Source organism: Aricia agestis, chromosome 6 (genome assembly GCF_905147365.1).
Source record: "Aricia agestis chromosome 6, ilAriAges1.1, whole genome shotgun sequence".
Lineage (NCBI taxonomy): Eukaryota > Metazoa > Arthropoda > Insecta > Lepidoptera > Lycaenidae > Aricia > Aricia agestis.
Window position 1 is genome coordinate 11756752 of NC_056411.1, and position 65490 is coordinate 11822241.

Below are 65490 nucleotides of genomic sequence, written 5' to 3' on the forward strand. Positions count from 1 at the left end.
AAGAGGTATCAAAATCAGTTAAGCGGCTCTTTTCCGCATTCAAATTATCTACATTCATATTATAGAGTACTTATAATTAGTATGGATCATTATATGGAAGGAATTTTCTGTTAAATTCGATATTAATTTATTCCTCTTCATATTAAACTTACTAACGACTATCGCAGTAGTCTTCTCGATATTGCGAGAGTCATTAGTGTCTAAAGGTGGCTATCCGATCTTAGCCGCATTAAGCGATCTCAACCGGTAAAAATTCAAACAAAATGCCACTTTATGATCATACCTACTAGGTTTTTTACATTTTTTCTAGTGACCAATGCCGCCGATGCTTTGTAATGGCGTAGAGCAAAATGAAACCTTTAGCCTGGGTCATTAAGGGTCATTTTATTTGATTTTTGTCGACGCGGTCGCTTGCGGCAAGGATCGGCCACCTTAAGGAGTGAGCACACTGAGACGGGCCGTGCCGGGGCTCAGCGTGCCGGGGTTCATCGCAAAAATCTGCCTCCATACAATTTGTATGGAAGCGGATGCGCGTATCGCATACTGTGTCGGGGCGCAGCGGATTTCCGCTTCCATACTAATTGTATGGAGGCGGATTTTTGCGATGAGCCCCGGTACGCTGAGCCCCGGCACGGCCCGTCTCAGTGTGCTCACTCCTTTAGGATTCCCGTAATTATTGACACGACGGCAAACGCTTAAAATATCTTTGAATTGTATTCAGAATTCAGATTAATATTGCATTAAGAATTAATATATTCCATTGCAAATCTACATGTATCGTACCGGTAAATTGTAAACATGTTTTTAATTTAATGATTAAGAAGGTATATAGGTATAAATAATGTTATGAATTCAAAATTATGGAATCATTGTTTTTTTTGGACCAAGAGTAATTATTATTATTGTTCCCAAATTGTGCGCCGTGGAAAGGCAAGAGAGGCCGCCTTGAGTCGATCCTCCATCATAACCCGAAACCACAAATATTATAAAATAAAATTATAATTATGTAAAGCTGGTAGATGATTATTTTTTTTATTATTATTTACCAATTATTACCTGCTTAATATAATCATTAAATGTGTTTATTTATGTATGTTTTCCTAATAGCTAGGCAGAGTAGGGCGCCACGACAAAATATTGTGACGTGTAACTGCACCGCCCGCGCCGCGCCCGCGCCGGCTGAAAAATATGATCGTATTGATTTTTATGCTAGTTTGATTTTATAAACTTAATAGTTATAGTTTGGCTACAACGATGCCAAGGATATATATGTCACCGTAAGATTGTAAAAACCGCGAGATTGTAATATGACGAAGTGATGGATTGTAAACAAACAGTTTTCCGGTGATTTTAAATTAATTATTTCGTATTTAAAATAACTTCAGTTGCCTGAATATTTGATGTATAACATTGAATAAAATTTAGATATATTTAAAGTGCAGTTTGAATTATAAATAAGGTTAATTTTAATAACCGAACATTCAAACAGCACTATAAATATATCATTTTTTTTTTTATGTTATACATCTCATACTATTTGGCATTGAAATTATTTTAAATACGAAATAATTAATTTAAAATCACCGGAAAACTGTTTGTTTACAATCCATTACTTCTTCATATTACAATCTCGCGGTTTTTACAATCTTACGGTGACATATTATACATAACAGACACGTCAGAATTATACATTCCCCAGTTTTCATATCGGGCCAAAATATTTGAAACATAATTTTTTGCAATGTCTTATCTGGCCCGTGCAGGCTCAACATTTTTCTCTGTTCCGGGATACGGTGTCTCAGCAAAATTTCATTTTGATCAGTCATTCTATTTATCAAACTATCCAATTATATTCCGTAACTGGAACGCTATCAGCATGATTTAATTACCTTTGTATTCTGTGTGTTAAAATGTAATGCAAGTCTGATTGATTGTGACGTGAGTTTACTCTATTTTTTTTAATTAGACTACGCAGCCCCACTGCTGGGCAAAGGATTATGGAATACACTGGGGGAGGCGTGTTCCATAACTCTACTTAATTTTAGTTAACTAGAATACTAGATTTTAGCTAAATGACTAGATGACGTCCGCATCAAAATTGCGCCAAAATTTGAATTCGTTTATCACGTGGGAACCGTAGATTTTTTCGGGGATAAAAATAATATTATGTCCTATATCTCTATTTTCTCGGGACTCAAAGTATCTGCATACCAAATTTCAGCAAAATCGGTTCAGTGGTTTGGGCAGAGGAGGTAGAGGTAAGAGGCCGACAGACACACTTTCGTTTTTTATATAATTAGTATAGATTTTCTTATAGGCAGCTATAATACCAATTGATACGAAATAAATGTTACGTATGAAGAGTCAAAGTGGCAGTGTTACTTATTTAGTTTAATATATTTGGTTGGCCAACCTTATTTACTAAATACAATAAATGTTACTCTTTATTATAATTTTGCAATAAAGTTTTTGCAAAAGTTTTATAGTTGAACAATATAGTGGCATAATAAATGTGAGTTTTTGTTGCCGCATGGTAAAACACTAGCCATTAATATTGCACGGGTATGAATGGCTTTGTGTGAACTACAATCCTCCTCATAACCGGCCGTTCGGTACATTGGAATTGATTTAAACTTTTACGGAATTAAAATTAACTACATTACAAATATTAGCCTCCTTGAATGTTGCAGTGAGTCTTGCCAAGTTGAAACAATAAGGGTGAAGCCAAACGAGCGTAGTTTTGTGAGTCGTGAGTCGCAGAATTTCGGTCGCGTAAATATCAGCTTTTCATACAAATCATGACTCACAAAATTAAGTTCGTGTGAATCAAACTGGACTTTTGTATGAAACTGAATGCAGCAGAATTTCTGCCTGCCGAAATTCTGTGACTCACAACTCACAAATTACGCTCGTTTGGCTTCACCCTAAAGGCATTATTATAAATGCAGAAGGAGCACTTCAAAGTATTCCTTCTGACACCTAGCCGTCGGTTTTTACCGAAATACTATTTTCTGCTGCTGCTTACTTATATCGATACAGAAAATAAACTTTTCAGCGCAGAAAACATTTTCCAAACGGGAAACCGTGTACGTTTGACCTTATTAAATTTGCACGGAGACTGTAATCTGACGAATCCATTCAGTTGTCTTTGCATACAAAAGGATGTGGATTTCTAGAAATTTCTGCGGACTGCGCAGAAATACTTTGCAAAGGTCCCTCTTCACGAACTAAGGATAGCTATAATTGTCTAGCTGTCTAGATATACTAACATTATAAAATACTAAAGTGTATATCTGTTACCTCTATATGCAACAACTGAGCTCACACCTATGAAACTTCGCATAAAGATACGCAGGGTCCCGAAAAAAATGTATGTGTTACCGTCCAAACCCGATTTCAGGACAAACCAGTTTCGCCTAGGCTCGACTAGTTCCTCCTATACGCGATAGGATTCACTAGTATAGCCTAGTCCAAACTAATTTGTCCTAAGCTCGATTGGAAATACCAGTTTAGACTAGGCCAAATTAGTTGATCCTAATATCAATACGCACACTCTAGGATAAACTGGTATGGCCTAGTCTAAATAGTAAAAAAAATAGCGAGGTCATTGGTCTTGCCAGTCTGTGGCCCGAACTCAAAATTGTGCAGTGTGAACGGAAAACACAGGCACAGTCAAAGCCAGGGCTCTGTTGAACGTGCCAATCAAGATATTAAGAATATGATAGGCTCTTGGATGAAGGACAACATTTCAACGAAATAAGCTGGCTTAAGAGAATATGTTCAATTCATAAAAAACCGCGCTTACCCTTCAGAGATAATATAATTATCGCCATACAAGGCATTATTTGGAATAGAACACATAGTACGACTTCCGGCTTCCTCTTTGCCGCAAGAAAGCATAAATAATAATATTCAGGATGAAGATGATTTAAGGAAGGTAATAGAAGATGATCGCAATGTTACCCTGACAGAAGACAGAAACTGCTGAACCAAGAAAAAGTTTCTTCATCTGAAATAGACATTCATAGAGCTGGAACAACTGCAGCACAAAATCTTGTGAAACAGGCTAAGAAAACGAAAGCTACTACTTTAACCCGTCGATCGTGGAAAAACGAGACACAATAGAATTTCTATTGTGTCTCGGTCACTGGTGACCCCGTATGGAGCTTGATGAATTAATAAAAATGATTATTTTTTCAATTACGGAGTATTTTATTCAGTTTAGGTATCTATTTTTTTTTTACTTTCTAGATATACTATAATGTTTAGACTAGGCCATACCAGTTTATCCTAGAGTGTGCGTATTGATATTAGGATTAACTAATTTGGCCTAGTCTAAACTGGTATATCCAATCAAGCTTAGGACAAATTAGTTTGGACTAGGCTATACTAGTTAATCCTATCGCGTATAGGAAGAACTAGTTGAGCCTAGGCAAAACTGGTTTGTCCTGAAATCGGGTTTGGCCGGTAACATATGTTTTCCGTGACGAAATTGCGAATTTCGTTTTTTTTAATACAAAACGAGCAAACGGGTCACCTGATATAAAGCAACTACCACCGACCATGGACACTCACAACACTAAGAGCTGCAGATGCGTTGCCGGCTATACGCTCTACGGGAATACGCTCTCTTCTCAAAGGTTTGCAGGTCGTATAGGTCCGAAAATACTGCTGGTGACAGTTCATTCCAGAGTTTTACAGTGCGCGGCAGAAAGTTACTCAAAAAACGCACGGTGGAAGACTGTCACTCATTTTTTTTTTTAATAAGGGGGCAAACGAGTAAACGGGTCACTTGATGGAAAGCAACTTCCGTCGCCCATGGACACTCGCAGGATCAGAAGAGCTGCAGGTGCGTTGCCGGCCTTTTAAGAGGGAATTGGGTAATAGGGGAGGATAGGGATGGGAGGGAAAGCGAATAGGGGAGGGTAGGGAAGGGAATAGGGTAGGGGATTGTGCCTCCGGTAAACTCACTCACTCGGCGAAACACAGCGCAAGCGCTGTTTCACGCCGGTTTTCTGTGAGAACGTATTTCTCCGGTCGAGCCGGCCCATTCGTGCCGAAGCACGGCTCTCCCAGGTGATGAGGATGGTATATATAATATATTAAATGCAATGAAGTTGCGGCCAGCCCCCATTATTATCAAATTAAAGACGAGCATACCCCGTTGCACGTTCGCAATCGCTGGTATTGGTCCATCATGGCGAACGTGGAGCAGCATTCGATAGTAATTTATTGACGTAATCTCTGATGATAAATACATCTTGCGAGACCCAAATCAAACGTGATAGAGTAACAAGCAGACCCTTTCAAGATAATACAATTGTAATCGAGTTATGCAATCGTTATCGATCGGTATGGAACATTGTGAGCTGATTTATATGATTTATGATTAGGTTTCATTATATCCAAATATTTGAGGAATCATAAAAAAATTGCCGCTTTTTTTTGTGTTGTGTAAAAAATGTTAATTGCATCGTCAGGAATCAGGACTCAAGACACTAACTAACCTGATTTAATATTCTAAGGATATACAGGGTGTAAAATAAATAATCGGCCAAGTGTGAGTCGGACTCGCGCACGAAGGATTCCGTACCGATATAGAGCAAAAATAGACCAAAAATTGTGTTTTTTGTATGGGGTCGTTTCGACCCTTAAATTTTTATTTTATTTTAATATTATTATTAATAATTTTGAGAAATAGCCTCCGAAAGTTATTCTACCAAACACCACAAAATATGGACACATGCACCAGAGTAGACAGAATTATAGAGTATGCCGACTTAGAACCTATATTCTCGATAGAAATGTAAACACTAATAATTGAAGTAAACATATAACTATGGCTTTTGTGAAAATATCAAGTACCTACCTGTTGCCACTATTGATATCGAGCAAAAAAGGCCAAAAAAGTCACGTTTGTTGTATGGGAGCCCCCGTAACCCGTTAAATATTAATTTTATTTTGTTTTTAGTATTTTTTATTATAGCGGAAACAGGCAATCTGTGAAAATTTCAGAAGTCTAGCTATAGCGGTTCTTGAGATACAGCCTGGAGACAGGTAGACGGACGGACGGACGGACAGACGGACAGACATCGAAGTCTCAGTAATAGGGTCCCGTTTTTACCCTTTGGGTACGGAACCCTAAAAACTAAGTGATAATAAATTGAGCCAACTTCGACTTTAGTATTATTCCAACTCTAGCTGCACTGTGTTGTCATTTGTTTCTATCCGCCAGAGGTTGCTTGGAAGAAATCGCTTCATAGAGATAAAGCCGCCTTTGTGCTCATGCTGAGGTCATGTAACTTCTTTTATTATGTTTGTACATTTTGAGCACAATAAAGCATATTCATCCATTCATTCATTGAGTGTAAGAGCAAATTGTTATTTCTATTTGTATGAGCAAGCGCCCGTGCGTTCGGGATTTTCCCATACGACAGTAAAAAAAAAGTTGCTTTTTCAGCAAAGCTTCTTTTAAAGTGAACTCAATACAGGAGACTCATAAGCTCCCTAAAGTTATTATTATCACTCAGTTTTGTTACACCTTGTAGAGAAGATCACCATCGCAGCGTATGAAAGGCAGTAATCTCGCAAGTTTAACAATCAAAGTCATCGATGATAGCTAGTTTATTGTTGGAACGAAGTTCGATATCGCGCGTTCGGCGTAAAGGCTAAAAAGGCCGCCTATTTTAAACAAAAAAGTTTCGGAAAAAGTCAAAAAAAGGCTAAATAGGCTAGACAGAACGATATTTGATCTCGACACTTTTTTATTAGTACCTGCATGCAGAGGGCGTTGATCATTGTATTCCTGTGCGTCAACTAGATGGCGTTAGTATTCCTGGGCGTCAATAGCTGGCGTTTTTTAAAATATTTTTTGAGTGTATATGTATACAGGTTTTTTGAACATCCATACTAATATTATAAATGCGTCTGTCTGTCTGTCTGTCTGTTACCTCTTCACGCTCGAACCGCTGAACTGATTTTGCTGAAATTGGGCATGGAGATACTTTGAGTCCCGAGAAAGGACACAGGATAGTTTTTATCCCGGAAAAATGTACGGTTCCCGCTCGATAAACGAATTTTGGCGCAACGGAGTTGCGGGTGTCATCTAGTAAAAAATAACTACGTTCCGTTCGGGTGTCCCTTGACACCTCTCAATTAGTTGTTTTTATTCTTTGGTTCAAGACTATCCGCGCCATAGCTACGCCTCTGTTCAATGAGTGCACCAGTAGGTAATATCTTTGAGGCGCGGGTAATTTCTTTGAAAACTTTCTACAAAACAAGTTAAATTGACGCTTTGAGCCACTTCCCAGAAAGTTATCGAAGAATTTCGTTTAGGAAAATGAAACTGTCGATACAGTTATTAAAGTTTATATTAGACTAATAGGAGCAGTTTTATATTTTCAGGACGGAAAGTCAGCTGAAAGTAATAACATTTCAAAAGAAAACTTTTGAGTTAATTAAATTAATGATGATTAACATGCTTAATGAGTAATAATAAAGTAAGATACTTAAGAGGTATCTGTTCTGGACTAGCTTTAACAAATAAAAAATCTGCCAAGTGCGAGTTGGATTCGCGCACGAAGGGTTCCGTACCATTATAGAGCAAAAATAGGAAAAAATTAGTTTTCTTTTTCGTATGAGAGCCTTAAATTACTTATTTTATTTAAATTGTATTATTAATTATTAAAGTATAAATACAACTGAATATTTCGTGAACGTTTCAAGTGCCTACCTATTGCCATTATTGATATCTAGCAAAAAATAGCAAAAAAATTACGTTTGTTGTATGGGCCCCCGCTTAATTATTTATTTTATTTAAATTTTATTATTAATTAATAAAGTATTAATACTATTGAGTATTATGTGAACATTTCAAGTGCCTACCTATTATCATTATTGAGATCGAGCAAAAAATACCAAAAAAATTAGCCCTCCTTAAATTTTTTTTTTTTTTTGTTTTTAGTATTTGTTGTTACAGCGGCAACAGCTTATATACACAATCTGTGAAAATTTCAGAAATCTAGCTATACCTACCGTTTCTTGAGATTCAGCCTGGAGACAGACAGACGGACAGACAGACATCGAAGTCTTAGCCTTCGATGTCTGTCTGTCCATTCCCGGTTTTACCCTTTGGGTACGGAACCATAAAAAATAAAAAAGTTGACTTATAGTTCCTCGCAATGCTAGAACAGAGTCACAAATTGACAGAGCAATAATAATAAATTCAGAAGCACTCGCAGAAGATAGTAAAATTATATTTCTCCATCATCCCGTCCCGACTGTAGCGAAATATTTTATCATCGTTTTAATGAACGAATATTGAAATAACCAATAACAACTCGATTTGCGTTAAAAGTTCACCAATTTAAATATTCTTACTACCCTCGTTAAGGGTTAGTATTTAAATTTATTGATGAAACTTTCAATGGATAAGTTTATGTACAAAGCTTTCTCCATAATTCTTATTTAATTTAAAAGTTGTGGTCTAGTAAAGTATTATAAAGGCTTATCCTAGCTCCTTTACGAAAGCTTTTATAGAGATTACTAAAACTTACAGGATGTAATCCTAATACTTCCAAAGTCAAAAACACTTCAATGTTGGCCACCGCAATAATTTATAATCGAGACGGATGTTTAAAATAATCGGCTAAGTGCGAGTCGGACTCGCGCACGAAGGGTTCCGTGCCGTTATAGAGGAAAAATAGGCGAAAATTTGTATTTTGTATGGGAGCCCCCTTAATTTTTTATTTTATTTTAATATTATTCTTTAATATTGAAGTAGACATAATATAACTAAGGCCTTTATCAAAATATCAATTGCCTACCTGTTGCCATTATTGATATCGAGCAAAAAAGGCCAAATCACGTTTGTTGTATGGGAGCCCCCTTTAAATATTAATTTTATTTTGATTTTAGTATTTGTTATTATAGCGGCAACAGATATACACAATCTGTGAAAATTTCAGAACTCTAGTAGCAAATTGAAGCAATTTTAACGAATACAGCATTCAACGTTAAATAATACATTGTTGATTTAATATAGATCTATATGGCCCTTTACAGCATATGATTTAAATGAATATTTTTTAGATAATAATGTTACAGATAGTATCCCCTAAGTAGTCTGTGCTATAACACATTGATCCCGTGCGAAGGCAGGACGGGTCGCTAGTAATGTTGTAAGGTGTTTTTTTAAGTCAATAGATATTTTGGCACATTGTCTAGGACAATTATAATTGACAATCCTTTGAGGCTCTCAAGGATATTCCCACAGCTTACGCTTGCCAGGCCAGTTAGTGTCTATATAAAAATCTATAATAAATCATAGGTTACTCTAACGAACTTAGTTAAGGACGAAATAAAACAGCCGACGGCCGAATCTCAGCTAATAGAATCACCGCGTATTAACTGGACCGTGAACTGACGCAGGCATGCGTACCAAAACTTCCGTCCATTACTATAGCTCGTACACATTTAATTTATCCCCAGATCCTATGAATATAGTCCTTATGACGCTCCAATAAAGTCCAGCTAGGGGTAAAGCAAGTCCGAACGGTACAGTCCGTAACACATACATAGCTCTCTGACGACCATTCCTGGCTCCTTCACACTGACAAATGGCCAAAATACACGCCTGATTTAACAATCACACAATGACATACCTATGTTATGTATACCTAGTGTTAGGTAAGCGTATAATGAGGGAAATAACCTACCTTTGTAGAGCTGCCCCACTAGATAAGCGATTTGACATAAGTCATCGCTTCGCTAGCAAATATGAATGTCAAATCCCATAAGTACATTTTGTTGGCGTTTACGATAATCGCTTGACACTTGTCTCTAGGCCCAGGTAATTGTGTCTAACTGCCGCAATCAGAGTGGAATTGTAGAACATTAATTACTTAAATATAATTAATTCAAATTTTTTACATAAGCCCCATCTTATATTCTGTCAAACCCTTCATTAAATTGAATGTTAATCATAATTAAACGTCTCCGAGTACGGCAGTAAGTGACAATACTTTAGGAGTATGTAAGCTTCAACTTTATAGAGTCCGCTGTGAAAGTAGATGAAGATGAAGACGTATGATGACGATGAAGATTTTTTTGGTATTTTTTATGGGCAAACGCCCTCAACCCCAGCGCCATAAACATAGTATAAGGAGGGGAAATAAGTTATCTTCATACAAAGGCACCGCGTGCGGCTTGTATGTGTGCGCCATAGTATCAATGCGTCGCCACGTACCGCACACAACAAAATCTCGGCGGTACCCACGAAGCTAAACTGGCCGAGATTTTTTTGTGTGCCGTACGTGGCGACGCATTGATACCATGGCGCACGACAAGATAATTTACTTCCCCTCCTTTTACTATGAGATGAATTTGCCCACAAAAAGTTAAAAAAAAGGTACTCTTTCAGCGATGCTATACTTTGACAGTCAACTCTATACAGAGGACTCATTCACACCCTGAAGTATTATCTTGATTCAAGTATGATCACTATATATGTTTTATTACACCCTGTATAAAATAGGGTTATAGCTAAGTACAGCCCTGCTAGGGAAGGGCAAATGAAAAGTGAAAATAAGTGGCAAGTTGTATAAAAGTACGACTTAAAACTTCGCTTTTAGTACAAATGGTTTACCGCTGTCTGAGTTTGTAACTTCAAATCTCATTTGAGTTAATTCTTTTCGTCAAACAATTGTAGCTGGTCCTTGGAGTTCTTTATTGTGGATTGGAATGAAATTCACTCAGAGTCGCCTGCTATAGCTCGGTCATCAAACAGGTAGAATTACCCTAGACCTACCGCTATTTGTCTCTTTTCTTCATGTAAAAATACCTCGTTTTATCAAAAAAAAAAAACGAATGAAATACTAATATTTTTTTTTGATAGAAGTATTGGTAGAATTTCGCATCCTGGACATAGAGCGCTATTTATTTTTGTTACTTAAAATAATTCCTCTATCCATAGACACAGGAACATAAGGGCCGGGACACATAAACACGATATGACGTCGTGTCGTACCAGGATGCGGCGTCCTTTCACGATGCGACGTCGCGTCGTGGGAATCTACGACGAGCATCGTAAAAAACTACGTCGTGACTTCGTAACCTGCCACGATACACGGCACGACGTCGCGTCGTAGAAACTCACGATGCGTTCCTGTGTCAGTGACACAGTTGTTATTCAAAATTCAAAGAAGAAATACGTGGATCCAGTATCTCCTAAGTTTCTGTCTTTTCTTTATCTGTCTTCCTAACAACAGCAGGAGCAGGACGCGTAGTGCGGTCTATTTCTCGAAATTAACTGCGACAATAATTCACCCTGCATTGTATCGTCGGCGTCGTGCCGTGTATCGTAGCACGTTACGATGTCACGACGTAGTTTTTTACGATGCTCGTCGTAGATTCCTAAATCCCACGACGCAACGTCGCATCGTGAAACGACGCCGCATCGTGGTACGACACGACGTCGTTCCCCGTGTTTATGTTTCCCGGCTCTATATCAGAAGTGCGTTTTTCCAGTCCTTCATAATCCAGTGTGACTCTCCCAAAAACACAACGTAAACAATACTTCACCTCTTGCCAGGTGATCTCGCTGGCCCATTCGTGCCTGAGCCTATTCAAAATTTTAATATACATTTGCGCAAAACAAGAACAAAGCAATACTGGACGCAATAATCGTATATCGAGAATTGCCCTCAGTTAAAAGCAGAGCGAATTAAAATTTAAATTAACCCTAATTTGGTTGGGCGAATGACAATAGTCATATTACATGCATTTAAAATGTATTATTGCATGTTGTTGAAGGGTTGTTAATGTTGCTAATGAGAATTACACCAAATTATACGCGTAACTGAGCAGACGACTAGCTACTGTCGTGCTAGATTATTGTTGAAAGCCACGGGTTTCCGGCAGACGAGAAAAATAAACAGGCATGTATGCCAAAATATACTTCCTTTCCTACGCCTACAAATCCTACAATAACCCTCTGTCTTACAAATTTTCGATGAGATCATATTGTGTCCTAACGTGAGTTAAAGATTTTGTATTCATTCCAAAAATGACCTCAAAATTCCTATTTACAATAATAATTGCTCTGAATATAAATCACCTTAGTAACTTTACCACTCAAATAAATATTAAATTACTGTCAAATACAATAATAAGTAATATTATGAGAATTAATTGACAGGGGTGAAATTTGTAAAACAATTATCTTTCCAAGAAACTGGGAATAGTTCTTAATTCTTATTTCGGCTATCCAAAACAGTGGCCCAAGACAGACAATCCTTCCAGGCCTGTAAAAGTTCCTTTATAGATTTAAATATAATGTTCTCTCAGAGGCCCATTTATAACATTTAATATAAAGCGCCTGTCTAAATAAATACGCACAAGTGTCTCTAAGAATCTTAATATCACATTTTGATAAACATAATATTTCTCTGTGTATTATCCTTACGAGGAACATAAAATAAGATATATGACACTGTAGGATACTTCAGCTTCATAAGACACCATCATTAATCTTAACAAAGAATGTATTTAATTAAGCCAGTACTTAGTTTAAGGCTATAATATTACACGTTTCAAACGGAAATTATAATTTTGTTCTTATTTTTTAATGTAGCAAATTGTTTGAATAATATTAATTAATTTCAAAGAGAGCTTATTATTACAACAAAAATATTATAATAGGAGTCTGTTAAGTAATATTAAAGAATCAAAAATGATATTATATCCACTTGTGTTATCAACTGTAAAATATATTGTTTAATTCCTCTATATGATTATTATAATATTATGTCTTACAACTGGGGTTGCTGAGGATTCCTCTTCCGCTTCCTCATAATGAGGAAGTTCCGCAATATTTTGGGTTCCTCAACCGCTACCGCATCCTCATAAATAAAAATAAAAAAATCCTCTTCCGCTATCGCTTCCTCAAAATTTAAGAGGAATTTATGAGGAATTTCACTGCACATGCGCGGCGCGTATCCAATCATGGCACCCCATTGCATCATTCACTCATCTTTTTTGGGGTTCCGTACCCAAAGGGTAAAAACGGGTATTACCACAGAATAGATAATAGTACAAGTACTATTATGTTCGGGCCACACTAACGAGAAACGCCGTTAATTATCGCGTTAATTCTAAAACATGTTATAGCATTATCGCCTTTAATTAGTGGCATGTAAAGGCGATAATGCTATAACATGTTTTAGAATTAACGCGATAATTAACGGCGTTTCTCGTTAGTGTGGCCCAAACGTTACTGAGACTTCGATGTCTGTCCGTCTGGCTGTCTGTCTCCAGGCTGTATCTCAAGAACGGCTATAGCTAGCCTTCTGAAATTTTCACAGATTGTGTATTTTTGTTGCCGCTATAACAACAAATACTAAAACAAAATTAAATTAATATTTAAGGGGGGTTACATACAATAAACTTGATTTTTTTTGCCTTTTTTGCTCGTAATCAATAATCGCAAGAGGTACGCACTTGAAATTTTCACAAAGTCCTTAATTGTATGTGTACTTTAATGATTAATAATAATAAAATAAAATAAATCCCATACAAAAAACACAATCCAATTTTTTCTGTACGGAATCCTACGTGCGCGAGTCCGACTCGCACTTGGCCGATTATTTGATCCACTGGATTTGGTCCACTGGAAAATGCCGTTTTAATTATTTTTTGTGTAATATATGTACCTAGTTATGTACAGACTGGACAAAGGCTTTTGGTTTGGGTCCGCTAGTATTTATAATTTCCTATCATCCCATTCCTCATCCGCTTCCTCATCCGCATCCTCTTCCTCAAAAAATATCCTCTTCCTCATCCGCATCCTCTAAATTTGCGCGTGACAATTCCTCTTCCTCCTCCTCTTCCTCATAATCACTTCCTCAACAACCCTACTTACAACCAACGGCCGCATTCAGAAACATAATAATATTTTAATGACTACTTAGTTACTTTTTTTTTTATGAAATAAGGGGGCAAACGAGCAAACGGGTCACCTGATGGAAAGCAACTTCCGTCGCCCATGGACACTCGCAGCATCAGAAGAGCTGCAAGTGCGTTGCCGGTTTTTAAGAGGGAATAGGGTAATAGGGGAGGGTAGGGAAGGGAGGGGAAGGGAATAGGGGAGGGTAGGGAAGGGAATAGGGTAGGGGTCAGGGGATTGGGCAATGGGCATCCGGTAAACTCACTCACTCGGCGAAACACAGCGCAAGCGCTGTTTCACGCCGGTTTTCGTGAGAACGTGGTATTTCTCCGGTCAAGCCGGACCATTCGTGCCGAAGCATGGCTCTCCCACGTATGAATTACATATTATGATTTGTCAAAAATTGAATGGTCTTAACAAAATATATTATCAAAACACTCACATCGTACCTATAACTTAATCATTAACACGTCTTTGGGTGTGGCCTTTATAGTTTATAGTCCCAATAAAACTTCCATAAAAGATTGAATACGACACAGTGCTTAGAAAATAGTCAATTCAAGAAACCCGAGGAGTAAAGCTACTTACTAGTTACTATTAAAAGTGCCACATTTAACCACAGTTTCACCGCGATAAAGTTAAAAAACGTTAACAACTCGGACTATTCTATGCTGTTCGCGAGCGAAAATTACTCCCAGTTTAAATATAAAAATCCCATTTTACTTTTTGCGTAATTAGTTTTAATTGCTAAGAATTTCGCTTAGCGTTCTTGTTCTGAGCGCGTACACAAAGGGTGCCTCTAAATCAGTGGCGACGTGTGGTTTGGGCGCCCTCGTGGTTTTGGGCCCTCACGAACGAGTAACATAACACATTAAGGCTACGCGGTTTAAAAAAATCTTGTCTCAGGAAAAAAGGATGAAAAGGGAAAATAAATTAGATATTATAGAAATTGATTAACTTTATGGTATCGCAGTGTCGATTATAGACTTATCCTATATTGTAAATGTTCTTTTGTAAAATTAACAAGCAATATTGTTTTACTAGTTCTTTATGTACACGCTTATAATTATAAACTCTCGTTATTAAAACCCGGTTTCAGGTTTTTAATAGTAATCTTATTATGTTGTTCAAACTATCATTACACATAAGCCTTATTGGCCCGGGCGCGCACTAGCGGCCAAGCTGCGGCAGCCAGGCCGCGGCGGCCATCGAGATAGATACCTTAGTATGAAACCGCTATAGAGCACGCGCACCTGGCCGCACGCTGTCAAGCGGCCACACCATACTTTCGATGGCCGCCGCGGCCTGGCCGCTAGTGCGCGCTCGGGCTTATGGCTACCGAAGGGCCCCACAGGACTCGCTTATTTTAGATGGAGTGAATCCGCCTCTGGTTTAATTTCATACCTGCGAGATATACTGCCAGCCCGTTTAACCGTTCTTACTAATGAGGAATTTAATGAAGCAGGTGATATATGTGCTTTTTAGCTTTTTAATCGTTGTCTTATTAATTTTTGGAAACGTATAGGGAACATGCGCAACTAAGGTTCTTATAAGAACTGGTGTCGCCAATCCGAAACTTGCATGCACCTAGTCGATTATTATTATTTACTTAAAATGTCACCTAATAGTTACTGCACGTTCACTTTAAGTAATGATATTAATTAGTTAATAATTGAAGACATGAGTTGCAGAAGTGGGTAACTAACAATTTGAAAATTGACGTTTTTTTTTTTGCATAAATGGACGTTTTAGGCCGAGATAATGGTTGGCAAATAAAAAGAAGACAATTTTCTGTATAGCCAGATATATTAACTAGACGATGAAGTCTACCTACTTCATCGTCTAGCTAGACGATGAAGTAGGTACGCTACAAGATATTTTGTTCAAAGAATAAGGGACAAGACTTATAATTGTCTTTATTCTATAAAATGTTACTTACCCACTTATTCCACTCATGTCTTCTATTTTAATGCGTACGAGAAAAATAAGCCAAACTTAAAATATTATGTCCCCTAAGCGTTTACGAGTATTTTCAATATAGAGAGGTAAGCAGTTATTAAGAAATCTGTTTCAGCAAGTTTATTACGTTATTGTACGCCAGCAAAATATTTTTAGCACAAAAAAGTATAGTGTGTTACTATTTGAGTTGTTTTAATTATAATGTATTTCGTATACTAAACCGAAAAAAATTAATAGGTACTTACTCACGAAATCCTTATTTTGTTCTGCAGTGCTCTATATTTTGTTTCCATGTATTATAATATCTTAATCTTTAAATGAGCAATTCTTGTTTATATATTATACTAGCTGTCCCGGCAAACGTTGTTTTGCCATATTTTTTTTTTTTTGTATGAAAAATAGATGTTAGCCGATTCTCAGACCTACTCAACATGCTCACAAAATTTCATGAGAATCGGTCAAGCCGTTTCGGAGGAGTATGGCAAAAGTATGGCAACGAAAACTGTGACAGGAGAATTTTATATCTATACTTCTATACTTCTATACTAATATTATAAAGAGGTAAACTTTGTTTGATTGTTTGTTTAATTGTAATGAATAGGCTCAAAAACTACTGGACCGATTTTAATAATTCTTTCACCATTCGAAAGCTACATTATTTACGAGTAACATAGGCTACTTTTTATTTTGGAGAATACAGGGTTCCGTAAGATATTTCAGTTTTTCGGAAACAACCAGAAAATTTACTTATTTTGCGTACGCTGCCTAAACTATAAAAGATAGAACTATACAATGTTCTAAGTAAATATAGATCTTATAAATATCTACAAAAATGTCCGCGACACAATATACCTATCTATGTCAAGTGAGGCACAAAACCATTTTTTTTATTTAAAAATCTTGTTTTTTTTGGACTACATTTGAACGCATTTATTTTACTCATGCTAATAATCCTTATCAAAATAAATAATTTCATCACTAAGTACAGTTTATGTAGATTATATTTGCTCTATGAATGATTAAAATTGGACGTTTGGTTTAGAAGTTATAGCGAAATTAAAATATTGCGATTTACGCCCGTTTCGAAGTGGGCGCTACCAATGCCACAGAATAGATAATAGTACAAGTACCAATGCAGGGGTGCGCATTGTACACATTGAAAAGGTCTACAGAAAACTCCGCGATGGTATTTTTTTTTTATGAAATACGGGGGCAAACGAGCAAACGGGTCACCTGATGGAAAGCAACTTCCGTCGCCCATGGACACTCGCAGCATCAGAAGAGCTGCAGGAGCGTTACCGGCCTTTTAAGAGGGAAAAGGGTAATAGGGGAGGGCAGGGATGGGAAGGGAAGGGAAGGGAATAGGGGAGGGTAGGGAAGGGAATAGGGTAGGGGATTGGGCCTCCGGTAAACTCACTCGGCGAAACACAGCGTAAGCGCTGTTTCACGCCGGTTTTCTGTGAGAATGTGGTATTTCTCCGGTCAAGCCGGCCAATTCATGCCGAAGCATGGCTGTCCCATGTATAAATATATCTCTTATGGATATATCCCACAATAATATATATTTTTGTCATTTACTTTTAACTTCAAATAATGGCTAATTTTCGAAGCGATTTTAACCAATACGGCAGTAATGCTTATTCAATTAAATACTTTAAATACATTATTGATTATGGCCCTTTACAGCATAATTATTACGATTTTAATTTTAAATTAATATTTTCGAAGATATTACAGATTTAAAAATTGCGGGACGTAAGTAGCTTTTGCGGCAGTACCGACCAATGCGGGACACGCGTAGTAATGAATATAAATTATTTAAAATCAAACTACTGAATCGATTTTAAGCATTTTTTCAGTGACTTAGGCCATAATTTATTTTATACCCGTGCGAAGCCGGGGCGGGTCGCTAGTATTAGATATAATTGGAATCTCAGAATCGGCTCCAACGATTTTGATGAAATTTAGTATATAGGTGGTTTCGGGGGCGATAAATCGATCTAGCTAGGAATCATTTTTAGAAAATGTCATTTTATTCGTGTGTTATCGAATACCGAGCAAAGCTCGGTCAAATAGCTAGTGAAATGTTATAAAAATATGTCTCTATATAGAGTAAAAACTTAAGATAATAGTATATTGTCAGTCTTAAATCTCAAAATATTTTTAAACCACAATATGACGCCCACAACTCCGTTACGCCAAAATTTGTTTACCGCGTGGGAACCGTTAATTTTTCTAGGACTCAAAGTATCATCATACCTCAGCACAATTGGTTTAGCGGTTGAAGCGTCAAGAGGTAACACACAGACAGACACACTTTCGCATTTATATAAGCATGGATTGTTTCCATTGAGTCAAGGATTTTAATACAGCCAACCCTCTTCATAAAGTCTTACATACTTACTCAAAAAAGTCTTTTACATACTTACATCCCTGGGTGAAATATTTTTTGTTACTGATAAAGTAATAAATATCTGATGTTTTTAATTAAAATACGTGCGTACATTTGAAATAAGCAGTTTATCGGGTCACTCGGCGCCGCATAGTAATGTATGTAAATCGTAGGGAATCATTATTACAAAATTGTACAACACAAAGGAAATTATAAAAGGGCAGATTTAGAGATAGATACACAAGGTGCAACAAAACTAAGTGATAGCACTTTAGGGTGCGTATGTGCCCCTCATAACTCATTTAAAGTTCACTGTGAAAGCTGCAGCCTTGAAAGAGTTTTTTTTAGCCCCGCTCGTCATGAATTTTACCATACAAAAGTAAAAAAAAGTTATTCTTTCAGCGCTGCTATTTTCACAGTGAACTATATATAGGGGACCCTTACAAATCCTAAACTCTAAAGTCTAAAGTATAATCACTTAGTTTTGCTACACTCTGTATTTGGTGTAAGTTTTGTGGCGTTTGTTTAATGGTGTAAGCTAGAGAAATTCTAGTCAAGATCTAAATATTGATCTTTTTGTGATGGCATAGGCCAGGGGTCGGTAAGTAGTTTTAGGTGGAGTCCGGATACTGTGAGAAAAATTTTACGAGGTCTAGAAAAAAACACACGTCTTGTCCTATGTAGCTTAAAAATATAATTTTAATTAATAAAGGTGTTATACGTATACCTTATCTATGTACTCGTATTAAATTGATACTTGGTATAAAATACATTACAATATTTCGCGTTTCGAGATTCGGCCTTTCGCGGTCCGCCTGTTGCCTATCGCTGGCATAGGCCATAGAAAATGAGCTATACTTACCTCGATATGGTTTTATACATCATGATGTTTTTACAAGGTTTTGGGTTTTATACAAGGTTTAGTAAGCTGAAAGGGGGTGACTCAGAGCGTCATTCTTAACAACTTTTGTTCTACGATTTTGGAAATTCGCGAAAAAAAAATGTGACCAACAAAGTTTCTATGGACAATCTAAATTTTTTTTCACGAATTTCCAAAACTCGTAGAACGAAAGTTACTCAGATTGATCAAGAGTCACCCCCTTTCGGCTTACCATAATATTATCTTTTTTGAAATACCCTGTAGAAGACGTAAATAGCAGCAATAAACTCAGAAAATAATTGTATTAACGTAGCTTAAAATAATGGATAGAGTGTAGTTTTTAATTAACATTAAATGTCTATCAGCTTAGTCCCCGCCTCGTGTGAAGTTTAATTTAGTCGGGCCACAACTCATCCGTTATTAATAATCCTATTATTTTCACAATATAAGGCTTTCCATGCACATTGTATTATTTATATACCGCCATTTATCAATAGTGATTTAAGTTTTTACCAATATTTGTTACCATATATTGACCGTTATGCTTTCATTGCACTGTAATTCTTTCGCGAGAACCGTACATTTTTAGAGAAAAATAAAAATATCCCTTGTATTTTCCCGGGACTCAAAATATAGACAAACCACATGAAAATCGGTTCAGTAGCTTTTTTTATGAAATAAGGGGGCAAACGAGCAAACGGGTCACCTGGTGGAAAGCAACATCCGTCGCCCATGGACACTCGCAGCATCAGAAGAGCTGCAGGTGCGTTGCCGGCCTTTTAAGAGGGAATAGGGTAATAGGGGAGGGTATGGATGGGAAGGGAAGGGAATAGGGGAGGGAATAGGGTATTTGTTATTTTTTTGGGTATTTGCTGACGTACTTTTAGTTAAGGCAAGAAATGAGCAATGTAACACTTTTAATAAAAAATAGATTTTGTAATAATACTTACTTTATAATAATATTATTTAACATAGTACTTTAAGCAGGTAGTTATGAGTATAAAATAATTGTGTACATATAACATTTTTATTTATTTTTTAACCTACCACATAAACATAAACTTTGTAACTCACTATTGTTGTACTTATGTTCACACACACGGTTTAATAATTATAGCTAGCAAGTGACTTTCCTGCTTAAAAATAGCATTATTATTTATGTACGTAATAATATTTAAAACATATTATTATTATTTTTATTAAAGTTTAAGAGTTAACTAAAATATTTCCCTTATTATTCGTCTTATTTTTTGTGATATTACTTGCAAATATTGTTGCGATTTTTGCATTTTATTTGATGAAAATTTATCACTAATTATGTTTTATGCTTAATTTAATAATATATTTTTGAAAATATTTATGTCGGATGTCACGCCTCAAGCTTCTCGTGCCTGAAAAAAGAACATTAAAGAAAATTTAGTATAATAATTAAAGACAAGTGGATAAAGCGGGTAAGTAAAAATTTGAAAACTGTCGGTTTTTAAATAAATGGATGCTTAAGGACCGGGAAAATGATTTGAAATAAAAAATGTGGATATATTAGCCAGATAATGAAGTAGGATAGTTACAAGGTTTAAAGGGAAACGGGGAAGAGCGTAGCGAGGTACGGGCAGCCCCCCCCCCCCCCCCCCCCCCTTCCCCCCTGCCTAAAGAATCCTGGCTACGCCTATGGCTCTTATAATGTAAAATTTTAGTTACCCGGTTCATCCACTCATGTCTTCAATTATAAATAAGGGGGAAAACTAATAAAATTATAAAGCAAAAGTGAGGATTAAGAAATTCCTTAAAAAAGTTTAATTTACTTACTTTTTTTAACTATTAACTATGTAGTTTGTACATTTTACTTACCAGTTTCATTTTCCCACCACTTCCTTTAATAATATTTTTAAACTATATACAGGACCGTGTTTTACCATTACCCAACTACGATTAGTTTCTAAGATATTTACAACCAAAACTATAAAATGTATTGCCTGCGAACCGCCAAGTTTTGTAGTCTATGCAGTCTTTAGGGCCCATTTTCATTCTTCTAATCTAGTCATTCAATTCAGAACTGGATTGCAACTGGAATAATGTAAACGAGCACTTACCAGTCCATTTCAGTGCATTCCAGTGCCCGTTTACATTATTCCAGTAACAATCCACTATCCACCACTGGACTGAATTATGTAAAGCCGCTAATTGTGGACTGACCATAGAAGTTAGGACTGATAACTTTCCCGGGAAGTATATAATACGAGCTTTTGCCCGCGGCTTCGCTCGCGTTAAGAAGTATATATACAAATTTTCATCCCCTATTTTAACCCATTGGGGTTGAAATTTATCAAAATCCTTTCTTAGCGGATGCCTTCGTCATAACATCTAGCTGCATGCAAAATTTCTGCCCGATCCGTCCAGTGGTTTGGGCTGTGCGTTGATAGATCACCATGTCAGTCAGTCACCTTTGAGTTTTATATATATATAGATTTACAAAACAATAGACCAGAAAGTCGTAATTTTCTCCCAGTAGTATTTTTTATGTACTTATCTGTATTTCTATGAATTAAGTTACAATATACTAGCATAGCAATTTGTTGTCATCATAATAATTCTATGCATTCATACATACCTCTTCGGAAATCTGATCGTGTTAAAATATCATCACTTTTGTATTAATTCCTAACGGGTTAGAAAAAAAAAACTCAATAACAACAATCATAATAAATACTAATTTTATAAGTATATTTATTAAAGAAACTTTGGTCTTCTATACCCAATAAATTTGATGCTTTTAAGAATCTATTAAAAACAAGAATGTAACCACTTAATACAGAACTACAAAAATTAACAACATTTTTAAATATTACCTATATAATAATATAATACATATTATTAAATAAGTGCCCTGAAGTAATAACGTCCTAGCAATCCTTGGCTAATAAAATAACTCTAAAAAGTAGAAAATAATATTTTAAATAAAATTTCCCTTTTCAACTTCTATGTTAAATAATTATAATCGTGATAAAGAGGGAAAAAGGAATCCGTGAAATATATTGTACAATAGAAAGTTAGTAGATATTTACATTTCATACTATAAAAGTTAAAAGATATTTAGTACTAAATTCCACGCAGCTTTCTACAGCAAATATTTGTCAAATAAGTAACTTTAGAAAACAGCCAGATATTAAATTATTAGCAGTTTGTGCATAATTAAAGTTGGTATTACAAAATTATGTATGTGTTATTAGAATATAATGTTTTCTTACGATTACCGTTGTACCGTAAAAGACATGACCAATTTCCTTAGAACCTCAAACTGCCAATTCAGTTAACGAATCTGTACACTTTTCAAAATCAAGAACATTTTTAAGCAAGTATTAAAAGCGTGTATTACAAAGCAGACTAGTGTTTCCTTATTAATTTTTGACAACCCACTTCTGAGCTCAAAGTATTAAAAATTACTGTTTTTTGTACTTTTTGAGGGCTCTGTTGAGGCTGATTTCCATATTTCTTGTGACGAGCCAGTTGCAGAATCGTGGTGAAATCGAGTTGATCGCATTCATGATCCCGAAGAAGACGGAATGGGGGAAGTATCCCGTTGTTTGGGAGGTGGTTCCGACGAGACTTATGGCTGATTTGACGAACCTCTCCGCGGTAGGAGCGGTGAGGGTATCCCTTCGAATACCGCTCATGTTCGTACAGACAAATCCAGGAGACACGCATTGGAATATGATCCCCTTTTTACTGTATTCCATATCCAAGCCTTCTGTGAATTTGTTGACGAATGCCTGTAACAATGTTTTTGATATATATTAATATAATTCCACTGTCTTTAAGTAAACTGTCTTCTCGAACTAAACATTCATCTTCTTGTTTCTAGGTCATTTTTATTTTCAAGATGAAGTTTCACAAAGTATCTGCAGACGCAGCTATTATTAAATACCATTTTTTACATTACCCCTATAGTTAACTCAAAAACCGGAGGATAAAAAAAGAAGTTCTTGCAGATAATTTAAGAGAATCGTAAAAAGCGTAATAGTATCAGTTACCTTCGAAGCAGCGTAAGCTGTCAGCAAAGGGCTCGGCGTGTACGACGACACGGAGCCAATGTTGATGACCACTCCCTTTCCCCTCTCCACCATCCCCGGCATGACGATGGCCGTCACTCGAGTTACCGAGACTATGTTCGCTCTGAGCATAGTAGTCATCAATTTGTCCCTGAAACAAACCGCCCGTGAGTCGTGACAGGGAATGGGTTTTGAAATTCATAACTGCACCTGGGGCCTAATGGCGGTACTATTTTTGACTATTTCTATGCCTGTAAAGCCGACTACACAACCATTTTACCTTCGAAATTTAAAAATGTACTTAAATTAGACATCGTTATGAGACCCATAATAATTAAGAGAACTTTGACAATAAATTCACAAATGCTGCTTTGCTAAGATCCATTTTTTTAAATCATTAGGGAAAATAAAGAGTTAAATTGGTGATTTTATTTCACGTGGAGGAAGTAAAACTATTTCACTTTAGACCGAACCCAGGAAAGGTGGAAAAATTCAATAAAGTAATGTAGGTAGAAGTCGTGGGATGCTTCGCCCCGTTATATTAAAATTCCGACAGTAGTAACAACTTTAAGAATTTAAGGCGAGTTCAGAGAGAAATATACAGTCACTAGAAAGTGCTAGAACTTTTAGTAATTATTATTCCGAGTGGACACTCAGATGCTAGTTAAAAAGAAAAACTACGTAAGTACCTATAATAAAAAAAAAATAAAAAAAAACTATTAAGATAAAACACATAATATTTTATTCTGATTACGTAAGTGTGCAAGAAAATGTTATATCGTTTTTACGTTGTTAACTTTTTGTAAAAAACATACAAGAGCCACAAGTCACAACTATTAAATATTTCAAGTAGAATTATGATACTTCCAAACACGGGCGTATGATAAGGGGGGGGGTCCCTAACGTAAAAAAGCGGCCAAGTGCGAGTTGGAATCGCCCATGAATTCCATCGCCGTTCCGCAGCAGCAAATGGGCAACGTGCCACCAACGTGTTTAGAAAATCAAAAATATTTTTTTATACATGTACCGCACCGATTTTAATCGGCAAGGTACATATATTATTGTCGAAATTGGACAAGTTAGATGGATAGTAATGGGGGGTCCGGACCCCCAGGACACCCGTCTTATATACGCCCATGCTTCCAAATATTATATTTTTGTTTCTTACTATCATACTTCTGATGTCTTCGTGTAAAGTTAAAAAACTGTTTAAAAACAAGGTAGGTAGTGTCTGTTTTACGTAATATATTGCAAAAGTCACTTAATGGAAAGATACAGATTTTTTGAGCTATTTAGCATAGCTTTTATTGCGGCTTTAAAGACGCTTTCACATTTTTTCACAAATATCAGCGATTTTCAGGTACCATTTTAAAGAATTAGGAGTCACACTGCGAGGATATTTTGGTTTCAAACGAAAGACAATATATTCATCTCCACGTCTAAACCATAAAAATTGTATAGCCGCATACACAATTTTCACATAAATACATTTTAACCATCACAATAATCGCAAAAGATTAAAAAATGGGGTTTGATTAGCTGTACCAGTATAGCTAAATACACTGAACTAAGGAAAATAAATATACAAAAAAATGGTTGCTTATTTAGTCCCCTGTACGAATAGCTAAGTATTTTATATAAAAATTAATAACATTTCCATTTATAAAAAAAATAAGAATCGCTCTCAAATTTCTTCATACATTTTCGCCTTGTCAAGAACGCGGCGAGCGTCGTAACCGCCACTGTACAAGGCGCGCTGATATTTAATGTTATATTTTTAATGTCCTTAACGTTGATATTCGTACTGACATGCTAATTTTATAATAATTTTTGTGATAGCGTCCTTAAGCGCGGCGACCGAACCAAAATTCTGTAACGAAAAAACCTAACACACCCCACTCCTACAGCGGCAACGCAGCATCGCGGTGCCGGTAGGTGCGACTAGACGTAATGCCAATTATAACTGCATAAGGGTGGGATACACCAACTTACTTTAACTATAACAAAATGTCAAATGAACTGTCAAATCTCTAGTAAAAGTCAATAATGGATGCCATATTTGACGATAACCTTAACTATAACAACGCCTCTGGTGCAACCCACCCTTAGTTGATAAAAAATCGGCCAAGTGCGAGTCGGACTCGCGCACGAAGGGTTCCTTACCGTTATAGAGCGAAAGTAGGCAAAAATTATTTTTTGTATGAGAGCCCGTCTTAAATGTTTAATAATATTTTAATATTATTACTAATTATTATAAAAGTACTTACAAATAATATAAGGATACTGTGAAATTTTCAAGTGCCTAGCAGTTGCCATTATTGATTACGAGCAAAAAAGGCCAAAAAAATTACGTTTGTTGTATGGGAGCCCCTCTTAAATATTTATTTTATTTTTAGTATTTGTTGTTATAGCGCGAGCGGCAATAGAAAATATACACAATCTGTGACAATTTCAGAAGTTAGCTAAAATAGCGGTTCTTGAGATACAACCTGGAGACAGACAGACAGACATACGGACAGACAGACGGACAGACATCGAAGTCTCAGATAGGGTCCCGTTTTTACCCTTTGGGTACGGAACCCTAAAAATGCTACGCGGCTATATACTATGGCTTTACCGCGGCAGTCCTCGAGTGCCAAACATATTTTTTCTATTAGATTACTTTTTTTTTTAAAATTAAATAAGGGGTGTCCGTCGCCCATGGACACTCGCAACATCAGAAGAGCTGCAGGTGCGTTGCCGGCCTTTTAAGAGGGAATACGCTCTTTTCTTGAAGGTTTGCAGGTCGTATCGGTCCGGAAATACTGCTGGTGACAGTTCATTCCAGAGTTTTACAGTGCGCGGTACTACTTACCTATCCGGAATGTCCAAGTAGTATTGTGGGAAAGGATAGGACACTCCCACATTGTTAACGAGAGTGCCGATCTCCAGGCCGGAGACTTCGTTCGCGATCTTCTCATAGATTCCCTCTTCCTCACTAAAGTCCACTTGGACTATCTTCGTGTTGACTCTGTATTCCTTCTCTGAAAGAGTTGATTAATTATTCACAAAATTTGTTTATCGCACCGGAACCGTCAAGGATAAAAATTATCTCTACGTACATTTCAGCAAAATCGATTGAAGTGCGATGAATTCAATCTGAGCAAAAACACGATATCTTAAAATTTTCTCGATAGAAAAAAATCACAAAGATGCATCTAATTTTCACGAATTTTTAATTTATTGCCGTAACCGTGCATCGAACTAAGTTAATATTTTAACACATTGTATATAATTCTATCATTGAGAGATCGACCTAGCGGATTTTTTAAATGTTGTATATTTATCGAGTTATTGAGAAAAAACTAATTTGGCGATGAATCCGCGTCGTTCTTTTTCACCTGGCATATGAAAGACGGGCAAGAGTGTGAAGAGAGAAGGACGATGTTTGATTTTTGGAGTTGGTCGCCCTCTTAAGAGGGCGAATAAAGCAAAAAATCAAACATCGTCCTTCTCTCTTCACCCTCACGCCCGAATTTCATATGCCACGTCGGGTGAAAAGGGACGACGGGGAATCATCACCAAGAGTTTTTTTCTTAATAACTCGATAAATATTATATAACATTTTAAAAATCCGCCAGGTCAGTTTCTCAATTATAGAATTTTATACAATGTGTTAAAATATTAACTTATTTTAATGCATGTTATGGCAATACGTATAGGAAGGCCTGTTACACGCTGGGATGACGAAATTAGAAAGATCGCCGGCTAAGACTAATATAAAGTAGCCCAAAATCGTGACAGATGGAATAGTCTGGAGGAAGCCTTCACCTCTAAAGAGGGGGTTTTTGTTAGTTAATATAAGGTTAATATCCTCGTAACTTTTATTTTGAAAATATTGTTACACACTAACTCATTAAACTTAGGATAATATCAAACTAACAATACCACATAATATTATGTACTTTTAATTTACAAGAAATACAAGGCTTTTTTATTTTTTATTTATTATGGCAATACATTAAAAATTCTTGAAAATTAGATGCATCTTTGTGATTTTTTCCATCGAGAAAATTTTTAGATATTATCGTGTTTGCGCTCAGATCAAATTCTTGAAAATATAATGTAATATCTATGTTTAAAAATGAAACAATTCATTGCTTGTTTTTTTATAAAATCGACAGGAAAACACAATTACGCAAACGCATAATATTATTAAAGATATAAAATAAATGTATAATATTATTGTTATATGTTAAAAATTATTCATGCTCTTCATTGTGGGAACCAAAAAGTAGATAACAACAAAAACATTTAAGTAAGTACCTACAGTAATAAAAAATCGACCTTGATACACATTACACACTTATTTTCTGAGTTCTGACTCCATAAATTTCCACAGAATGATTTTTGAAAACATTTTAATCGATACATTTTAATAAAAATAAAACAAACTTTTATTACAGCATTGAGTATAATCTTGACATCGGATTATATGCACGATCAAAGTGCCGAAATATGCATACAAAATATATGCACGATAAATGGCCGAAATATGCACAAAACATGCACAATCAAAAGTCACTTATTATAAAAATGTATTATTTTTGGAAGAGTTTTCTGGTGTTGCTCATAATAAATGTGCCAATTTTCATAATTCGATTAAATCCAGGACTTTTTTCTTCTTTCCGATTACTATCTTAGTGCCCATGGAAGTTCATTACCCACTTTATTCAATTTTTTTTCAAATGTGGCCAGTTACAAAGAAACATTTTGTTTCTAGAAAGATATTGTACTTCGGGTGTATTGCGCAAGTCTTTAAACAAGGGTGGACCAGATATTTGAATTATTTTGATATATCATACCTCTGTTTTGTGGCTTCGGTGTGTATTATGACAGCTAGTTTGGAGACTACGAGGGTATAATATGGCCGAAATATGCACTATCAACGAAAAAATGCCATTATATGCACTATCGCCTAAAAAGCCCCATTATATGCAATTGCATATGCAAGTATGCAAATGCATATAATCCGATGTCTAATAATGTCAGTACTCAGTTTTTTTTTTATGAAATAAGGGGACAAACGAGCAAACGGGTCACCTGATGGAAAGCAACTTCCGTCGCCCATGGACACTCGCAGCATCAGAAGAGCTGCAAGTGCGTTGCCGGCCTTTGTAGGGAAGGGAAGGGAACAGTTGAGGGTAGGGAAGGGAATAGAGTAGGGGTTAGGGGATTGGGCCTCCGGTAAACTCACTCACTCGGCGAAACACAGCGCAAGCGCTGTTTCACGCCGGTTTTCTGTGAGAACGTGGTATTTATCCGGTCGAGCCGGCCCATTCGCGCCGAAGCATGGCTCTCCCACGTATAAATTCAGTGCAGATAATATACCGTCATAAGCGGCAGATAAAACGATGTCTCTGTCTATGAGGCGTAGTGAAAGTAAGAGTTATACATAATATTATATCCCTTACCTATTTCCGCAGCTGTTGCGTTTAGTTTCTCCAACGATCTGCTGACTAGAACAATATCACAGCCTCGTGCGGCCAACTGTGAACAAAGTTACATTATTTTTATATTTACTTCACACCATTGCTTGTTAGCAAGGCAATAAGAAGCTTTCGGGTAGGTTTTTATTGGTACGGGTGGGCAACTACGGTTATTATTGTAATGGATGTCAAAAAAAATATATATCCACAGCCGAAGCCGAATATAACCTCCTCGTTTTTTAGAAGTCGGTTAAAAAGAACTAATAGGCGTAATGACCCTGCATTTTTATTGTATGCCCTAGAACTGACGAATTCTCTTAATTTTTCAATTACCAAAAAAACGATTAAAAAAAAACACTCGCTGCGCTCGCTAGCTTTTGATGTTTTTTTTTGTAGTTTGTGTGATAACTGATAATCATGATTTTAAAACTGCTGTCATTGCTGTAAATACTTTATTGCTATGTTTAGCGGTTAGCAAAGTTTTTTGTTGAGACTAAGGTTCCGTAAGTGTCAAATACATAACATTGCAAATTGTCAAGTACTTGTGAGTTGTGTGTTCTTGTTGTCAACATTAAAGGGATATTATGATTGATTCCTTCAGCGGGGCTAAAATGGTCGCTTTGAAGAATCATGATATGAATCATAACATGATTCATTTTTTCTAAAATCGCAAAATGCAACTCTGCTTGTAATTCATTTCTGTATTTTTGTACTGATTTGACATTTGTCAGTTTGACAGTTTTGACAATTCATTTGCTGAATTGATTGAGAGGAATTGCTAAATGTTACCATTTTAGCTCCACTGTTCTCAAGAAAATTTAATTGACCTATACTGCCAAAAATCATAATATAATAATCACAAGGCCTACGTTTTCTGATAAATTATTTTTCAGATACTTTAATTGCATCGATTTCAAGTATCATTAAGTTAAATTCAACAGTGATTGAAATTCCAGGAAAAGCCAAAATAACAATAAAGTATGATTACAAAATGAATTCCTAAAACCGATTTCTCAGTGACACAATATAAAATTCAAGTGATTCGCACTTGGTTCCATATTAGCATTTTATACGGCTCCTAAAGACGTTCCAGTCAGATGGAATTCGTAGCAAATCTACCAAATGGAAAACCGAGATTCCATGATATTCGGGAAATAAAATTTAAATCGCTCGTAACTTATATCGTATTTAATATTTCTAGACACGATATTTGACTGGATTCCCCAAACCACTTTTTTATCACTAAATAAATAATCTTAGATATCACTAATTAATTTGTCTTTTCTCGAGAAAGATTTATTATTTAGGCAAGTAAGAGGTTACTAATAGAAAGGCATACTTTTGCTTTTTTATATACGTACTAGCTGTCCCGGTGAACTTTGTGGCACTTTTAAACTTTCCCTGGGCTTCAAGGATTATTTTAAGACTAAAATTACCCAATTCGGTTCAGCTGTTATCGAGTTATAGCGTTACTAACACAATTGAAGATCCATTTTTATATATATTAGACTAGCTGTCCCGGTAAACTTCATGTCACTTTAAAACCTTCCCTGGACTTCAAGGATTATTTTAAGACATTCTCTGTTCATACAGAATTGTCAGTATCGGCTTAGTTTGAAGTACAGACGTCAATTATAATTGAGGACATGCGACGCCTTTATAGTGCTTCAGAGACCCCTCAAACACAACACATAGGAAAAGCCCTGTAAGCCTTATTGGGATAATTACTAAGTTACTAAAATCTGCTAAAAATATTATCTATATATATATAAAAATGGATCTTCAATTGTGTTAGTAACGCTATAACTCGATAACAGCTGAACCGAATTGGGTAATTTTACCCATCGAGTTATAGCGTTACTAACACAATTGAAGATCCATTTTTATATATATTAGACTAGCTGTCTCGGTAAACTTCATGTCACTTTAAAACCTTCCCTGGACTTCAAGGATTATTTTAAGACTAAAATTACCCAATTCGGTTCAGCTGTTATCGAGTTATAGCGTTACTAACACAATTGAAGATCCATTTTTATATATATAGATAATATTTTTAGTAACTTAGTAACTATCCCGATAAGGCTTTCAGGGCTTTTCCTATGTGTTGTGTTTGAGGGGTCTCTGAAGCACTATAAAGGCGTCGCATGTCGTCAATTATAATTGACGTCTGTACTACAAACTAAGCCGATACTGACAATTCTGTATGAACAGAGAATATAATAATGTAAAGTTTAAAATGTATGAATGAAATAAATATTAATAAAATTTTGTTCAGGTTAAATTTGTTTATTGTTGAAGTGCACCTAAGTTGTAAAGTTCTACCTAATATTGATATTTTATCCCAATTAGCTATTAGAATTTTAGTCGAAATGTGTGACATAAATAATGATGAAACATAAACTACCTTATTAAGTTGATTTAAGTTTTAGTTATTGAATATCAAAATTCAAACGACTTGTCTTAGTAAATAGGAAAGGTTTCATTGGCACTATTTTTTATTAACCTTAATAATTACTATAGCCAAATAACTTATCCTGTAAACTCATCATTTAGAAATTGGCCCATATCACAGAATTATAGATAGACAAGTACCCATATACACGTAGGATATGATTTAGTGATACTCGAGTAACTATATCAAATATTAAAGAACCAATACGTCCAATAAATATAAAGGTAATATCTTACCTCCCTTGCGTACTGCTTCCCGATCCCGTCCGTGCAGCCGGTGACCACTGGAACAAGGAAGACATGCGTCAGCCGCGCCTCAGTGCACACAATAAAACCGGCACGTACGCCCGGATATGCGAGAATATACCGAGATCGACTGCTCCTAGGTAGACTATCGTAACATCAAAAAGAATTTACAGGAGGAGAGTTTGAAGTTGCTTTGAACTACGAGTTCATTTTGTAACCTATTGTTGATGAGCAACAACGTCGGAGTCGTTTAAAACATACCACAGTTTACGTTTCGAAAAAGGCAGTTATATTTCGAATTCAATATTTTTTCTTGAAGATCCTAAAAGATCTAACATAATTCTATGCATTTTCGCAATAAACCTAAATTTGCCAATTTGTGGCTGATGATAGTCTACCTGTAGCGCTAGCACGGCAATCAGCGGAAATGCAAAAGTATGGACAAACTGTGGAAATAAACCTAAGGTGCCGTTCCGATCTTTTTTCGTTCCGAAAAATTCAATTAAAATGCCACTTTATGACACACTATAGTATATGTCATAATGTAGGATATTATTTGAATTTTTAGAACTATAGTCTGTCATAAAGTGGCATTTTAATTGAATTTTTCGGAACGAAAAAAGATCGGAACGGCACCTTAGGTTTATTTCCACAGTTTGTCCATACTTTCGCATTTCCGCTGGTCGCCGTGCTTACGCTACTGGTACCTAAGAGCAGTCGAGATATTACTCGCTCGCCCGGGAATACACATATTATAATACTCGAAATTTCGCTCGTACGAGTTTCACGAAATATTATACAGAGTGTAAAAAATACGTATGGCTCTCCGGGACTGCCGTGGTAAAGCAATTGCATAGATTTTTTTATCAACTAATGCAATTATAACTCGCATACGTCTAGTAGCATGCACACAAACACCGAGCTAAGTTGAAGAAACCACGGTACACGAATGTTAGATGCTTTTCGTTACGGAATTTCTTGATTCGGTCGCCGCACTCAAAGCCTGTGATAAAAGCTTGCAATAGCTTAACAATGTGCTAGTACTTTAGAGTGCGTGTATGTTACTTTTATTAAAGAGTTTTTTTATTATTCGTAGCTCTAAAGGTAATAACGCTGAGTTACTATTTTTTAGGGTACCTTACCCAAAGGGTAAAAACGGGACCCTATTACTAACTACTTCGATGTCTGTCCGTCTGTCTGTCTATGTGTCTCCAGGCTGTAACTCAAGAACCGCTATAGCTAGACTTCTGAAATTTTCACAGATATATTATGTATATCTGTTGCCGCTATAACAACAAAATATACTAAAAATTAAATAAATTGCATATTTAAGGGTGGCTCCCATACAACAAACATGATTTTTTTGCTATTTTTTGCTCGATATCAGTAACGTCAATACATAGGCACTTCAAATTTTCAAAATATACTCAGTTTTATGTGTACTTTAATAATTTATATTAATATTTAAATAAATTAAATAATCAAGGGGGGCTCCCATACAAAAAACACAATTTTCTGCGTATTTTTGCGCTTTTGTGGTACGGAACCCTTTGTGCGCGAGCCCAACTCGCACTTGGCCGATTTTATTTTAATTTTGCATTCAGGCCAATTCTGAGGCATTTCTAATAGAAGCACAAAAGTCAAACAAAACTCTTTCAGCGTTGCTATTTCAACTGCTGTGGATTTAAGGAGTGAGCACACTGAGACGGGCCGTGCCGGGGCGCATCGCAAAAATCCGCCTCTATACAATTTGTATGGAAGCGGATGCTCGTATCGCACACTGTGCCGGGGCGCATCGGCGCGAATTTTTGCTCGGTGGATTTCCGTCAATGCGACACAGCCCGACAAGACCCGCTGCGCCCCGGCAACAGTGTGCTATAGCAAGCGGCGCGCGGATGTGATGCGATGCGGCCCGGCAAGCCTCGGCTCAAAATCCGTCAATGCATTGCGCGCCGACCCGCCCCCGCACGCCCCGGCATAGTGAGCGTTAAAATCCGTCAATGCGATGCGACCCGACCCGGCAATAGTATGCTATAGCGCATTTTGCGCTGCGCTGCGCCCCGACCCGCCCCAGCATGCGCCGACAAAGTGTGCGCGAACCTAAGGGACACATGTACACATTACTCAGCCTAAAGTAAAATCACTTATTTCTTTACACTCTGTATACTTATTGCGTTTTTCTAAACTTCAATTGAAAATAAAATAAACACAAAACTAATAAAAGCCATGAAATCAGTGTTAGCGCAAAATTGAAATTAGATTCATAGAAAACTCGATATTCAATATAGATTCATTGTTTCATTACCGTCCATTAGGTTTCAAATAACGTTTATTAATTTTTGATAAATAATTATTGTTATTGACAAATTGTCAATTAGAAATTAATTTAATAATATATTATGAAAGCTACTAAAAGTTTTTAAACTATAAAATATTATATTATTATAGTAATTTAATTTCAAAATTATTTTCTTAATTACGTATGAAATACAATAATAAGTATATTGGCTGTAATAATAAAGCTAAACTATAAAGTTATATTGTAATAATTATTAAAAGTAAAGTAAAGAATATGCCTATCAATGATAGGCTATCATAGACAAGTGACAACTCACACAGTTAAAAGTCGCAAGTCTCGATATGGCCTGCGGGGTTTTTGCATGTGGCCGCATGTAGGATCAAAAGCATCTTTTATTTGTAATGCAAGCCTTAAAAGCACGGTCGAGTGCCAAAACCCTATATCCGTACGTGATGTCTCCTCTATTTCGGATTTTTGGACACTGCATCATTTTTTTTTTCTAACACGTGACATGTGCAATGGCATATTTTGCAGTGAGCACTATGCCACGATGCAGTGGTATAGAGCAGTATCACCATGACTATGCGTCTGTAATATTAGATTTTTGAAACGCGTTTTGGTCCATCACACATTCCCACCGCCGTATCTACTGTGTCGCCAGGATCGACAGCGGTATCCAACCACGAAAATCCTTTGGATTCTCTGCTCTCAGGGAGCCCGTGAGACATGCTAGCTGTCTTGGGTCCCGCAAAGAAATCAATCAGAATAAGATAGGAGTAGGAAATATAACATTTTAAACTTTCGCGTTGCATTATAATGAAACTTTTTAATCGGGACTTAACGCGACTCGAAACGTCGAGAAAAAGTATGTACTCGTAGTAGCATTACTACTTAAATAAGTCGCGTTAAGTCTCGATTAAAAAGGAGTAGCAAATATTGAATTTGGCAGGTAGGTAACCCGACCAATTAATGACGTTAGTTCGTTATCAACCTATGAATTAAGTAATTTCTTGTATTAAAACCTTTATTTGAATTCTAAATTTCAAATTATTAGTGGATAATCGCGTTCAGCGTGCGGCAACATAGAGTACAAAATATTTTAAGCATGCTAAATGCACTAGCCGAAAAAACGCGGCCGAAGTTATACATGATTACGCCTGCAATGCGCTACGCATACAATATTATAACGAGACGTAATTTCGGCATGGTGTGTAATCAATTACTGATGACTCTCATCAGTCATTATCACTCATCAGTAATTTAAAAAACATTGCAGGCGTAATCATGGCGAACTTCGTCCGCGTTTTTTCGGCTAGTGTGTTTAGACACTAGGTTGAGATTTTGTTTAAACGTAGTCGTACGCGACTGTTTACCTACACAGATTATTTTTCATTGACTATCATAAAAGTCCTTAGCCAAGATAGTTCATATTTCAACGAAAGGATCTGCAAAACTTATCATAAGTTTGTAAGTAGATAAAACTTTCAAAGGAAATTAAATTGGGTTAAAGTAGATTTAATTAGGCTAACCAGTGTTTGGAGAGCTGAGTCAGACTTTGGTCCTGATAACTAGCTGGCGAAAACTGTCTCCGAGTGAAATTAAAGTTTCATGTAAAATCTACTAAGACGTGTCTCGTGTCTTAAGAGCGAACTCGACTACACAGTACAAACAGTAATGCACAAAAAAATCCGATAAGATTGGTCTGCAATCAGTCCTACCGGTTTTGATCGGCCTCTCGGTTCCCTGTAGTTCCACGTCGATTGCTAAGCTTTTGGACCATATGAAAAATCATTAGATTTTACTGTATAATGGTGCAGCGTATATCGACAAAAATCCGTCAAAAATAGGGACAGCACGTACTCGTACAGTGCTCCCGAAGTGATTTTATGCGCATAGAAATTTTCGTAATTTTTCGAAACGGTCGTATTTCCCCAGCGTCGGAAGACGTCGCTGCAAGCGCTGTTTTAAACTTAACTTTACGAAACAGCGCTTTGCAGCGACGCAGAGGCGCCTGACGTTGCTTGGACGTTACCATGGTAACGCCGCGATGGCTTCCCGGCACTTATTGACGGACCGGCGACAGCGGACAGCCACCGGCTATATGATATTTATTATTATTTACTTCTATTTCCTCTGAACAAGGTGCAAAATGCAAGTTTCATAGATTCGGGTGTTTTAGTGATTACGAGTTACGACAATTTCCATTTGGGAGTACTGTACATAGAATGTTGTCCGATTCCAATGCAGTGAAAATGTTCAAAGTTCATATAATATATTTACTTGAGATTCCTTATCAGAGTTAATAAAAAAAAATAAGATAAAATTGCGCCAAACATTCTCTGTCCGTCCATCCGAAGGAGGGACGGATAAATTTCATTTCCGCATCCCATGGGATGTGTCCGGGTAACGGGAACTCATACCTATTTCGAATTACGACATTAGTTTGATATTTTAAATTTTACGATATAGAATATTAATATTTTATGATTTAAAATTAAATATTTTTTAAAATCAAGCTACAGAAAATAAATTTTACCAACATTCTCTACACAAAATCTTGCTGCTTAGTTTTTTTCGAATAAGTTCCGCAAGATTTAAATCGATTTTCATAGGCACACCGCACAACACACGAAAATAGTTCTGTTAACGGAGAAAAATGTACGCGGACTGATCTTAGAATTTTTAGATCTTTCGGCATTTTCTTTTGCGCGCAAAAAATTGCATACGATCACATTAGCACTCATAATATATTATTATGTAATTTGAAAATCATTACCCTTTCTTTTGACTTCACCGTAGTAGGTTAAAACATACTTTACTTTTATTACTCACGATATTATATCAGAGTTAATCAAAGGCCAGAGCTAAGCTGAACCAGGAACTAGGTCTTGGAGTAAATCGATACGTTTATTAAGTTCCTTATACCGGGTAATTAAGCCAGTCTGGGAAGTTTATTTTAATATTATTAATTTTATTCTCATTTCTCGCAAAAATTCGGAAAAGCCTATTAAAATTTCTATAATCAATATAATATAGAAATTTTAGTTTTGTGCCCACAAAATATATTTTTGAGGACAGAAAAACTATCCTATGCTTATTCTAGGTGCATGTTTATCTATTAAAAAACCAAGTTTCATCTTAGTTTCATCGAAATGGGGAGCAACTTGAACATTACAGGCCAACTGATAGAATATACCGATACAATTTACAAATCTTATATGAATAGAACGTGTGGCGTTATGATAATTAAAGAATAAAATATAATAATATATATAATATAATTATAAATAATATAATCCATATCCATACTAATATTATAAATGCGAAAGTGTGTCTGTCTGTCTGTCTGTCCGTCTGTGTAATTACCTCTTCACACGCGAACCGCTGAACCGATTTTGCTCAAATTTTGCATGGAGATACTTTGAGTCCCGGGAAAGGACCTAGGATAGTTTTTATCCCGGAAAAATGTACGGTTCCTGCGCGATAAACGAGTTTAGGTGCAACGGAGTTGCGGGCATTATCTAGTATAATAACATATTATTATGTTCTAGTCTAAACAGCCTCATACGCCTCATATAAGTATTACTAGTTTTTTAAATAACAGGCAACGTAAGGTCATCTACTTCGGAGTCATCTAACAAGATATATCAATGTAAATTATTCGTTTAATCGATAAACAACGGTAAAGTGTTTATTATTACTTAAGTTAACTGCCGTTGTACTCCGTAAACAAGAGTTATGAAGTATTCATTAAATCACAGTTGTGGGAAGGGGTATATTTTGCGTCCCTAATTTAACCCATTGAAATAATTCTGCGACGATGAAAATTTGATTAAAAGGTCAATAGAATTACAGACTAGTTATAGTCCGATTAAACTACCTCGGTTTTATCCAGGCCCATAGTAAAGAGTAGGTTAGACCCTTAAAAGTTTTAAAGCGTAAGCACAGTAAAAATGCCAAAGATTAGCATAAGCACAGAAGGAGTAGAAATAAGTAGGTACTGATAGATTTTTCGAACTTGATGACAATTTTTTTTTAAATATTCTGTCACTTTGTCTATTCTTTAATAAAAGAAAATCGATTCTAGTCAGGCTAAGCGTAGAAACCTGCGACATGCAAAAGTCTGGGTATATGGGGGTGCGTAGCTGGCTGGGTTTCAACGAAGCCGTTTACAGCTGACATTAGCCTTAGAGTACTAATATAAAATTTCCACCGCTTAATACTAATGATTGCCTGGGAGGCTACTTTTGAAAGAAAACTTGTTTATTGTTTTATTTATTTACTATATTTTTACAAATAAGTATAGCATAAATTAAAAAGCCAACCCCTTACTTTTTGAAAACCAAAAACCAAATTCTTCTTTAAGAATAGGAATAGTCTTAAAATTAGACTTAAAACTTAAGCTTACCATTAGATTTTCTTGTAACATTAGGTATTTTACAAGTGTTGTAGAATAAAAAGTACTGTTAAATTTTTACTTTTTTGGCATAAATATTATACTTACATACTTTATAAAACACATTATTTAACTTTTGTTAACATAATACTTTTATCAACCCACTAATTTGAAGTTAGCCTTTAAGCAAACGGGTCACCTGATGGAAAGCAACTTCCGTCGCCCATGGACACTCGTAGCATCAGAAGAGCTGCAAGTGCGTTGCCAGCTTTTTAAGAGGGTAATAGGGGAGGGTAAGGATGGGAAGGGAAGAGAATAGGGTAGGGGATTGGGCCTCCGGTAAACTCACTCACTCGGCGAAACACAGCGCAAGCGCTGTTTCACGGCGGTTTTCTGTGAGAACGTGGTATTTCCCGGGTCGAGCCGGCCCATTCGTGCCGAAGCATGGCTTTCCCACGTATATCCCTCGGAGACATGCTTGTACTTACTTGTATTATCGAAGCAGCTTACTTCTCAAAGTAATGTCAAATGTGTGCCTTATGCTCTGGAGTTAAGGCGGAATTTGTTATGTTTAATTTTGGTGACATTGGTGACCCTAACGTGGTAATGATGATGATGATGATGAATTTAATATGCATAGTAGCATATGCTTTCAGTTCTTAAAACAGCGCCTAAGCCCGCGAACTTGTATTTATAAGGAATCCGGAGTTCTCTTAGTATCTTCGGAACCATAGTATACCTCGGTCCAAAATCTTGTGTTTTGGTAGCATATGCTTAGGATGGTTCTTATAAAACCAAAAACACCATATGTTTCCATATAAATTTAGAGGAGTTCCCTCGATTACTCATGGATCCCATCATGAGGTCACCACTTTTGTGAACATGGTAATAAATTGGAGTGAAACCTAATACAACAAAACAAAAATTTCGAAAATCCGTTCACAAACGGCGGAGTAATCGTTGAACATACACAAATAAAAAATAAAAAAAATATATCCACAGCCGAACATATAACCTCCTCCTTTTTGGAATTCGGTTAAAAATAATAATAAAGTCAATATTTTGACAATAGAATATCAATAGAAAAGCGTTGAAAGCACTTTGCCCAAAAAAACCCGTAGTCGATTAAAATAATTTATGTACTTACAGCAAAGTAGACCATAAATAATAGATTGTAAACACGGACGTAAATTGTAAATATGCAATTCATTTTATTCAAAACTATTAAACGAAACCGATAATTTGAAAAAATAATTTTGTGATATCCAGTACTTCCAATAGTTCCAATCAACTACATAGTTACCTACTTTACTTCTTTGTTTTTTTTAAATGAAATAAGGGGGCAAACGAGCAAACGGGTCACCTGATGGAAAGCAACTTCCGTCGCCCATGAACACTCGCAGCATCAGAAGAGCTGCAAGTGCGTTGCCGGCCTTTTAAGAGGGAATAGGGTAATAGGGGAGGGTAGGGAAGGGAACGGAATAGTTGAGGGTAGGGAAGGGAATAAGGTAGGGGTTAGGGGATTGGGCCTCCGGTAAACTCACTCAATCGGCGAAACAGAGCGCAAGCGCTGTTTCACGCCGGTTTTCTGTGAGAACGTGGTATTTATCCGGTCAAGCCGGCCCATTCGTGCCGAAGCATGACTCCCACTTTGTTGTTGTGTTCCTTCTCGTGAAGGCGATGTAGATAGACAATAAATTAGAATTTAGAGAAAAAAAGACTATTGCCCGTTTTCATCAACAACACCTAAAATTTAGGTGTCCCTTATGCCAATATAAGTTGCACCTAACGTCAGTTTTGTTTCAATAATTTAGGGGATGAATTGACAACCCCGTAATTCTTAGGTGACGTATATCACTACATAGTATAAAACAAAGTCGCTTTTTCTGTCCACATGTCCTTTTCTTCCCTTTAATTGCGGTTTTCTTTAATAGATAGAGTGATTAAAGAGGAATGTTTGTGATAAATATTATGAAGATATTTATGGGAGTTTGCTATTTTACAAGTAAAATATCAGACGGCCATTCGATAACAGATTCATTGTCAAGGCAACCGTCATCTAACGTCGTCGTCGTCGCCACATACGTCACCTAAGTGTTACGGGGTCGTCAATTCATCCCCTAAATTATAAGGATCACCTAATGGTTTGACGGATGAATCGCATAATAGATTGTTTTAATCAAAATATACGTCACCTAAGTTTTACGGGCTTGTCAATTCATCCCCTAAATTATAATGGTTTAGGTGTCACTTAAACGTTGATGAAAACAAAACTTGCGTTAGGTGCCCCTTATATTGGTTTAAAAGACACCTAAATTTTGGGTGTCGTTGGTGAAAACGGGCATATGTCAAATATTATATACTTTATGAATAAACTAAATCACAAGTGGCTTTACTCAGCATCCTTTAAACTTATAATTTAATTTTTTATTTGTGGTCGAATTTCGACCATTGAGCGATCTCCTAGTAATTCCTATTTCTTAAACTACGATACTATAAGGGCCTGTTTCACCACTTCCTGATAAGGTGCCAGATAGGCTATCCACAAATTATTTGACAGATGCTCCATACTCTATCTGTTAAATTAAGTTGTACATAACATCAGATTCAGTAGTGTATAACTTTTCAAAGTGTTTGTTAAGTACATAATAACTAATAAAATTAGTATAAATATTAAATAATATTTGCTTTTCCGTATAAACTAGTCAATAGAAAAACGTTTTCCGTGTTTTGAGAACAAACTTTAAAACCGGTATTAATCTGTGTTGTATCGTTTCTCGGATCAATATTTTACTATAAGTATTTTACTATTTAGGGCCTGTTTCACCACTTCCTGATAAGGCTATCCACCAATAAACTTGACAGATCAAGTATGGAGAATCTGTTAAAAAAGTTGTGAATAGCCTATTAGGCACTTTATCAGAAAGTGGTGAAAAAAGCCCTTATTACACACTACAAGACATCATAGTATTTTCCAACAATACTAGAGATCGCCCAATGGTCGAAATTCAACCTTAGTTTCAACGACATTAGGACTACCATCTATATTTTGTAAAAAATTTTGATTTTATCATATTTTTTTCAATTCTTGTATCTGGGAGTTGGGACTCAGCTGATCTCAGACTGGCCGTGTAAGCATTGTCTAATAGTATCTAAAATTCAATAAACAAAAACTATAATCCATTTTCAATTTGTCAACTTGTTGTCAACAGACTTCAACCATAAATAAAAGAGTATAATTCGTATGTACTTATAGGCTTGTCACTCAAAAATCTGTCATCTTCTTGAGTGTGCGTGTTGTAGTGTGTGTAATGATTTATTTGTTAAAAAAATGTATGATAAAAGTATAATTTCAAAATAATATTAGCTCGATGCACTCCTTCACCATATAAACTATAACTGTGCAAAATTTCATTCACCTACGTTTCCGCATTTTTCGTCAAAAGGGATACAAAGTTTTTTGCTTGCGTATTAATATATAGATTATGTAATCAATAATCATGTCCTAATACGAGTATAGAAACTATTTTTTGTCGTAATAAATCAAGGTTTGTTTGGATTTAAATATTTCCTCCCTTTGTTCGTGTAATTGATTTTAAACCAAAATGCAAAATGACTAAGTTCGAAGGGTTATTGACCGTGAAATCATTTTTGGATCATTAACATTGGGTTATTACCTACTACAAAAATAATAAAATCACGTTTTGTGTGTCCTTTTGTTATTTTAGTTGCAATGTTTGACTAGAAGTTTATATTAAAATTAGATTAGCTTTAAACGTAATTGCTATATGAATTATGGTTAAACTAGATATCCCACGCGGCTTCGCCCACGTAAATTAGGAATTTTGCGGAAACCGTACATTTTCCCGCAAAAAATAGTTTATGTCCCTTCACGTGGTCTACTCTATATCTGTGCCATTATCATATCCACATAATATCTAACACTGAAATATTTTTTTAAATCGGACCAGCAGCCGTAGCATGGCTACAGTAGAAATACGTGGGAGAGCCATGCTTCGGTACGAATGGGCCGGCTCGACCGGATAAATACCACGTTCTCACAGGAAACCGGCGTGAAACAGCGCTTGCGCTGTGTTTCGCTGAGTGAGTGAGTTTACCGGAGGCCCAATCCCCTAACCCCTACCCTATTCCCTTCCCTACCCTCAACTATTCCCTTCCCTTCCCTACCCTTCCCTATTACCCTATTCCCTCTTAAAAGGCCGGCAACGCACTTGCAGCTCTTCTGATGCTGCGAGTGTCCATGGGCGACGGAAGTTGCTTTCCATCAGGTGACCCGTTTGCTCGTTTGCCCCCTTATTTCATAAAAAAAAAAACGAAAGTATAGACAAACAATGGAGATAAACTGAAGGTGCCGTTCCGATCTTTACCGCGGCTAGCCGCGATCCACTATATATATAGCTCATGAGATTTGCGCGTTTGTCGAGCATACAAAAACGAACATAATACCTCCTCCTTTTTTAAAGTCGGTTAAAATTGTAGCCTGTGTTATTCTGATGTATTTAAGCTATATTATTCATAAAAATCCATTCAGTAGTTTTTGCGTGAAAGAGTAACAAACATCCATATTACATACATTCATACATCCTCACAGACTTTCGCCTTTAATATTAGTATAATGAAAGAATCACTGTAAGAAAATTATAAGAATAGAGAATTAATGAAAGTACTTAATGGTAAGAAATAAAATAATGTCTAATTATTTCGTTCAAGCACTGTATAATGATTTCAGTAGTATTTAAAGTATTATCATTAAAAAAAATGTAATAGGTACTTAAGTACTTTAAAAGTTTTCAAATTTAACCTAATGAATACAAAGTTATGAAACACGTGTCATATTGACTTGGTTGATCTAAGTAATCATAAATCATTTGGTATTCAAAGGTCAAGATGTCAAGTAGCCGGTTGTTTTTGCGATAAAAGGTAGGTTAGCGGAGAGTTCAGCAAAGTTTTTTTACCTACATAGGTACCTACTCTATAAGTTTATGCTCTAATCTCTCTACTTATATTTAAGTATGTTATCTATGCGTTACGTCAGAAATATTGACATTATTTTTAATACTTAAAGTTTCAAATGTCTAGTATACCATAAATTCTAGTAGAGAACATAAAGATAACACAAACAAGTAAAATCTTAATATAAACAATACACAAACACTAATTTTCGAGTTTTAATTACCAAAATAATACTACTTACATGCCCATTTCCCTTTCGATTTGAAATCCACTTTATTTATGGCGGGGCCGATAACAAACGTATACAGCACATCGTAGATACGTTTGGCCACGTACAAGCCAAGGACTATCACGATAATATCCGAATTTCCAATAGAGATTGTCATTTTGAGCACTTTTTGTTATTTTGAGGTTATGCGGAGAGAGTGATTTCACTCTTTGGATTGACACAGTTAACGCATGCGCACCGCGCGTCGACGGTCAGTAATCTATCCGCCGAAGAAAGTGCGGCTAGCTCAAGCGGGGGGAAAGAGAGAGACGTATCGACGACTCCCTCGCACTGATAAAGCACTTCCGCACGGTGAACACTTCGAAACGCAAATGAGGAGTCGTCAACATTTTATGCCCGTTAATTTTATTGTGGTCGCATTAAACAAGTTTACGGAACGCGTAGTGATGACGTAATTTCGATTTAATCAAATCTTTGCTCGAGGAAAAAATGTTTATCAAAAAATATTAAGGTCAATAATTATGGTAAAAAGAAGTCGAATTGCAGTGCAAAAAGCTTCGCAGAGTACCTAATGCGTAGTTGTATAAGAACTTTACATAAAAAGTTCAGGTTTAGCGCTAACTGCTAGGTAGTTATAAAAAGATCAACGTGACTTGAGATAATATCTTATTTATATTCAATACTCACATAGCTTTAAAATCTCTTACAAATATTTTATAAACATTATTAAAATCCATAAATATAGGTACCTACTGGAATAATATTATTGTAAATAGCCCAGCTATCTCTAAAAAAAAATAATAAAATAACAATATTAAAAAAAATACACTACCTAAATGTGATACCAATAATAATTGACCAATGACCACTCTGGACTAATAGGGCCGACATTATTTTACAATGAACTGTCACAATTATACTAACCAAACTCATCAATTTTAATTATTTCCAATAACATAACTATGAGCGATTGTAATGACGTCAATTAGTATTAAACTAATAACATGGACTCATTAAAATTCAAGTTTCATAAAATTCCAACGTGCTATAGTTCACGTTCGGTAAATTTACATTATGCTACTATTAATAAACCTCTGTGGCTCAGTGGTGAGCGCGTTGGTAGCTCAAGCCGGGGGTCGCGGGTTCGAATCCCGCCGACGGAACAAAAAGTTTTCAATGTTCCCGGGTCTGGATGTGTATTAAATATATGTATGATATAATAAAAATCTTAAATATATATGTATAGTATAAAGTATTAAATATATTTCCGTTGTCTGGTACCCGTAACACAAGTCCTTTAGGTACTTAGCCAGACTGACGTGGTGTGAAGCGTCCATAGATATTATTATTATTATTATTAATAAAATAATATGTCTGTTTCCAGTGCATACCAGCAGGCTTAGCATAACAAACCTAGAAACGTGAAAGAATGGACATACTAACAGATTTAAGTGATAAAATGGCAGACTTCTTTTGTCTAACTGTAACTTTGTAGACAAAGTTACAGTTAGACAAAGGAAGTCTTCCGCAGAAAGAAACCGCTTCTATGGTGACCACGCTAAGCCTGCTGTAGATACTTTTTTCTAGAGTAGGTAACGTTACTTAAGTTTGAATTTTTCGAGTAAGTATTGATCCTATAAATTAAAGATGAAGATACTAATTATGTAAAAAAATGAAGATAGCATAATAATTGATATTTAATATTACGTGACGACCGTGAAGTATTTTGACTCATACACAAACAAAAAACCGAACTCCCTCGTAATACAGGGTGCAATTAATCCTGCCGGCCAAATTTAGATATATTGATCCTTGTTAAAAATAAAAATACACGTATTTTTTTTCTTTTATAATCATTCAGTACTAAAATGTTGAAAAATAGCTTCCGTAAGTTATCCTAAAAAACACCACAAGTAATGGACACTACGCGTCGCCAACGCGTACGCGTGCCGCGTGCCCCCGCTCTATCCACCGCCGCGAAGTGACCGTTTTGCAACGATTTTAAGTGGGATAAAAATATATTATGTTATTGTAAAAAATAACACCCTATTTTTTTCGTTAAATGGACTCTCCTAATTATACTTAAGATCTAAAAAAATTGGCCGGTAGGTTTAATTGCACCCTGTATATACCTGTAAAAGGATTGTTCAAAAAGAAATCCAACGAACAAAAATTAAAATAAAATTCCAATTCTATCCACTTTCGCTAAGGGTGGGTTGCACCAACTTACTTTAGCTATAACTGTAACTTTAACTATATTTATTTATTTATTTTTATTTATTAATTTATTTAACTCAGGCATCTTGGCCCATATTATAAATACCTTATAGACTAACATACATACAATTATACTAAAAAACTAACACTAACACTAAAACACTAAACACGTATTGTCTGCGACGTGGGGTGCGACGTGTTCGGAAGTCGTCCCCGGAACCTCCTGTAGACGACTCCAACTATAACTTTAACTATAACTATAATGCAAAACGTTAAATCTTTGATTAAAGTAAAAAATGGACGCCATATTTAACCATATCCTTGAGCTCGACAAGGCTTTGAATGAACGTGGCGAAAAAAGGAACTAACGCTGTCATCATAAAAAACGCCATTTTTTACAGTTCTCCTTTACCAGCTGCGCCCCCGCCCATGTTCATTTCAAGCCTTGTCGGACCAGCTGTCATTTGTCAAATTCTGTGGTCAAAGTTAAAGTTAGCCTTAATAGTTAAGGCTATCTTTAACTTTGACCTTAACCATAACTTTAACTTTAACCACGCCTCTGGTGCAACCCACTCTAAGTGTTTTTCGTAGCGGTGATTTCGGTAAAGTCAGACACATCTACGATCTCTTATTTCCCGGTACAAGCGTTAGCGATACGTGGAAATTGCAATAAAACCTGATCCTCCAATCAATTCTGAACGAGTTTCAGCATGGAAATGGGCGAAGCGTTTTATATCCACGGCGCTACTCAAACGCAATGCGACTGGAATTACGTTGCATTAAACGTCAGTATGGTATATGGCGTCATTTTACACTCTTGGACGTAATTGGATATTGGAGTGGAATCAAAATGTAGATCGAGGAGTTATAGGTTTTACTTTGGTCGGAATTTTCGTGTCATTTTTTCCTGGTTTTCGAAAGTAGAACAAATAAAACTGCACAAAAAAATCTGTAATGTTGTGGCGGTACCCACAATTCGCCTTACATTCCTGCATCGCGCTATCGAAGTTTCGGAGAACGGCAAGATATATACAACGTCTGAAATAACGTCAGTGGGCTTCGGCCTGACTATCTCTGCTATCTCTCTCGGTTGGAAGATCTTCCTTTTCGGCCGCCACCAACAACGTTAAAATATTATTATTATAGTTTAGGATAAAATATCATCTTCTTCGCCAATCCATATAAGACCGATCGGATCGGACTGATTTCAGGCCAACCGGACTGAACTCGTTCATACATACGGAAAAGCATAAAATGACGGACTCATTTTAGTCAGGTCGGCCTGCCATCAGTCCGATCATACCGGTACCGATAAACGGGCCTCAATAATTTAAACTGATTAGTGTAGTAAATAGATGTGATTTGAATCGCAGATAAGAAGCTTTCTGAGTTTATCACATAAGACATCTAGACAAATAGACAAAGGCCTAACACAATAATGGTAATGGAAGAAGTACCTACACCAAGTTACAAATGACGATACATTCACCGTTAGCACCAACTTTAATCATTCCTTGTATTATACCGCTGTCCGTTATTTTATACAAAAGTGCTAGAGTGCTTACGTAATAATATTACACACTCTTTTTTTTAATAAAATCTTCTTTCGAAGGGTGTACACTTCTTCGGGTAGGGTAAAGTATGTAGTTAATAGAATCTGGCGTTACTTTGCCCAAATGCATAGCTTAAAATTTAGTTTGATATTATTTTTAGCAATATTCCGCGAAATAAACCTCAACCTTTAAGTAAATGAGTGAGTGTACGCATAGGCATGCGTACAGGCTACAGCACCTCCCTCCTCTCCCGTGACGTGACCACTTGACGGACGTTGTTCGTAGAGTTCACATCCTGAGGATGCTCCGGTGTTGGGGCGAAACGCGCGTCGAGTTTACAAACCTGCATGATGTTGAGGGGCCTTGCACGGATTTGCCAACAATATTGCTTGTGTGGTGGTGGTGTTTGCAGGTTCTTGCATGCGAGTGTACGCATAGGCAGTGTGGGAGAGGAGCTGTACACATGCCTATACGTACACTCACTCATTTACTTAAAGGTTGAGGTTTATTTCGCGGAAAATTGCTAAAAATAATATCAAACTAAACCTTAAGTAAAGAATGTATCTGATTGAAAATTCGTAAGACGAATGTAGAGTTCGGCGACGCAGCGTAGAAGAGGTAAATGGTTTTATATTCGCGTAAAAGCAGCGTGAAATTTCGTGCTTTTTGTTTCGTTTTTACTTCTTTCAGCACTCCCAGAGTGCCTCTTGTCGTTTTATAAAGAAAAAATAAACTAAGTATTCCATAGTATTCAGTTTCACCCTTCTACCAAAAGCTATGAAATAAATACGTAATTGTTGTATCCAATATTATTTTGTAGCTTATATTGAGATTTGTAACTTTGTCGGCTTCTGTACACCCTATCCAAGTCACTTAAAACAATTGTTTTATTATGTTAAAGATACTCTTGTTTTACGTTTAAAACCATAAGAATTCGTTTTTATCACGCTTCCCAAGAAGCTGGGTCAGCTTTACACTACGTTTACGAACGATTCCAACTCATGAATTTCAATGCTCCTCGGTGTCGTAAGCGACGCCTATATTTTCCTTTGTCGCTGTTATTTACTCTGCTGTGGAATCTGCAATACATTATGTACTATTCATGTTTATTGAAGCCCCTAGTCTTGGTATTCAGCGGCTTATTCAAATCGCGGCTGATATATCGTTAGATTATCAGCTTTATTTCGTTTCAGGTACCTACTAATAAAATAGACAAAGTCAAACACGATTCGCCGATGGCAAAGCGCATAAATTCTATATATCTATACCAATATTATAAAGCGGAAGAATCTGTTAGTTAGTTTGAACGCGCTAATCTCAGGAGCTACTGGTCCGATTTGAAAAAAAATTTAAGTGTTAGATAGCCCATTTATCTATCGAGGAAGGCTATAGGCTATATTTCATCACGCTAATTCTAATAGGAACGAAGAAATAGAGGAACGTGTGAAAAAAAACGGGGGGAAATTATTTGAAAGGGCTCATTTGAACGCGCTAATCTCAGGAACTACTGGTCCGATTTGAAATATTGGCGAAGCCGCGGGGAACATCTAGTTTCAATGATAATTTTGCAGGGTAATACCTCGATTGTGGGAATCGTAGACACAATAGATTTTCAATAGTTATGCGACAGTCGGGTGCCGCTTGAGGATTAATAGGTTAACGACTTTTTTTATGAAATAAGGGGGCAAACGAGCAAACGGGTCACCTGATGGAAAGCAACTTCCGTCGCTCATGGACACTCGCAGCATCAGAAGAGCTGCAGGTACGTTGCCGACTTTTAAGAGGGAATAGGGTAATGGGGGAGGGTAGGGATGGGAAGGGAAGGGAATAGGGGAGGGTAAGGAAGGGAATAGGGTAGGGGATTGGGCCTCCGGTAAACTCACTCACTCGGCGAAACTCAGCGCAAGCGCTGTTTCACGCCAGTTTTCTGTGAGAACGTGGTATTTCTCCGGTCGAGCCGGCCCATTCGTGCCGAAGCATGGCTCTCCCACGTACGACTGGTTAAATTATCCTCGGCGGGTCAAGGAACATTTACCAGGTTATTTGGGCATGAGGTAAGGATTACCACTATTACGTATTCACCCTCTAAAACTGGCACCCTATGTTGCTCCTGTCATATAACTATACCGGCACTCCGCCATCGAACGTCTTGATTCCCTTCTCTCAGGCTAAATCCAGCTTCCACTAGGACACAACGCGCAGCAGCACCTCAGGCATGCGGCCAACGACTCTACCTACCTTAATAGGCAGGTACTATGAAGAGACTAGAGAAGTACCTAGTTTCATAGGCACGCCTGACGAACGCCATTTGGTCGGATAATTTCAATTCAATGTTAATTGTGATCTGTTGGCTGGCTTTGACGTAAAGCGACCAAACTACGTAGGTCTGTCTAGGAGGTAACTTTTTGGACTATTGGTCGATTACGCAGTAACAAATCAACTAAAAATGTCTCCACCTACAAAAAACAAAGCAGCTGCAAGTCAAAGCTAATCCATAATTTAGAGAAAAAACAATACATTGTTGAAATGATTAAGGACAATACTAGGTACCAGATTAATAACGATGATCGCAGCTTAAGGTTGATCGATCCACCTGTTATTAAGATCTTCTCAATACTTAACGATTACTCAAAATAAAATTCATTCATAAGCTATTGTTATTTAAGAAATAGGACATTACACACATTTAAAAGAGATCTTCCACTGACAAAATATGTTAACGTTAAAACAAACAAAACCTTCCTTGGTTTTAAAACCAGATTATTGTCGACAAACTTGTGCTGATAGTAAATCACTCTCTACAATATAGAGTTGCTATAGTCTATGAAGATGGGATAAGATGGGACCAGGTTATTATCAACAAGACTTATAATGCACTAAACCTTAGGTTAACCCTTATAACCCCATCGTCTCATTATATTATACAGGGGTAACAAAACAAAGTAATAATACTTTAGGCTGGTGGTGTAGCGTTGACGAGGGCAGGGGGGGTTTTAGTCTGTAAACCTCTGCGGAGGGAATCCGACATACCCCTGCCCCTTCCCCCGAGGGGGCGGGGGATGCGTAATGCATTTCCCCTCCTCAAAAAAAAAGGCTGTGTATGAGTCCCTTATATACGGTTAACTGTAAAGCAAGTAGTTAAATGTAATTAGCAGCACTGAAAGCGTTACTTTTCTTTCATTTTTATATGGGCAAATTCATGACGTTAGGACGTTTCCATACAAACATAGTTTAAAACATAGAAACATAGTTCAAGTCAAAAGAGACCCTTTCGGTTTTGCTTTGACAGTGAACTCTATATTATAAGAGACACATACACTCCCTCAAGTATCATCACTTTGGTTATGCACATTGTATGGCACATAATATTATATTACTAATGTGCTTGGGAGCCAGATGCAAAGTAAGTATAGTTAACAATAAACAAATCTTTATTTCACTTAAGAAAAATTAAAAAATCTTACACATCACCACAATAGGATTCTCTGTGTCGTGAAGACCAGTCTCTTCCATCATGCACACAAACACTAGATACATACAAATTACAATTGAGTAATTTTACTTATTTTAACAAGCTAAATACATATTTGTTAAAATAATGTTGCAATTCACGATAGGAAGCAGAGAGATCAATGAATAATTAATTATAGGGTCATGTTGAGTACGTTATAACAGTTGATTTGTTTGAATGCGTAACCAGGTTTCCGTTAAATTATATTGATTTAAATTGAAATCGCGGTCATACACACATTGCATTTTGAATGACTGGCGAAACATATTGTATTATTTCGGTGAATCGACTAATATCTGGCTTATAACTAGCTAGGTGACACTCGCAACTCCATTGCGACAAAATCGAATATCGCGCGGGAACCACACAATTTACCCGGGTAAAGGAATCTGTTCAGCGGTATAGGCGCGAAGGATACCAAAGAAAGACCAAAAATTTTTTTCACTTTTGTATGGGGAAACTCGTGACGCTCGGGCCCTTGCCATACAAAAGTGGAAAAAATTTTCGTCTTTCAGAGCTGCTGCTTTCACAGTGAACTCTCTACAAGGAACACGTACACACACTAAAGTATTATCACTTATTTTTGTTACACACTGTATAGTATGGATTCAACTAGCAATTGCTGCATTTGAACAAAAAAACTACCTGACTACAACGAAGGTAAAAGGCAGGGTAAAAAATGTTTTTTGCAGTCTATGTACATATTGTATGCCTACATAGCGTAGGCGGTAGGAGTCCTCTTAGCGGCTAAGCTACTGGTCTAAGCCCGGGTGCGCACTAGCGGCGGCCATCGAAAGTATGGTGTGGCCGCTTGACAGCGTGCGGCCAGGTGCGCGTGGTCTATGGCGGTTTCATACTAAGGTATCTATCTCAATGGCCGCCGCGGCTTGGCCGCTAGTGCGCGCCCGGGCTAATTGTAGCAAATGAAGTGTCAAAATATTATAATAATTAATAATTATTATCATTGATGCCATGAGATGAGTCATGACTCATGACTCATGAGACATAATGTTATATTTAAAGCAATATTTTTTAACTTTGTTTTTTGATAGCATTTTAAACCTTGTTACTTATTGCTTTATCTAATAATAGTGAAACATCTTTACCACATCTTTTTAAAGCGATATGAACAAAAGTTTAAACATAATACGCCAAAAGTCCTCATATCTGCCAATAAACTGATAAGTAAAAGCTTTTAAAGGTAAAGTTTCTGTTTAAAGCCTTTTATACCAATTTCCGTTTGAAATTTTCCATACACAAACACCGTGAACACACTATGTTGTGTATATTGGGCAGCGCATGTCATTCTAGTTGACAGGCACAAAATTGAATAATACACAAATTGAATCCGCTCTCTACCTCACTACCTCGCTACCTGGCTACCTTACTACCCGCGCTTAACGCCTCCGTGGTCTAAAGTGGTACAGAGCGCGGCTCTTGACTCGTCGTAGGTTCGATTTCCGCGATGGAAACATGTTATTTCCAAGTTTGGTTAGGACAATGCAGGCTGATCACCTGATTGTCTGACAAGTAAGATGATCCATGCGTCGGATGGGCATGTACAAAGTCGGTCCTGCGCTTGATCTCTCGCCGATCGTGTCGGTCTTCCGTCCCACTGGGTTATGAGAGTAAAGGAATAGAGAGTGCTCTTGTGTACTGCGCACACACTTGGGTACAATAAAATTACTCCTGCGTAGCTGGCCTGGAAACCGGTGTGGGAGCTATACCCGCGCTGCCTTGCTGCATTGCTACCTGGATGAATAATATTTGATGAAGCCTTTTCTTTAGTATACCTACAGATGACGAGTCATTGAAATGTAGAGAACTTCATTTTTAACCCCCGACAAAAAAGAGGGGTGTTATAAGTTTGACGTGTCTGTCTGTCTGTATGTCTGTCTGTTTGTCTGTGTGTGTATCTGTCCGTGGCATCGTAGCATCCAAACGGGTGGACCGATTTTGATCTAGTTTTTTTTGTTTGAAAGCTGACATAATCGATAGTGTTCTTAGCTATAATTCATCATCATCAGCCTGCTAAGTCCTGGACAATCAGGGTTTATCTGGTTCATGAAAGGCCGTTAGCAAATTGTAGTCGTTTGATGGGTTTTATATTTCATTCAAGTTCGTGATATTTGTGAATATACAATATACGTATACACATAATAATGGAAAGTTGACCTGGTGCTGCAGCATCACCTGGTAATCAATAGGATATCCAACTCCTCGCCAACTAAGAGCAGAGGTTTCGTGTTTGGGCTCATTTTAATTGTGACAACCAGTAAGAAGTAGATAAAGTACAAACAGTAAATATTTACATGCTGCTGCTGCAGCATCACCTGGATTCTATAGGAACCGAGCTTCGTATGAACCCAAAGTGGAGGTTTCATGTTTGGGCTCATTTTAACGGCGTCATCGAAAAGGACATTGATAGATGGTAATCATGAGAATATGATTCTGTTGATAGGAATTATTCTGCACTATAACCAACACAAGTTTAAAAAGTATGAAATAAAATAAAATTAAGAAATTTAAAAAAACCCCCGCCAAAACAACTTTCAAAAGTAATGAAAAAATATTTACTGCCTTCAAGTTCAAATAATTCCTAACTTGTATAAAGTAATATTTTAGTCCATAATATTGTTGTCAAGGTGTGTCGGGGGACCGCTAATGTAGATGTTTAATTTCACTTAACAAGTTTAAGGACACACACAATTATTCACAGCGATCTGAATCGAGATAGGTAATCAGCGACTTGGCGGTTGTAGGTTGTAGTTTACTTGGCGGTCCCCCGACACACCGTGACAACAATTATGGACTAAAATATTACTTTACACAAGTTAGGAATTATTTGAACTTAAAGGCAGTAAATATTATTTCATTACTTTTTAAAGTTGTTTTGGCAGGGTTTTTTTTTAATTTCTTAATAATTTAAATGAATATTATGATTCATTGCTTTCCGAACTACTGACATAATTTAATAAAATTTGATTTTTTTCCCAGTTTTTGCAAGTATGGACCTTTGCACTGTTCCAGCTTGAAAGGTTATATTTTATAGAGATTATCTTATATTTTAGAGTTATAGTCTCAAACAAGTATTCATTAAACTTCTATATCTTAAAAATTACCAGACGAGATTTTATAATTCAAAAGCAGATATCATTGCGGAATCTTGTGTTAAAAAAACCCAACAAACGAAATCTGGCTTTTAAATTGGATAATTATAGCCCAAAGCAGTTTACTGAGGTTGATGTTGCCTTTCATCTTACATTTTAATTAAAATACATTATTTTATAATATTTCAGTTCCCGTTAATATCTGAGCTGTTTGCGAACTTCAAAGTTGAAATAAGAAAATGAGTGAGTGTAAGCATAGGCATGCGTACAGCACCTCCCCCCTATCCCACACTGCCTATGCGTACACTCGCATGCAAGAACCTGCAAACACCACCACCACCACCACGCATGTCTATGCGTACACCATGGAGCTATATATTAGCTCCGTGGCGTACACTCACTCATTTACAGGTTTATTTCACAGAATATTGCTAAAAATAATAACATACTAAATTGAAATAAGAAGTTATAGAATATGAAACAAAGTATAAAATGATCATCGATTTAAAGGAAAGTATGGGGTTACGGAAAGTTGGACGTGGGAGAGCCATGCTTCAGCTTGCAGCTCTTCTGATGCTGCGAGTATCCATGGGCGACGGAAGTTGCTTTCCATCAGGTAACCCGTTTGCTCGTTTGCCCCCTTATTTTATAAAAAAAAGTTTGATCGAATCGAGACTGATAACTGATCGCAGGAAGAACTGACCAGACTCGAGCACACACACGGGACGGCACAAAACCTGTCAGGTTCGCCTGTCGTCAGTTAGATTGATAACAGTAGTCAGATTGGTAGCAATCATGCAGTACCAAGCAGTGCTAAGCAAGCTTATTTTTATTTACATGGCTGAGTTACTGTGATTCTATGATATTAATATCGTGATAAGGCTCCTAATTTTTATTCTAATGTACAGACACCATAATTGCGCCAACTGTTTACAATAATAATAATCGAGGCCCACGTGTTATATTTTGTACATCGTATAATAATAGCTCCCACACCGGTTTCCAGGCCAGCTACGCAGTAGTAATTTTATAGTGCCCAAGTATGTGCGCAGTACACAAGAGCACTCTCTATTCCTTTACTCTCATAACCCAGTGAGACGGACGACCGACACGACTGGCGAGAGATCAGGCGCAGGACCGACTTTTTACATGCCATTTTACAACGCCTCCGTGGTCTAGTAGTATAAAGCGCGGCTCTTGACTCGGAGGTCGTGGGTTCGATTCCCGCGTTGGAAACATGTTATTTCCAAGTTTGGTTAGGACAGTGCAGGCTGATCACCTGATTGTCTGACAAGTCAGATGATCCATGCGTCGGATGGGCATGTAAAAAGTCGGTCCTGCGCCTGATCTCTCGCCAGTCGTGTCGGTCGTCCGTCTCACTGGGTTATGAGAGTAAAGGAATAGAGAGTGCTCTGTTCTTGTGTACTGCGCACATACTTGGGCACTATAAAATTACTCCTGCGTAGCTGGCCTGGTTTCAATGAAACCGGCCACCGTCACCGAAACCGGTGTGGGAGCTATTATTATTATTTGTACATTGTGGGCCAACATGGAGGGGCGATAAAAACATATTTTCTTTGTCACAACAGAGTGACAATTTAATATCGCTCCGCAACTTCTTTCCTCAATCACAACATTTGCAAAGAATATGGTTCAAAAGATCATGAAATGGAAACAGTATGGAACAATGCCCCTCAAATATTTCAACATTTTCTTTGTGCTACTTTGCAAAGCAAATTTATATAAATGCTACTTCACAAAAAGCAGTCGTCATTTAGATAATGGGAGCTCCGTGCTCCGTTAAATATCTTTCGCAGTCACTGACGATTGACTTATTAATATTAAAACAATCCTTACTGTAGTTATGACTGACCATTCTATTTATATTATCCTCAAACAACGATGCAAATACCGATTTAAAACCGATTTTAATTTATTTAAATAATGAATTCTTAACTAAAAATTATAGCATGTTTAAAATCTATAAAATTTCATGTTTCTTCATTTAAGGTAAAGTCATGTACTAATATTGGCAGAAATTGTTGAAATCAGTGCATTTATTATTAGGCTATTTACTTTTTTTTGCTATTGACAGATGAACGCGATAAAAAACTTGCATTAGAATTTCTCATTTTGTATTGCTCTACATTTTCAATGACGGCGAATTAAATCTGAAGCTTAAATCTAAATTAAAATAGATCAAACGATAATGGAGGCATCGGAGGAAGCGGAGTCACTGGACCAGACACGATTAATCTCGTCCGGCTCCATCAATGCATCTACTATAGCCTAAAAGCTAGAAAATTATTTTCAAATCGCTTATATTCCGCCTCGCCTGCCGGTGGGCTTCCACGCTGATGTTAGTCGTGTTCGTTTCGTTTTTCAATGCACATTGCGCATTCACAAAGTCATAAATTAGTGTCAGAAATTTAAAATTTAGAACATGACACTCACACGAGTGTCATTTAAATTTCTGACAGATTTTAAAATGACACGTTATGAAGTTGACAGTCAGCTGCTAAACTGCGACAAAAACCGCGCATGCGTAGTTGAAAAATGAAACGAACACGGCTATTATAAATGAGAAGATATGATTTCTGTTACCAACAGTTACCAATAATAATTATAGAAGTAATATACCACGTTGCAAACAAGTGTATTTCCAAGTTTGGTTAGGACAATGAAGGCTGATCACCTGATTGTCTGACAAGTAAGATGATCCATGCGTCGGATGGGCATATAAAAAGTCGGTCCTGCGCCTGATCTCTCCCCAGTCGTGTCGGTCTTCCATCCACTGGGTAACGAGAGAAAATGAAGAGAGAGTGTGTGTGCTCTTGTGTACTGCGCACACACTTGGGCACTATAAAAATGTCTCACTGGGCACCGTCACAGAAACCGGTGCAGGAGTTATTTATTATAATAGATCGCAAAAAGACAAGAAAGAAGTTGAAAATTGTCGAAACCCCAACCAGCAGAATAGCGCATTACTCTCGCGTCGTGGCTGTAAAGTCACGTGGTACTAATGTCCATACTCCATAGTTCAACTGATAAACGTTCCATTTAATGGAGAAAACCTCCGTTAAACGGCATGATACATTTTTAAGAAAATTGTAGACATACCTATTAAGGTGAAGAGGCCGGCCCGGCCTCTTATAGAAAACAAGCGAAGTAAAACATATTATCCAAAACGATTGTTTACTTTAACGTGGCGTCACCTTAACTACATACAATTAACCTGGTAATAGGATTAACAGTTTATAAAAAATGTCGTTGCATTGCAACATACTATACCAAAGAAGAACCTTTTATATTACTTAAAGCTTCAAAGTGTCGTAAATAGAAGCAATGTATGACTGGGACAAGATAGCAATATCCTCGTCAAAGCCCTAATTATTGCATATTTAAGGAGTTGATTGTTGACGTGGAGGAGGTAATTGAATTAACTATCGCGATCAAACCCCTTACACTTTTAATTAAAACACGTCGAAGAGAAGTTTCAACGTTATTTTGACGACAAGAGCTTATAGGAAATTAATTTACTAAGTTAAAGCCTGCGCACTCTTCATTAAACTGAAAATGAATTTTCAACTAGATTGAATTTGATGGGAAAATTGTGGTCGTATTTGGAATTGTTGGTAAAACGCCTCCGTGGTCTAATGGTTTAGAGCGCGGCTCTCGACTCGGAGGGCGTGGGTTCGATTTCCGCGTTGGAAACATTGCTTCCAAGTTTGGCAAGGACAATGCAGGCTGATCACCTGATTATCTGACAACTGACGGATGGGCATGTAAAAAGTCGGTCCTGCGCCGCATCTCTCGCCAGTCGTGTCGGTCTTACGTCCCACTGGGTTGTGAGAGTAAAGGAATAGAGCGTGCTCTTGTGTACTGCGCACACACGTGGTCACTATAAAATTACTCCTGTGTAACTGGCCTGGTTCCAATGAAACCGGCCACCGTCACCGAAACCGGTGTGAGAGTTATTATTGGAATGAAGTTCCTTATCGCACGTTCGGCGTAAATCTGAAGGCTAGACAGAACGATACTTGACCTTGATTTGACATCGACACTTTTTTATTAGTACCTGCACGTTAGGGGCAGAGGGCGTTGATAGTAAGAGTTCCTATGCGTCAACTAGATGGCGTTTTTTAAAATAAACTGCGACGCGTTGTTAGTATTCCTGGGCGTCAATAGATGACGTTTTTTTGTGTATATGTATACTGCAGGTCTTTTGAACATAAGAAATAACTTCGTTCCATTCGGGTGTCCCTTGACACCTCTCAAGTTCTTTATTATTATTGTTGGTACATACCACTGGATGTTATGTCATGAATACCACAACTTTGTTCAAACTACCTATCTCCAAAACTACTGAACCGATATTGATAAAACTTGCACTATTCCCTAAGTCGAACAATACCTAGTGCAACAAAAAAAGAATTACTGAAATCGGAATGGTAGTTCCAGAGATTTGCGAACACAAACATAAAAATATACAAACATAATATTATAATATATATACATACATGATACACTTTTGAAATTTGGCACATTTCTTCACACGCTGATATAGTCTAATATAATATAAGAAAATTGGGCAATTCTGGAAATATTACATACATACGTGTCGAATTGATAACCTCCTTTTTTTGAAGTCGGTTAAAATATCCTCTGTCCTTACCCAGGAGTCAGGACTAATAATATTATCATCATACGAAAAATCTAAATTGGTTTTATGGCTTAGGCACGATAAACAGATAGATATTATTTTAGCAATTTGCACTTCTGAAATTCATATGGATATCATCTTACAAAACCAACTAAGTATACGAAAGTTGCCTAAAGATTTTAAATTTTTTATAGGTCGATGTAATACAGTTTTAAACATAAAATATAAAATAGGAGTAAAATAAATAAAATACCATGTATAACACCTTTTTAATTGTTGCTTTTAATATTATTTGTATATATTAATTGTAGCAAAAACAACTGCTAGTATCTTAATTACGATGCAATACATTTTTTTGGTGTTTTTCGAACTTCCTGTCGCCTCAATTTCTTCATCCCATACAAACTCAAGTATTCATAATTCTCGGAACATCGAGTAAAAGAAATTGTGTGTTTGAAAAGAAAGTTACAATATTGTTTAAACATAACATTGATTTTGCCGAGCCAGGAAAACTCGCTATTGCCTAGAGTTCCTTAAAATGTACGTGACCTTATTTGACAATATAAGAAAGTCATTTGGTATGGTGAACTGAAGCTATTTTAAGCTACAAAAGTTAAATATTATTTGCCACAGATAATAAAATATATTATGGGCGGGAATAGGCCTATAGAGTTATAGACGTCTTGAATTTAAGTAAAAAAATAAACATGAAATATGACGTACAATTTTTTTCTATCTTCAAAGTTCACACTTCTCAGTATCCTCATAGCAATAGAACGTGCGATATTCTTTTCAATAGAAAACCAATGGCACAGTATAAGTATTACACAGTATCTAATCGTTGAAATCAAACTCAATCAACATAATTTTTTTTTCTGTCTTATATGACGTAATACTGTATAATTTTGCTACTTCATCTTTTATCTGAATAACAAACATATAGAGGCACGCACCCGATTCCATTGGTCTAATGTGCAAATTATTTATCAACTGCTTGCTGCTGCTGTTATATTATATTATGAGAGGCCTCACGAAGTTCAGCAATTTATTTGGAAATCGGAAAATTATATAAACAAGTTTCGCGCAATTATTCTCGCCGAAAACAAATATTTTTTCCTTTCAAGTTTATGAACTCGAATATCGGCTTTCATAATTTGTTTAGGCCTTTTTTAAGCCGCTTGTTTATTTATGAGTACAATGGCGAAGCTCCATTGTTGCCAGGATCGAAATAATCGCCGTTCGAACAAAAGACTATCCCGAATTTGCGCTGTAGATTACGAGAGTCATTTATTTAAAATATAATGTACCAGATGCGCGCCAACCTCAGACTGCGTTCGGATGGAGGTTTTCATTTATAGTTACGACGATTTAAAACCCTATTTTTGTTCCTGCTATTTCAATTTCCTTTCATAATCTTTATTTATGGGGGTATTATACGGACGAGAATTTTAGTGATGTGTAGAGGAATCGATAGGATAGCTTTTACTCGAAATGTAGGATCCAGAAGTAGAGCAGTTGATTTTAAGGGTGGCTTATGGAAAATACTTTATAGATCATAAATATATTAAGCTTATAAAGATCAATTGCAAACGAGCGACCATTTAGTTTTAATAGATTTTATATTTACGGATACCTATTTTAAGTTTTAAAACATTTTCCGTTGTTCCTTTGATAGAGGCCAACAGGTTTCTCATTTCCTATTTCCTTATGATACATTTAAGGCACAAATATAAATAAATTATGGAAATACTTTTTGGGATTAAAATAATGGTCACGGTCACAAGTGGATTGGTCGCTCTTGACCGTGGCAAGTTTACTCGACGAGCTAGCTCCGAGAAGCCGGCAGGCCTTACTCAAAGGCTGAGAAAGGCCGGCCATAGACTTACCGCATCTTGCAGTCGAAACAGACTGCAAAATGCGGTCGCCGCGCGGGGATCTGCAGATTTTTACACTAAATTATTCATATCCGCAATAGACGGATGGACCAGGCCACAACACTGCGTTGCGACGTCGTATCGCAAAAACAACATCGCACATAAATGCGATGCGATGTCGCAACGCAAAAATTTCATATAGTATAGCAATCTTTACATCGGAAATTTTCACGATGCGTTCTGCGGCGTCGTAGATTTATACGGTGCGACGCCGCAACGCAGTTTTGTGGCCTGGTCCGACCGCTCAAGCAGTTTTTGAGCGGTCGGTGCAAATTTCAACGCGACCGCTTTAGAGCAGTCGGTCCCAACTCCCAAGTCCCAACTGCAACTTGCGGTCCGTCTATGGCCAGTCATGAAACGAGACCGCACGTCTTGAACTATTGACAAAAAACATTCGAAAAACATTATTGCAATTATTATATTGCCGATTTTTTGAAGCTTGCGCGTGAAATAGGAAAATGCATTTACGTCTTGTGATATGATTCATAAATTCTGTCTGTTTACTGTTTGTTACTTCCTTACGCTGTCGCTGAACCAGTTTTGATTTAATTTGGTACCTATTTTTATTTGTAATAAATTAGAAAGGAGAGACCAAAACCTTTGTATTATTTCAGAGCTATGAAGGAACTTTTAAGTTAACGCCTTTGGATTTTCAACATGCAACTGCTGAACCGCGTAAATATGACCTCTTACCCCAAGTGACGGCTAGAGGGCATACAGTATACGTATGTAAACCTATATGTTATAGAGATCGATATCTTTGGCAATTTGCCAGATTCTCAGGTGAAGTTTATATAATCACGCTCCTTGGACTGTGTCAATTGAATTCCAAATGATCGCGTCCCAAAGGCTTACTGACTTGAAAGACTAACAATACCTTGTTTGCATAAGTAGCAATATTATGATCACTAATGTAGTCTAGACCACAAGTCATAAAGCTTAATACTGAATCCTAAAATGTTAATGAATTTTGTGCTTAGCCTAGTGGTTAAGACCATACAATTATGTATGGTCACACAACAATTAACTGATTCAAAGTAAACACATTAATAAGCAAAAAATCCAAAAGAACAGAGGGCCTAGACAAGCGGCAAGTGATTATCGTAAACGCCAACGCCAACGCTACAAAATGTATGGGATTTAAGTTTTGACATTAGTATTCACTAGCGAAGCGATGACTTAATATGTCAAATCGTATATACATTTTGTTAGCATTAACGATAATCACTTGCCACTTGTCTACTAGGGCAGGTATAGTTAAATGCTTAACGACGCGACTTCCGTCTTATTTTATATACTTTTTTAGTACTGCGACTTGGACATAGCCCAGTTTATTGATAAGCTAATAGTATAATAAAGTAGAATTCCAAAAAGAAAGGTTTAATCCAGAGTGGAATAAAAAACAAAATATTATATTATATTATTAACCCTCGATCACTCGCGCGGTTTTTAGCCCCGCGAGCGCTCGCGGGGTGTTGTGGCCACCCCACATTTTGTAAGTGATTTTTATGCAATATAATATCAGTTAACGAAATTAAACCAGCATATTATTATTTTGTGTAGTCTGATATGTGTAAATAAGAAAATTTAAATTGTAAGTATATTCAACTTTATCGTTGTTCTATAAAACATTAAAGTAATCAGCCTTTTTTAGTCGTAATATTGGGATCTTTTCAGAAAAAAGACAAAAAACAAATAATTCTAACTTTTTTACATAAACTTTCTTTATATTCAAAATCGTAAATATAAGGTATAATTAACTAAATAAAATAATTTTTTCTTATTTGTCCGAACAGGAACTGAAAATTAACTTCATAATATGTTTTTGGCACATAAATTTTGGCACGAAAATTACGGTGACTCAAGGTTATGGTGTCTTTACTTATACAGCACTGCTTTTTTGATTGTGACTTTCATTCGGTACTTGGTACAGGAGCATTCAACATCATCTTGAGTGCTTTGGGAAACCCTGGTTATACATATCATTTTTCAAGGTGGCCTTGAAGCATGCTCAAACCCAATGATTCCACATACTAGGAACTTATCATGCTAGCTTGTGGTTGCGCCATATCTCAATTGTAGATAACATTTTCATTGATGCCATACGTATCCAGGACCCTCAAATCCAGCCTCTTCTACTTTAGACACATCAACTGCTGAATCATCCTGTGCTGACAAAGAATCATGATCAGATTCTTGAATAAAATCTTCATCCGTGCTGGCATTGCTTTCCACTACAGAATTACTTCTTCCTCGAATAATGGCACCAATAATTTCTCTCCCTCTTGTTCTCAACTCATCTAAACATAAAAATATTTGAAAAAAAAAATGTTATATATACGAACAAAGAAAATATGTAAATAAAAAGTTTGTGCTACATAAATCATTGAATGTATTCTAAGAAATCAACCATTATTTATTATTTATAGTAAATAACGGCACAATAAAGTAATTTACTTTTACTAAACAATTAAAAACACGTACCTTACTGGTAATGTAACTTCTGAAAAATCGGGGTGTCGTGACCATCCCACGCAACTTTCAACTCCTTGTCAAGCTGCAAGCACTTGCGCCACACTGTCCCTTTCACTTTGTGTCGATTCATTTGAAGGTCACTTGAAGGTACCGGGAAGCGCGAATTCGTATCCAGAGAAATTATTATTCATTCATTAGCACCCCGCGCGAGTGCTGGCGGGTTAAAAGTCTTGCTGTTTATTCAGCAATTGAAAACTATTATCATGTTATTTATTATTATGATTATTGCAGTTGACAAGTTTTGAAATCAATCTAATGCCTGTAGAAGAAAGATAAGAAATTTTGATAGTTTTTTATCGCAGGATACATTAAAATATAATACTATAGTTGTTTAAGTAAAATAATACAATCATGAAAAAGTAATTCAGTACCGAAATCTGTACTGAATTACTTTTTCCTCCCAGGAACTTATTTAAAAAAGAAATAAAACATACTTTTGATCGTTCTGTTAACACGCAGGTACGTGTTAAGAATTCATAATTTTAAACCTCCCCTAAACGGTATTAGTCGGGGAGCGAGCGTCTGGATTTGTAATTCAACTTCGAAATAAAACGATTCCCGTGTCACGTGTGGAGTATAAACTGAAAAACTAGAAGTAATTCCTAAAATAGCTTTACGTGACAAGTTCGATGGAATTCAAGTTTAAGTCAACGAATGAATTTGAGAAATTTCTTGTTTAAATTATTTTCAACTAAGTTACAATTTACAAACGGTTTGATTGTAGTTTTTAAATTCAGTAAAATTTTTTTTTTATTTTTGTTTCCTACATATTTAAAATAGCAAAGCGCCATAAATATGATATCACCAAAAACTTACGTAGGCACAAAAATCCACTCTGAAATAATTATACTAAATAAATAATCTGCCGGTACGAAACCATTTTATGTAGAGTCACAAAGTACAGGCAAAATACAGGTAGGCTTTTGTAAAGCAATTTGATATCGGTAACACCATTTGATTGATCTCCCCCTCAGGTGCGGAATTAAGTACCCAGATCACTTTATGTGTCGCGTCGCAAAGAAAATGTCTCGTTAAAATTCATGAACCACAATTGTTGAGTTTCGCCGGAGTTGAGTGATATTAGATTTTTCATTCAAGCTCGAAGGTAACGCTTACGGCCTTCGCTGTGAGCAAATATCGGAAGAGATGTGACTGGAGATAAATAAATAAAAGACAGAGTGAACTTATATTATATTATTTAAAAATTACCTAGCACAGTTGAAAGTCCTATGTTTGATAACCCTAACATACATTTTTTTGTATTTGTTTTTTTTTTTGTATAATGTATCTAGTACCTACTTAAAGGTTTCTAGACCTACCTATATCTATTACTTAGGTAAAAGTGGTGATAAAATAAATTAGTTTTGGAATAAGTTAGTCAAAATACAAAAGATCATTTCACAAATAAGGAAGTACTTTAATAGACAAATGATTTTTTTAGTTTTTAAAGATCATTTGGTAGCTTATAAACTATAGATTTATAAAAACAAATTTCTTTGACACCATTTTTTAAGATAATATTGTCATTTAATCATAATCATCATGATGGACATCATCGTGGGCGACCACCCACGTTGACGTGGACAGATGCGCCATATTGCATTTTTTTATGGACGGCGGAGGGGCTAAAAACTCCATTTTTTATATACGATCTTTTGGCTTGAAGCCCGCGATGTACCTATATATTTCAGAGTATTCATTCCTCAATAATTGAACTTATCCTTATATAAATTTTCTGGTGAACAAAAGAAAACTTTACTAACTATTGTGGCGTTTATTAAACAATTTTAGTACGCGGAGGTGTCTCTGTTTGATTACTCTTGGGTTCAAAGGTAGCGTTTACGTCGGCTAACCCCTTGCGGGGTGTTGTTAGACGGCTTCATGTTTATACGACGTTAGAATTTTTAAAAGGCAAGTCTCGCTCTTTTAAGGACATTTACATATTTTCCTGTAATGTCTTTTTTATCTTTGACACAGTTTCCATAATTTTTATCAATCGCCTTGATCTTTTCTTATGAACTTGCTTTATTCAAGTTTATAATTTAATCACTATTATAGAATTTCAAAATAGCTCCTATCATTGAAATTAAAAGTACAGGATTTTAAAATTAAACAAATATAATACATTGTATAATATTATGTACTTATTTCGAGTGTTTGGCGTGAAATAATTATCATCTAAGTGTTAGTGAAACCTAAGTGACGACCTCTGTGGCTTAGTGGTGAGCGCGTTGGTAGCTCAAGCCGGGGGTCGCGGGTTCGAATCCCGCCGACGGAACAAAAAGTTTTTCAAAGTTCCTGGGTCATGGTTTTGTATTAAATATATGTATGATATAATAAAAAATCTTAAATATATGTATAGTATAAAAAGTATTAAATATATATCCGTTGTCTGGTACCTGTAACACAAGTCCTTCAGGTACTTACCACGGGGCCAGACTGACGTGGTGTGAAGCGTCGATAGATATCGATAGATATTTAAGTATTTTACAAACATTATGTTTTTAATTATTACCTGTGTGTTTTTCTATATTTTGTAGCTACTCATAAAAACTTGTGAGTGTATTTACTATATGGGTATTGGGTATAGCAGTTCACCCCATAATTTTTGGTTCCAAAGAATCGGCTCACCAGCGACCACATCTTGGGAGTCAGGCCCTCACTTTTTTTACGTGGGAAAATACA

At 36.5% G+C, this 65490-nt stretch overlaps 1 protein-coding gene across 1 annotated transcript; it reads right to left on the reverse strand.

Annotated features, from left to right (window-relative positions):
• Positions 1 to 22147: 22147 nt before the first annotated feature.
• Positions 22148 to 43617, reverse strand: LOC121728007 (very-long-chain 3-oxoacyl-CoA reductase-like). The gene is made up of 6 exons (XM_042116096.1): positions 43295 to 43617; positions 31376 to 31422; positions 28673 to 28748; positions 26074 to 26242; positions 23202 to 23370; positions 22148 to 22940 (listed from the first exon to the last, which is right to left on the reverse strand). Exons 1-6 carry the CDS (start codon positions 43437 to 43439, stop codon positions 22611 to 22613), a joined length of 936 nt encoding a protein of 311 aa, XP_041972030.1. The 5' UTR covers positions 43440 to 43617; the 3' UTR covers positions 22148 to 22610.
• Between the last annotated feature and the right edge of the window lie 21873 nt (positions 43618 to 65490).

What these genes read in the sequence shown, in the direction of transcription:
- LOC121728007 (XM_042116096.1), bottom strand. Translation starts at nt 43,439, where the DNA reads ATGACAATCTCTATTGGAAATTCGGATATTATCGTGATAGTCCTTGGC. An exon ending in CGCAACAGCTGCGGAAATAG is followed by an intron (nt 26,243 to 28,672) that starts GTAAGGGATATA and finishes CAACTCTTTCAG; the next exon opens with AGAAGGAATACAGAGTCAAC. An exon ending in CAGCTTACGCTGCTTCGAAG is followed by an intron (nt 22,941 to 23,201) that starts GTAACTGATACT and finishes ACATTGTTACAG; the next exon opens with GCATTCGTCAACAAATTCAC.